Genomic DNA, 72089 nt, shown 5'->3' on the forward strand with positions numbered 1-72089 from the left:
GAGCTTTGTGATGGCCACTCCAATACCTTGACTTTGTTGTCCTTAAGCCATTTTGCCACAACTTTGGAAGTATGCTTGGGGTCATTGTCCATTTGGATGACCCATTTGCGACCAAGCTTTAACTTGCTGACTGATGTCTTGAGATGTTGCTTCAATATATCCACATAATTGTCCTTCCCCATGATGCCATCTATATTGTGAAGTGCACCAGTCCCTCCTGCAGCAAAGCACCCCCACAACATGATGCTGTCACCCCTGTGCTTCACGGTTGGGATGGTGTTCTTCGGCATTCTTCGACCAAAGTATGTTCATCTCTAGGAGACAAAACGCGTCTCCTTCCTGAGCGGTATGACGGCTGCGTGGTCCCATGGTGTTTATACTTGCGTACTATTGTTTGTACAGATGAACGTGGTACCTTCAGGCGTTTGGAAATTGCTCCCAAGGATGAACCAGACTTGTTGAGGTCTACAATTCTTTTTCTGAGGTCTTGGCTGATTTCTTTTGATTTTCCCATGATGTCAAGCAAAGAGGCACTGAGTTTGAAGGTAGGCCTTGAAATACATCCACAGGTACACATCCAATTGACTCAAAATATGTAAATTAGCCTATCAGAAGCTTCTAAAGCCATGACATCATTTCCCCAGCTGTTTAAAGGCACAGTCAACTTAGTGTATGTAAACTTCTGACCCACTGGAATTGTGATACAGTGAATTATAAGTGAAATAATCTGTCTGTAAACAATTGTTGGAAAAATTACTTGTGTCATGCACAAAGTATATGTCCTAACCAACTTGCCAAAACTATGGTTTGTTAACAAGAAATTTGTGGAGTGGTTGAAAAACGAGTTTTAATGACTCCAACCTAAGTGTATGTACACTTCTGACTTCAACTGTACATGAGGAGAAGAGTATGTGTGTTTCTTTGATAGAAGCATACATTCAAACAATGTACAAAAAGCCAAACCCAAACCAAGAAGAGCGTGGTTAACCCCACACCACTCTGTTTTCCTACTGGCCAAATGGAAACTTTAAATTAGATCATCGCCGTGCACAGAAAAACCTTACTGCTTCTTCTTGCACTCTGTCGCTTGATCGACAGCAAAGTCTGACGTGTTGATGTATCCTTCTGCTTTCTCAGCATGAGGATTATATGTCGTGACAAGACAAGTGAATGCTTGGTTGGAAAAACATTGCCTGGGAGAATAGTACACATTACTGTTTTAAGCTTTGAATACTACACAAGCCATTCTCATCCAGTTATTTTGCCGGTGTCTGCCATGACTGTCAATAAGGGCATACATTTCTGTATCCCCTAAACTAAAGCACTGAAATTTAGCTGATAAAATGTCTACTGACTCAGCCCCAACACTCAATGACATAACACAACTCACCATCTGATAGGTATACCAGTAAAGGGAGGTCATCTTCAGAACAAACCAGTAGTCCTTCCATTTGGTTCCCAGGAAGCCGTTGCGCTCCTTCTTCCTGTAGAGCCAGTCCTGGCAGTCCTGACCCAGCTCCTTCACAGACAGCCTGCGCTGGCTCATTGCTGCATCATTTACAGGTATGGGCCCTACAGACAGGCTCAGGAACAGACAAACAGACACAACTACATGTCCCTCCTCATTAAGGCATTAAGTAATTGAAACCTTGTGACTATATCATCCAGACCTTTAGTTGAGATAAAACAATTGACCGTCTAGATAAAGTAGCGCATTGTTTTTTTAGTACAAAAATTGATTCTATTAATTAAATAGGGGGAAAAAACGCTGAGAAGTATTGATCCGGCCTCCATTTCACCTCCAAACTATGTCCTGAAGGTAAAGTGGCAGGAGAGCTTGATCCAGGGAGGAGAGATGCACAGGAGAACATACAGCAGCATTCTAAATCTGGAGGCTTTAGTCACAACAGTTCATACAGACTCTCGGAATGACAACAGGCTGCAAATAAAGAGCAATTCTGTATACTTGCGCAACAGTGTAAAAGACAACACATTACACACACGTTCACATTTTCTCAAGAGATGCCGAAAGAAAGAAATCCTATTTCTCCACTCCTGTTCCCAAGACAAAATTAACATTTGTTGAATAATTTCACTGCAAGAAATGCATAATTCTGCAGGAGTTAATATGATAATAGACTACATGTGAGACGTAATAGACCTACAGTCAGTGTCCAGATTTCAGTTACTATTCCATTTAACACACATGAATTTAAATGAGACGCACCGGTTTGTGTCAAGAACGGCAATGCTGCTGGGTTTCTCACACTCAACAGTTTCCCGTGTGTATCAAGAATGGTCCACCACCCAAAGGACGTCCAGACAACTTTGGGAAGCTTTGGAATGTTGACTCCAACGCTTGACACCTTGTAGAGTCCATGCCCCGATGAATTGAGGCTGTTCTGAGGGCAAAGGGGGGGTGCAACTCAATATTAGGAAGGTGTTCTTAATGTTTGGTATATTTAGTGTATTTGAGGTTAATCAGAATAACGTTACCTGCAAGAGCTCAAGTTAAGACTACATTCTAGGCAGTGGTTTTCAACCCGGTGTACTGCAGGTGGTCTGCGATTTGTTGTTGATTTTTATTTTATTTTTCTTCCTAAAATAACAGTTTGTAGTGAGTATTATAAGCAATTTTACATTACTTTTCGCAATGAAATTAGTTTATAATAATATGCTTTAATTTGTTACAGTCAATGCTAAAATGGACTACATTTGACCGGCAAGATATTTTATGTTAAAAAATTAAATAAAACTGACTGCCAATGGTGATCCTCAATAGCATGACGGTGATTTCGTGGTCCTGGAACAGAAATGTTTGTGAATCGCTGCTCTAGGGACAAATAGGAGTGAAAGGAGCTGACTGCAAGGGTGAATTGAGAGAAGTCCTATAACAATTAGGTCCCTAGTCCAACTATACTGAACAAAAATATATAAAACATGCAAAGTGTTGGTTCCATGTTATATGAGCTGAAATAAAAGTTCCCAGAAATGTTCCATATGCACAAAATACTAATTTCTCAAATAATGTTGTGCACAAATTTGTTTACATCCCTGTTAGTGAGCATTTCTCATTTTACATTGACATTTGAGTCATTTGGCAGACACTCTTATCCAGAGCAACTTAATGAGTGCATATATTTTTTCCCCATACTTTGCCAAGGTAATCCAGCCACCTGACAGGTGTGACATATCAAGAAGATGATTAAACAGCATGATCATTACACAGGTGCACCTTGTGCTGGGGGCAATAAATGGCCTCTCTAAAATGTGCAGTTTTGTCATGCAACACATTAAGTTGCCACAAAGTCTACATTTTTGAGGGAGCGTGCAATTGGCATGCTGATTGCATGAATGCCCACCAGAGCTGTTGCCAGAGAATTTAATGTTATTTTCTTTACCATAATCCGCCTCCAATGTCGTTTTAGTGTGCACGCTGGAGAAGTGCACTCTTCACAGATTAATCTAGGTTTCAACTGTGCTGGGCAGATGGCACACAGCATGTATGATGTCGTGTGGGCGAGCGGTTTGCTAACGTCAACATTGTGAACAGAGTGCCCCGTGGGGGTTGGGTTATGGTATGGGCAGCCATAAGCTACAGAAAACGGACACAATTGCATTTTATCTATGGCAATTTGAATGCACAGAGATATCGTGACGAGATCCTGAGGCCCAGTGTCATGCCATTCATCCGCCGCCATCACCTGATGTTTCAGCATGATAATTCACGGCCCCATGTCGCAAGGATCTGCACACAATTCCTGGAAGCTGAACATTTCCCAGTTCTTCCATGACCTGCATACATACCAGACATGTCACCCATTGAGCATGTTTGGGATGGGCTGATTCGACGTGTACGACAGTTTGTTCCAGCTCCCGCCAATATCCAGCAACTTCGCACAGCCATTGAAGAGTGGGACAACATTCCACAGGCCACAATCAACAGCCTGATCAACTCTATGCAAAGGAGATGTGTCGCTGAACGAGGCAAATGGTGGTCACACCAGATACTGACTGATCCCTACCTTTTTTTTAAGGCATCTGTAACCAAAAGATGCAAATCTTTATTCCCAGTAATGTGAAGTCCATAGATTAGGGCCTAATGAATTAATTTCAGTTAACTGATTCCCTTATAAACTGTAACTAAAAATATATGAAATTGTAACATGTTGTGTTTATTTTTTTGTCCAGTTTATATGAGAGCATGTTGTGTCTGTAAATTCATGCAAACAGTTAATTGTGGCAGGTTGGACAACCAGCAGTGATATATAGACCAGTAACCCCCCCCCCCAAACAACAGTACATGTTTTTGTTGTGGCACTGGACAAGCACACGTGATTCTACTTGTCAACTAATCATCAAGCCCTTGACAAGTTGAATCAGGTGTTTTTCCCCCAGGGCTACAAAAAAAAGTGCCATTGGCGGTAGTCAAGCACCGGAGTTGGGAAACACCGTTTTAGACACAGCTCTACTTGCGTTAGGCTAACGCAGGTTAATTCAACTCCTACCCTACGAGGTCCGGAGCCTGCTGGTTCTGTTCTACCTGATAAGTAATTGTACACCTGGTGTTCCATGTCTAAATCAGTCCCTGATTAGAGGGGAACAATGAAGAAATACTGCGGAACTGGCTTCGAGGTCCAGAGATGAGTTTGAAGGGGCTACAGATTGAAAACACCTTTACTCATAAGAAAAAAACGAAGATACCTTAATTTTAGCCTAGATTTGTGACAGGGGGTCATTGAATATGAACGCAGTGTGTTATTTAGATATAATACAAAAAATACAAAAGGATAAAAATACCCTGCCACCTATTAACCCTCATAAAAAAACACCACCGCATTCCACTATTTTAACCCTATCTAATCCTACACCAGACCGACGGCCTGGAGACGGGACACTACCATTCAACACCCCCTGGAACTCTTCTGCAGTAAAATCTCCTAATCCCAACTACTTCTCTGCAGCTGCCACCACAACATCTATTTCCTGTGACTTACATTCCATTTCTGTGGTACAGATGATAACCATGGCTATGAACGCTAAGAAACCAACCTTACTGAAGCACATATTATTCTCATCACTCTCTATTGGCCTACGTCTACTCACAGGAATTCTCTCAGGTACCCTCGCCCTGTACCCTCTTCCTCTACTGCTCTTATCACTGCCTTAGCATACGACAACTTCTGTACTACTCTGATCTTGGCTACCTCAACCTGTCTTTCTCTCACCGGACACATCTGATCTCCAGCACCATGAGTACCCCTACAGTTAACAAACTTTCCCCACCGATACTACACTTTCCTTTGTCTCATGCCCTCCTGCACACTTCTCACATCTAGGAATCTCCCTCCTACACACTGCTGCAACATGACCATAAGCTTGGCACCTAAAACCACGTAATGGTTTTGGGACAAAAGCTCTCATGGGATAACTGACACATCCTAACTTTACTTTGTTTGGTAAAGACAGCATCAAAACTCAGCAGGGCATACAGTGTCTTCTCCGTTTCATTACCCTCTCCACCGGGTCTGCGTCGCACCAAACGGCGGGCGTCACAGTCACAGTCAACATTTTCAGTTGATCCTCCTCAACACTTAATGCCAGCCCAGTTCTCACTACTTTCAATGGCGCACTGACAACACATATGGATCAGCCAAAAGGCAAGGATCCGTTCTTTCCAAAAATCTCACTCCCACTGGGCCAGAATCTTCTTTATCATCATTGGGACATTGAGGCTCGACCTAGGCCGTCTTCATCACACCGGCCACCCCTAGTCATTCATACTCACTCTAGTCAGATTCAGTTTCGTCTGCCACCCAACTGTTGGGATTTATCTAATGTCCTCTCTTTGACTTCAGCATGGTTCTCCTTCCGCTTTTCACTCATCCGCTCAACAATGTCAACAACCCGATCACCTAGTCCAGAGAAGGTATTTAAATATAGCCCACTAATCTACTATCTCTGCCTAGGCTATCTTTTAGCTTATGGAGTTGATCAGTAATTGTATGTGATTTATGTATAAAATGCAACTCCATAAATTCAATCACATATTATTCTTAATCTTGTATTTGGTTCAAAATTTCTCAGTTGCTGTTTTGTCATCGGCCACTGGGTGTCGCCGTAGCTCTTAAAGTCTGCATACTGCCGGTAGGCTACGAGGGACACGAGAATCAAATTAATGCAGGTTGAAACACATAGGCCTTACTCTTCAGGTATATGATCACACTACATTACATGCATTCCTCTCAAAATATACTTTATCTGGGATTTGTGCTCCATTTTGAAACTTAACCCCTTTCCAGTTGTGGGCTGCCTGTCTGACCTGCGTAGTGTATAACAGTGAGTTAGTAAGCCTAAATCCTTGATTCCAGACCAGGGGCGTTTCTAGGATTTGAAGATATTGGGGGCTTAGCCCAAAGCCAGTATGGGGGTCCAGGGGCATTCTCCCCCGGCCCCCCCCAAAAAATTATTTCAACAGCTGAAGGCATGAATTTGGTACACTTTGAGATGACCATTGAGAGATTCGAACATTGAGAGATTAGATGTTTTACTGATAACTTTCACCTTCCCATCTGCCACAGCAGACACTGCCAGTACTCAATTACAGTAGCTACTGTAGTTCTCTGTACTCCGGAACACTCTCTACCCTCTACTCTGGAACACATACATCTACAGTATATTGCCAAAAAAAACACTCAACAACTTCACACACACACACACACACACACACACACACACACACACACACACACACACACACACACACACACACACACACACACACACACACACACACACAATTACTGTGCAGTAATTAGAATCCATAGAGCAGCTCAAACAGCTCAAACTAGAAAAAGCTCGAACCAAGTTTATTCAGCCCACTGGGTGCTTCAGCTGTGAACACAACATACAAGTCACAAAATCACATATTTATACCCTCCGACCATGAGTCACCTCCTTGTACAGTATGTCTTAGATAAACAATCCTTCTCTGTTGTTAGGCAGAAACTCAGTCGGTTCCTCTTACCGGTATTGTCATGGCCCTGCCTAAGTCTAGGACCCTCATGGGTGTGGAAGTGTGTGTGTATGGGATAGGACTGTAGTCAGATGGTCTTCGGGGTGGGCCCCTATGGCCCCCCTCCCAGCAGCGTCTTCTCTCTTCAACTGTTGACCTTATCTGGAGTTGAGTTCCACATCTCTCGTTGTCCTAGTTCCTAAGCAACTGGCCTGCATTATCAGGAACTGAAACTAGACTGTTGCTATTTGCCTCCTTGATTTTATTCATATTAATATTCAACAATAACAAGTTTGAACAGAATATTAACTTTTGGAACTTCCCCTTATCTCACCCAGTAACTTTCCATACACAAAGTTCCTATTCACCCTTCATTGACCCCCAACATATACATTTCTAAGACATAAAGTAATCAGTAAGTTCTAGTATGGTAACATGAATAAGTATATGTCAAGCCAGAATCCAACAGGTGATACAGTCTAGTGTGTGCTCACCCCTCCTCTGCCTCTCTCCGTCGCTTTCTCTGTCATCTGTTGTTGTATCTCTTCTGCAGTGGTGTAAAGTACTTAAGTAAAAATACTTTAAGGTACCACTTAAGTCGTTTTTTGGGGTATCTGTACTTTACTTGACCATTTATATTTTATACTTTTATTTCACTACATTCCTAAAGAGAATATTGTACTTTTTACTCCATACATTTTCCTTGACACAGTCAAAAGTACTCGTTATATTTTGAATGCTTTGCAGGACAGGAAAAGTCCAATTCACGTACAATTCACGTACTTACCTGGTCAACCCTTCTGCCTCTGATCTGGACGACTCACTAAACACACATGCTATGTTTGTAAATTATATCTGAATGTTGGAGTGTGTCCCTGGCTTTCTGTAAATTAAAAAAAAACAAGAAAATGGTGCAATCTGGTTTGCTTAATATAAAAATTTTAAATGATTTATACTTTTACTTTAACTTTTGATACTGAAGTGTATTTTAAACCAAATACTTTTAGACTTTTGACTTTTACGCAAGTCGAATTTTACTTGGTGACTTACTTTTACTTGAGTCATTTTCTATTAAGGTATCTTTACTTTTACTCAAGTATTACAATTTGATACTTTTTCCACCACTGATCTTCTGTTGCTGTCTCTTAGTATTATATTTGACTTCCTCTTGTCTACCCTCGTTTCTCATCCTGTCCTGGAATATTCAAATGCTTTGTAAACCATGTTTTACTTTTCCACTGTCTGTATTTCACCTCTTATAAATTGTGCAAATAAATACAACTCATTCGAATCTATAGAGCAGCTTGACGTGATGGTCTACCGTGTGCTCAACCCACCTCTGTTCTCTCTCCATCTGCCCTCTTCTGTGTCTTAGCTGTTGCTGTCAAATTCTAATCCAATTTTATTGGTTGCGTACACATATTTTTCAGATGTTATTGCAGGTGCAGCGAAATGCTTATGTTTCTAGCTCCAACCGTGCAGTATACCTAACAATAGAACACAATACAAACAAATCTCCCCAAAATACAAATAAAGAAATTAAGAAATATCAGAATGAGCAATGTCCACAATATACTGAACAAAAATATAAAAGCAACATGTAAAGCGTGGCTCCCATGGTTCATGAGCTGAAATAAAAGATCCCAGACATTTTCCATATGCAAATGTTTTTGCACCAATCTGTTTACATCCTTGTTAGTGAGCATTTCTCCTTAGCCAAGATAATCCATCCACCTGACAGGTGTGGCATATCCAGAAGCTGATTAAACAGCATGATCATGACACAAGTGCACCTTGTGCTGGGGACAACAAAAGGCCATTCTAAAATGTGCAGTTTTGTCACACAACACAATGCCACAGATGTCTCAAGTTTATGGGGTATTGTGTGTAGATTTGATGAGCGAAACATTTTTTTTTCATCCATTTTAGAATAAGACTGTAACGTAACAAAATGAGGAAAAAGTCAAGGGGTCTGAATACTTCCGAATGCATTGTATATATATTTTTTACCATCAAAACCAAGCCCAGGCTTAATGACGCCACTGTTCCAGACTGAATGTGAAATACCGTGTATAGTCCTTTCTGTGATCAAACCGTGTCAGAGCTTTAAGCGACAACAAACTCTGTGATAATTGTGATAATTAGAGAATAATTGCAGAACTTCAAAAATGACTTTTTCTAATTATTGTTAAGAAAGAACAAACAAAAAAGACGCAACCAAAAGTGAATTGCACGTTTTTATTATAGTTTAGAAACTATTACAGAGGTATTCATATTGCAAAGCACTCGCAAAGTCTTGTGAGTTGCTCGACATTTATGCGTAAAAACTTGTCCTATGGAGCGGAAATATATTAAAGAGACCCATTTATTGGAATTACCACACTGATTTCCTCCTTTAAGACAAGCTTCACAGCTCTTCCATATGTTTAGTATGTATGGTTACTCTTGCTAAGGCACTGTGTCTTCCTGGTCATGACATTATGTTATGGTTTCACAGTGAGTCCCACCCAATGATGTATATAAACCCTGGATTGTGTTTTCTATGTATTGGCTATTGAGAGGTGTTGAAGCCACCATTCGGCCATATTGGCACTCCCCAGTAGGAGCAGTCCTCCATAGGAATTGGCAGAATTCTACAGTATTGCAATTAAAGGTTTGAAGGACCAAGGCACTGTATTTAAGTATAAAAAAACACAATGTTTTTAGATGTTTCAATGTTTTATTTCTATGTTTAGCTCCTATAATATAATTTAAAAGTTTTCATTAAGGTGTCTGTAATATAATAAGTGTGTCAAAAACTAAATGTAGACATTAATAAATGCATTTCCATATCTTCCTCAATATTTTTTACAAAGGAGGAGGAATGCCAAGATGGTGGTGTGGTGGCTTCAAAACAGCGCCCCCTGTACGTGTTGAAACACATCTATGGTCACACCTGCTTTATCGAGAACAAGTTAGTGAGATACACGTTTTTTTAAATGTTACCTGAACTTCACAAAAATATGCGCGCACGGACGCTCACTCACTCACACACACACACTCACGTACACACGCACGCACACACACACACACTGACACTGGTTGTTACAGCACTGGATCAAGAGTTTTCCTCATACACACAGTAGCTTAAAAAAAAAGGCCAACTCTGGCAGTTATTTCCAGCGCATAATAACATGGAATACTATGAAGAGGAGAGCACACTAGCTCCAATAGAAATGATAGGCATTGTATCTTTATCAACCTCCAACTGAAATCAAATCAACTTCTGAAAAAGATTGAAACATATTTACAAAGAAGTCTCTAGACAGACACAAACGAAATAACTTAACAGTTTACACATAGGAGAGTTCACCTACAGAAGCAAGGCAAACGTTTCCTAAACCTGAATTATAATCCTTCTCGTGATAAGGAGAATGAGCAGAAACAGAAGCTCCACTGTTTTCTATAATACTTATTTATACTTGGCATTTTCTTTAACCCCCTCCACAAAAGATGGAACACTGTCAGAATCTGTCAGCATATTGAAGCTAAACCAGTTCAAATGTAGCAAGAGATCCAACCCAATGGTCTACCACTACATCATGTGGTGTTGAAATGAAGCAAGACCTTCCGTCAGAGCTTCCAAAGGCTGCTTAGCACTCCAAGTTCCAACAGAACGTTCCAGGTTTGGTACGTGTAAGTCAGAATACTGAGTGGAGAAGCCAGACCATTATTCGATGATAGCAAGGTAAAGGCACTGGGGGGGGGACACGTTCCACAAGGTCGAGGCACTCGTCAATGACTCAGCAGCCTAAGGCGGGCTAGCCAGCCCCCCAGGATTGAAGTGGGTTCCGAAGGAGGATGTTTGGGAGTAGCAGCAGCAGGGATCACAGTCGTAGCTGGGGAATCTTTGGATGATGCCTCCCGGTATGGGATGGTAGTGCTGTTGTGCAGGTCAGCATTGATGAAGCACTGGGAGCCCCTAATGTGGTCGACGCCATGGATCAGCTGGCCAGACCGCCCCTCCAGGGCCCTGTAGGGTAGGGGAAAGTACGGGGCCTCCTCAGAGATGGTGGCGATCCGCTCGTTACTCAGGTATCTGTGGAGGATGTCCTCTCCTGTAGGGGTAAACAGACAGACAGACAGGCATCTCAATCAATCAATGAAATGTATTTAATAAAGCCCGTTGTACATCAGCACTTACACAACACCTGCCGAACCCTCTCTGTTCAAGGTTAAGTCAGTCTAAGAAGGAGTTGAGGCCAAAATCAACAGTGGTTATGCTGGGGCTTACCCTAAAGTTAATGAACAACGACTTAAGAATTCGAGGCACGCAGTCCGAGCCGGCCTCAGTTTGTCCTGCAGAGTAAATAAGCCTGTGAAATGGCAATTCTGATAACAGTAGATTAGCCTCAGTTAGGTTCCGTCCCAAACGGTACCCTCAGAGCTACCACATAACGTTCTGAGAGCCATTTGTTTCTTAGACGTTGATGAGAGTGTGGTTGTCCTATGGTTATTTTGCATGCAACCTTCCCACAATGTTCTGGGAATGGTGCAGGATAGCCAGCTAGCACATAGCATTCTGAGAAGCATGTGTTTCTAAGGTGGGAATTTCAATACTTCAGCATAACGTTTCCTAATGGTTTCCTCAGGGTTCTATTTTAAAGTAATTTTCTCAAATTGTTCAGAGAATGTTAAGAAACAACGTTGTTCTGTGTGAATTTCAGTACTTCAGCGTAATGTTTTTATACAGGTTCCCTCATGGTTCTATTTAAAGTCATGCTCCCAGAATGCCCAGGGAATGTTAAGAAACTATGTTGTTCTGTGGGAATTTCAGTACTTCAGCATAACGTTTTCTGGTTCTATTTAAAGTCATGTTCTCAGAACATTAAGAAAACTTTCCATTAAAAAAAAACCAAGAAAACATTAGTATCGTTCAAAGAACATTCTAAGAATGTTATTTAAAAACATATATATTCAGTTCTCAGCGCCAACAAAACCCTATCCTGTTAAGTGTGTTCATGTGTGTTGGCCGCACCCACTAATTGGCCAGACCTGAGCTTAATGAATGCTTGTTCACTTTGAAATGGGGTCTGTTTGAATAGACAAAAATTAACAGCTTTGTATGAGTTATAAAAAAAAACAGGTCATGATAGCTCCATCCTTGTGGTGCAGTGGATTAATTCCATGGATAGAGAACAGAAGATCATAGGTTTGAGTCTCACTGACGGTGTGCTAAAATAAATGTTTAATTTTTTAAAATATATATATTTTTTATTGAATATCGAAAACATTCAATATATTTGCAGTGGAGCCGCTCAATAACTACATCATTCCAGTCATCCAACAGACTCCCATTCAGAGCGACACACAGAAGCATCCAGGGTCAATGCTCAGCTCAAGGGCACATTGACAGATCTCCCACCAGGCCAAAAAACGTGAACCTGAACCCTCCAATATCCCCCCACAGTTCCCCAATAGCTGTCCCTCAACCATTCGAGACCCCTCCCACAGTCCCCCCCAAGAATAAAAATAAAAAATACAATTAATTCCATACCCCATTCCCAAGAACCCCTCAAAGCAACAACAACCAAGAGAATGAACTAAAGAGAAAAAAGAAAAAGACAGAAGAAAACAGCAAACAACAATGCAAAAGATATCTCCAGCAACACATATCTTTCAATTATGCTGTGATGTTTAACGTACAATTTCAATCTATCTAATTGAATAGAATCCACAGATTGCGAGTTGAAGATAGTTTTACTAAGAGTATTAGTATATTAGTAATTGACTGACCCGGTCTCTCCAGATCTCCTAACAGTACTATTTCTAGGGTCAATTTTAGATCAATGCTATGCATTTTCAGCCATTCCTGAACCTGAGACAAGAAACAGGCTACTCGAGGGCAATACCAAAATAAATGGTCTATTGATTCTGTATCCTCACAACAAAATCTGCAGAGCTTCGATGATTTTATGCCCCAAATATTCAACATTTTGTTGGTGGCAAGAATTCTATATAATAATTTTAGCTGAAATGCAGGAAGTCTTGAATCTTGCGTTGTTTTATATATCAACTCATACACCCTGTACCATGGAGTCGGTACATCAAAAATCTCTTCCCAACTATTTTGCAATCTGTATGGCACAGTTGGCAACATCCTGGTCCTCAAATGAAACTGGTATACTTTCCTATTTATGCTATATTTATTCCTCCGCCAGTTTTGATCCTTTATATTGGGCAGACAGACCAGTTCCCTACCTCCTCCCGCTGCCACCTGCCTCCTCCATTTTGGGGGTAATGCTGTAATCAATTGGTTGTACTCTTGGATTGAACAGACCTTCCCGTACAATTCTGACAACTCCATGAAGGACATAACTCCACTATTCCAATTTACAATAAAATTTAAGAACAAAATACCCTTTTCAAACATCTTTCCCAAAAATACAGGTATTTTATCAACCAGCACATTTGAGTTCAACCATAATATTTGTTCTATAATTTCATGGGGACGAAATTGAAATTGTAGCCAGCTCTGCAATGCTTGTTTGAAAAAGAGAGATACTTTGAAAAAAGTATCATTTTCAATTAATCGAAAATGAGACATGGCAATCTGCACAAAGGCAATTTTTAAACAATGGATGAGTTTTTCTTACTTGATAACCATTTAGGGTTCAAGTAAAACTTTTGAATAAGTGAAGCTTTTAGAGAGAGGTTTAGTGCCTTTATATTTAATAATCTCAACCCACCCAATTCATATTCATTCAAAATCAAAAGTAACAGTCAGTATATGGTGTGGCCACCAGCTGCATTAAGTACTGCACCACATTTGCCAGGTCTTGCTGTGAGATGTTACCCCACTCTTCCACCAAGGCACCTGCAAGTTCCCGGACATTTCTGGGGGGAATGGCCCTAGCCCTCACCCTCCGATCCAACAGGTCCCAGACGTGCTCAATGGCATTGAGATCTGGGCTCTTCGCTGGCCATGGCAGAACACTGACATTCCTGTCTTGCAGGAAATCACGCACAGAACGAGCAGTATGGCTGGTGGCATTGTCATGCTGGAGGGTCATGTCAGGATGAGTCTGCAGGAAGGTTACCACATGAGGGAGGAGGATGTCTTCCCGGTAACGCACAGCGTTGAGATTGCCTACAATGACAACTAGCTCAGTCCGATGATGCTGATGCACACCGCCCCAGAATATGATGGACCATCCACCTCCAAATCGATCCCGCTCCAGAGTACAGGCCTCGGTGTAATGCTCATTCCTTCGTCGATAAACGCAAATCCGACCATCACCCCTGGTGAGACAAAACCAGTCATTAAAGAGCACTTTTTGCCAGTCCTATCTGGTCCAGCGACGGTGGGTTTGTGCCCATAGGCGACTTTGTTGCCGGTGATGTCTGGTGAGGACCTGCCGTACAACAGGCCTACAAGCCCTCAGTCCAGCATCTCTCAGCATATTGCGGACAGTCTGAGCACTGATGTTGTTGTTGCCATCCTGTACCTGTCCCGCGGGTGTGATGTTCAGATGTACCGATCCTGTGCAGGTGTTGTTACATGTGGTCTGCCACTGCGAGGACGATCAGCCGTCCGTCCTGTCTCCCTGTAGCATTGTCTTAGGCGTCTCATAGTACGGACATTGCAATTTATTGCCCTGGCCACATCTGCAGTCCTCAAGCCTCCTTGCAGCATGTTTAAGGCACATTCACGCAGATGAGCAGGGACCCTGGGCATCTCTCTCTTTTTTCAGAGTCAGTAGAAAGGCCTCTTTAGTGTCCTAAGTTTTCACAACTGTGACCATAATTGCCTACTGTCTGTAAGCTGTTAGTGTCTTAACGACCGTTCCACAGGTGCATGTTCATTAATTGTTTATGGTTCATTGAACAAGCATGGGAAACAGTGTTTAAACCCTTTACAATTAATATCTGGGAAGTTATTTGGATTGTTAAGAATTATCTTTGAAAGACAGGGTCCTGAAAAAGGGATGTTTATAGATAGGCACGTTTCATTTTGTCTGGTTTAGCGTCCCAGATAAAGCAAAATATTTTTTGCTCATATGATTTGAAAAACGAATCATCAGGAGTAGGCAGCGCCATAAGTAAGTGAGTAAACTGAGATATGACTAAGGAGTTAATCAGGGCAATTTTTCCATAAATAGACAGGTATTTACCTCTCCATTGTTGCAGGATCTTGTCTATTTGGACAAGTTTTCTATTGAAATTCATTGAGGAGAGCTTATTTATATCTTTTGTGATATGAATACCAAGTATGTCTACTTCACCATCAGCTCATTTTATAGGTAAACTGCAGGGCAATGTAAAAGTTGTATTTTTTAAATATCCAATACATAATATTGTACACTTATCATAATTAGGTTTTAGTCCAGAGAGTACAGAAAAGTTATCTAGATCTTCAATGAGACATTGCAGGGATCTAGCTGGCGGACTTAATATAAAAATTGAGTCATCGGCATACATGGACACCTTTGTTTTTAAGCTTTGAATTTCTAATCCTCTAATGTTGCTATTGGATCTGATTTTAATAGCTAGCATTTCGATGGCCATAACAAATAGATATGGTGACAGCGGACACCCTTGTTTAACTCCTCTTGACAATTTCAAAACTCTCTGAGAAGTAGTCGTTATGTACTATTTTACACCTGGGGTAGCTATACATTATTTTTACCCATTTTATAAGAGACTTACCGAAATTGAAAAAATCCAGGCATTTATAAATAAAATCCAGTCTTACTCTATCAAATGCCTTTTCAAAATCCTCTATAAATACCAGGCCTGGCTTCTTAGATGTTTCCTGATGTTCTATTATTTCTAGTAGTTGTCGTATATTATCTCCAATGTATCGTCCATGTAAAAAAACCTGCGTGATCAGGATGAACAAAACCTGGTAAAACCCTTTTAATTCTGAGTGCTAGTATTTTTGAATCACAACATTGAAGTGTAAGGGGCCTCCAGTTTTTTTTAGATAGACTGGATCTTTATATTTGCCATCTGAGTCTTGTTTTAATAATATAGAAATCAGACTTTCCTGCTGAGTACCTGACAGACTACCATTTCTATAGGAGTAGTTAAAACAATCTAACAATGGAGCTTTTAGTATATCAAAAAACGCTTGATATATCTCCACCGGTATGCCATCAAGCCCTGGGGTTTATCCAGACTGAAAGGATTTAATAGCCTCAAAAAGTTATTCCTCTGTAATTTGGCCTTTGCACTGATCTTTCAGTACATTTGTTAATTTTCCATTTTTTATATTATTTGTAAAGAATTCCTTACCGTAATTTTCATTCAGTGGGAGAGGATGAGACGGAAAAGAGAACATCTGCCTAAAAATAATTAGCCTCCTCTTTTAAAATATAATTCGGAGAATCATAGATGACTCCGTCTTCAGTAACGAGTTTCTGCAAATTTTGTTAGAATTCCTGTATTGGAGATTCAGGAAGAATTTTGTGCATTTTTCTCTATATTCCATCCAGTTTGCTTTATTTTTGTAATAGATTACATTAGATCGTTCTTGAATAAGTTCCTCTAGTTCTTTTTGTTTTTCCTCTAACTTATTTTGTATCTCTGTAGTATCGTTGCTATCTACCCGTACTCACATTAAGCATGTCCAATCCAAAATTAAATCTAGAATCTATTTCGCAACAAAGCATCCTTCACTCATGCTGCCAACCATACCCTCGTAAAACTGGCTATCCTACCGATCCTTAACTCATTTACAAAATAGCCTCCAACACTCTACTTAGAAAATTGGATGCAGTCTATCACAGTGCCATCCGTTTTGTCACCAAAGCCCCATATACTACCCACCACTGCGACCTGTATGCTCTCGTTGCCTCGCTTCATATTCGTCGCCAAACCCACTGGCTCCAGGTCATCTATAAGTCTTTGCTAGGTAAAGCCCCGCCTTATCTCAGCTGACTGGTCACCGTAGCAGCACCCACCCGTAGCACGCGCTCCAGCAGGTATATTTCACTGGTCACCCCCAAAGCCAATTCCTCCTTTGGCCACCTTTCCTTCCAGTTCTCTGCTGCCATTTTGATAACATTTCCAATATCCCCGTCCACGTGGAAAATCAATAAGAGTTATGTGAATGCCAATTAGATGATGATCCGATGACATTCTGTCTCCTATTAAAACTTTTTTAACCTTTGATGCAAGAGAGAAAGAGACAAGAAAGTAGTCAAGACGACTAGCTTGATTAAGTCTCCTCCATATATCTCTCTCTAGGTCAGGGTTTTTGAGTCTCCAAATATCCACTATTTCTAATGTGTCCATAATATTTGTGATTTCCTTAAGGGCACGGTGATGATAGTTTATAGAGTGATTACCTTTATGGTCCATTGAGATACTTAACACTGTGTTATAGTCTCCTACCATAAGGATTTGATCATGTGTTGCCTGTAAGTTCAATAAATTAGTATAAATGTTTTCGAAGAAGTATGGATCACCCTGATTTGGAATATATGAGCCAAATATTTTTTTCATCTATTTTCATATTCAAAAGGATCCACCTTCCTTGCGAATCATTCCTGACTATTTGCACATTCAGATCGAAATTTTTGTTAATTAATATCATCACACCTTTTTGAGTTCCTTTGTCCATGACAGAAAAATATTTCACCACCCCATTCCTTTTTCCACGCAACTTCATCTAAGGATGTAAAGTGAGTTTCCTGTAAACAGTATATGTTATATTCCTTTTCTTTTAGCCATGGGCATGGACTGATCTTCTTTTTTTATAATCTGCTAAACCATTACAATTATAACTGGCTATACTTATTTCACCCCTTACCATAACTAGATACTATTCTCAGTCTAAATTGACCATAATTAGTGCTTGTAAAGTTACTGCCATCAGAGGTATTATGAAGGTCAAAGCTAGAGCTTTCAAATGTCTGATATTTAGAATTCAAGAAATAGGTTCTATCAATATTTGTTTTATTCCCTTGCCTTGTTTGCCTGTGAGCCAGTGCCACAGATGTTAGAAAATTGAGACAAGATATTATGTGTCTAGTAAATCTGAGTAGGTTGATGTGTATGATATTGGATGTGATTTAGTGAGAGTGTGTACAATGTCTGTATAAGAGTAAGACTATAATGTGTGATGTCCAAATAAATAATAGCTCCGCCAATTTGCATGGTTGAATGTATATGTGTGTAACATGTTGTGCGTATAGCCTTAATATTCATGGTGATAATTGTATTCCATATCGTATCACCGTCATCGTTGCATCTTAATTAAACATCATTGAAAAACACATCCTAGCATTTCCATAGCAATTGACGTTTCACATGATCATGAAAGAGACCTTGCATTACTCTAGAGACAGTACAAATGTATTCCGTACAATATGTTATTATTCTCCAATGCCCCTATTCTGATATCTTCCCCTTGCTTGTTGTAAAGATTTATAAACTTGTAGACAAATACATAAAAAAAGATAGACAAACAATAAACACATTCAATTATAAAACAGTTCTCGATAATGGAGAGAGAGAGTGAGAGAAGAGAAAAGAGAGAAAGATAGTGAGAGAAGAGAGTGAGATCAGGTGTGTGTGTGTATGTATAAGTCCGTATGTGTAAGCGAGCATGTAATTGAGTACGTGTGTGTTCATATCCACTTCATAGTGTTCAGATATTTTTACAGTTCCCATACTTTCTTTTTTTTGTAACCTGAAGTCCCTGTAGAATTTAGTACAGCCATGGTGTTATGGAGCTGTCTCGGAATAGCTGTCCATCTATAAAGAGTTTGTCCACAATGAGAAAGGCACGCTTACCCTTCTCCCTTTGTTGCCTTTGTACCGGATGAAGTCTCTTACGACGTTCGTTTATCTCCCTTGGAAATTGGTCATTAAGACCGAATTTGGTCCCTTTAAGCTCCCTTCCCCTGCTTTTGATCAGCTCCTTTTGTTGGTCGTGTTTAAATTTTGCATAATTAATACCTAAGCAAATTAGTATCCATGTGTCCTATCTGTGCTTGGAGTTTAAAACAGTTAACCCCAACTAAGGTAGCAATGTTATTAAAAGTTGTATCGAAACATGTTCTCAGAATGTCATTAAATAACCTATCATTTCTGTTCTCAGAACGTTAATAAAGCCTCCCAGGAAATCTTTCAGGGAATCTTTCAGAACCTCCCTTTAACCTAAAAATGAACATTCCCAGAACAGGCAAAATGTTCACTTCCGTTCTCAAAATGTAAAAAAACCATTCAGTTTTACCGGTCAGGAAACGTATGGCTTTGTTCCCAGAACCAATGGGAAAACAAAAACGTACGTTCCCACAACTTCCAAGGAACCAAATGTGTTAGCTGGGCTATTCCCTAAATAGTGCACTATTTTTGACCAGAGCCCCCAGGGCTCTGGTTAAATGTAGTGCACTATTTAGGGAATTTGGTGCCATTTGGGACACATCGTGAGTTACTGCGCTGCTTTGTTTTGGCGGTGTTTCAACCAGGCGGGTGTACTGTAGCTGTAGCATGCTTACCTTTCCTCCCTTGAGGCCACGGTCTGGAGGACGAATCCGACATGCCCAAACACGAGTCTACAGGCATGGACAGGGGCCGCTGTTTACCTGTAAAGTAGAGTTCAAATGTTCTGTAATTACTCCTTATGCCAATATCGATCTCATCAATCTTTCTGAATAGGGGTGCAGCAATTGTTTCTGCTTATAATTTCCAACATTTTGGTAGGCTATTTGTTAGTCAACTATATTTAGATACAGGCAGCTTCTCTTCTGTCATTATATGTTGCCCTAGAAGACTAAATAAACACTTGCTCACCAGAATAATGTCATAAATGATCGAATGAATGCATCAATCTAGTTAACATCGGTAAAATTCTCTCTGTCATCTCTGCTTCTTTCACCTAGCAAAGACATTTAGGGACCGGGGAGAAAATGTGATAACCCCTCAAAATATGTTCTGTGCAAAATTTGGCATCAGTTTGACTGGTCGCAAGGAAATAGAAAGCTGTGAAAATGACCCGACATGTTTCTGATAAGATTTCTGAAATACTATCAGCTTTTATGATGCTGATAAAGATAGCACCTCTACAGATGGTCCCTAACTGCGCATTCGCATTCTCTCAAGACGCTGAAATAAATCAATCGTATTTCTCCACTCCTGTTTCTGAGTTCAAAATGTACATTTGGTGTATCATTTTACCGCAACAAAGGCTTAACTCTGCAGGAGTTCATATTAAGACTATGTGAGAGGTTATAGACCTACAGTCTGTGTCCAGATTTCAGTTTCCATTTAACTTTACTGAACAGTAGGCTACAGTTCTCTTGACTTGCCATAAGCCTATTTGAAGGCCCGGTTATATGACTGTCCCGAGTGGCGCAGTGGTCTAAGGCACTGTATCGCAGTGCTTGAGGTGTCACTACAGACCCGGGTTCGATCCCAGGCTGTGTCGCAGCTGGCCGTGAACGGGAGAGCCATGAGGCGACGTGCAATTGCCTCTGGGTTGGGGGAGGGTTTGGCCGTCCGGGATGTCCATGTGCATGCGGACCGGGCGCATACACGCTGACTTCGGTCGCCAGCTGTACAGTGTTTCCCTTCGACACATTGGTGCAGCTGGCTTCCGGGTTAAGCGAGCAGTAGGGTTATGTTTCGGAGGAAACAGGCTCTCTCCTGAGTCCGTACGGGAGTTTCAGCGATGGGACAAGACCGTAACTACCGATTGGATACCATGAAGAAATGTGTATAGCGCCTCACAATCATCACACATAACATAGGCACTGCTATCATCCTCTTTCACCACCTTCCCAAATCCTCCACTCTCTTTATTTTCAACTCTCCATTTCACAGCTTTTCTCTTATTGAATTAAACTCCGACATTGTCATTTTTGCCTAAGTGGATCAAAGTAACTTTTTCTTCCAGTTCCCAAAAGCTTATGGCGATTGGCGTGTAGGCTATTTGGTTCCCGTGAAGCTATGCATACATACTAATGCCAGGTAGACCCAAAATAATGAAAGAAAAACCTCAATGTAACCTACAGATATAACTTGCGCCGCTACCCACCCGCCTGCCCTTCATCCACACAATATTTCGTGACCCTAAACCCACCCGCCCGCAGATATAACCGTGGGGACTGCAAGTTATGAGTCAACCTACGCGTCACTAATTCCCACAACTTCCAAGGAACCAAATGTGCTAGCTGGGGCGCTTGTTGGTGTGTGCTTGTGTGTGCGAGCGTGCATGTGTGTCTGTTACGGTACTGACCCCTTGTGGAGGTCCGTTGTCTCAGGCGGGCTACTGGGGCTGGTTGGATGTTGGGCTCCGGGGGAGGACAGACTTTGATCTTGTCGTCATAGTCTGCGATGGTGAAGCGTCGTCTACCCTCATCCAGGAAGGAGTTAGGAGACTGAGAACCCTTTGGTCTCAGTTGGACCTTCACACTCACTTTCGGCTTCCCATCCCTTAGATGAGCGGTATATGAGGTGGGAAAGAAGGGAAATGTCACGGTCAGCTAACAGAGCACTAATATGAATTCTAGAGGAGGCTGGTGAGAGGAGATATTTATTCAATTCCAGCCATTACAATGAGCCCGTCCTCCCATAGCTCCTCCCACCAGCCTCCTGTGATAAATTCAATGATGGGTACAAAGACAGGAGACAGACAGACTGAATAAGTGACTGACTCAGACACTCACCGTGGGGTGTATGGGACAGTGGGGGGAGGAGGGATAAACAGGTCCAGATTGGTCTGCTTCTCTTTCTTCATGAGGGCTTCAGAGGGGGCATGTTTTGGAGACTGGATCTTGGGCATACTGGGGGCACTCTTAATACACAAAAAACAAAATACTTGTTTTTAGAAGAAAGATCTTACAAAAATGTTGTCATATAAAGTCACTGATACCCTGGGCAGAGATGTGTGTTAAATGTGTGAGGCAGCTTAGCTGTTAAAACCAGAGAACATTCTCTACAAGTACACTGTCTCAGCTAAATGAAACAATACCATTACGTAATACGGCGTTATTTCTAATTAAGCTTACTTTCGTTTGGTAAATCCACCAATAGTGGCCTGGTTTAGTATGACTGTGAGGACCTGAGACCTGGCATGGTCACACTACACTTAGCAGACGACTTATTACACAACAAGAGTCTTTCTATCTTTAATTGCTTCCTGCCCACTTCAGAGGTTCTCCGCTCTTTCCCAAGGCCCAATATTGTCCCTGACGCAGGAATAAAGTGCTTTTTAGATTACTGTAATTACATAAACAGATCTAAAAGGCTTTACAGGGTCCATTTTTTGTGTTTGTCTGTCTCAAAACCAATGTGTGACCTTTGTTAGGTCTGGGCGGAGTGTAGCCTCTAACGGTGAACTAAGAGACGAGGTGTAGACAGTCAGGGATTGGTAAGACTCTTAAACTAGAGATCTCTCTGGACTCGAAGATTAGAGGGTATTCAGGGCACACAGACTCAGCCCAAAACGTACATTTAAGCACTATGCAATCTATTTAAAACACACATCCTGAACACAGCCTATTAGGTCACATTGGACCCATTGTCTCTGTGAACATGAGTCACGTTCAAAACATGTCTGACATCAGTACATGCTCGAACTTTGTGCTGTTCTTTCTTTTTTTTAAGAAAGAGGGGAAGAAGGGATTCATTGTTCACCCTTACAACCCACCCAGTGGAAGACGCAGCCTGGTAGGCTGAGGAACTGAGGAATTGGTCCTCTCTTGTCAAACCCCACCAAAAAGAAACAGCTTTGGGATACCACACACACATATTTCACACCTATGATGACAGATGAAAAACATCCAGAATTGATTCAACACTAGGATAACAAAGGGTGATAAGGGGAGATGGTCTACCTGCCCTACACGTGTTCTTCAATCAACTGTGTGTGTGTGATGGGGGTCTACCTGCACCAGGGGGGGCCTCCAGCGCATGTTCTTCAGGGGGGCCGGGGTGAAGCTACAGGTACCCGAGGGCCTCTTCTTCACCACCAGACTAACACCTGCGGTGTCCGCCTTCAGCTTACCCACCAGGTTCTTCAGCTGCCAGCCCACCTGGAGACACCAAAGACAGACAGACAGGACAGCTCGTCAGACACAGCCAGCATCACAACCCTCATCATAACCAACATCATCACAACTATCAACAAAACCCCATCAACAACCCATTTCCATTTGCGACTGTACTCTCATGCTGCAATGAAACGAGCTATTATCTGCCTGGCTTTCTTGTTGGGCAAGATTAAACAAAAAACAGATATCTCTCTCTGCCCTGGGTAAGTGGTACAATTGATCAATAGGAGGTAGTGAAGAAGAACCACCTACCACTGTCTGCTTGTTGACCTGGATGACCTCGTCTCCAGCATGGATCCTGTGTGTTCTGTCTGCCGGAGACTGGAGGACAGAGGGTGATAGGTAGAGGATGAGCATATAAACATCACATTCACCCTGACTGGATCACTCCAGACCATCTTGGACTACTACTATCAGAATGGATGGGATACTCACATGTTCTGTGGTTCCAGTGATGACGTGAAGCCCATCGTAGGTGGATTTGATATACATCCCCTGAGAAGATCCAGGACAACATAAGGAAGAAGCAATCGATCTCAGAGACTGAGATATCAAACAGTACATCTAGCTTGGGCTGATCATGTAAGATCGCTATGGGCCCTGGTCTAAAGTAGTGCACTATATAGGGCATATGGTGCCACTTTGTATGCATGCTAACTCTTCTCACCAGTCCTTCTCCAGGTCTGACGTTGGTGATGTGGACCTCCTCCAGACAGGCCATCTGACTCTTCTGGGGGTCGGAGGTCATCCTCATTGTCTGCTCACAGATCACGTTCAGAGCCACAGACTGGAATGGAACATATAACAGAATACACTCAGCTACAATGTCTCATAACACCAATAGATTTCACTGGATTGGGAAATAACCGTGGTTGTTGTAATCTCGTTCACAAGACACTGCCTCCCAATGTATGCGCAATTAGCCTGGGGACAAGGTTACGGTCCTTGTGAAGAGCTATTTTGGTGAGGACTTCGGTGTGGTGGATCTCTGGTGTGTGAACATTCATGGAGCTAAAATTCAGGAGAGGGGAGGGACAGACTGTAGTCACACACGTCCTGACTGGATTGGCTAGCGGCTGATAATGACTGGGGTTCTTTCAAAAGGCATTTAAGCATGGGTGTTACTTTGCATTGTGCTTGTATCTCTGTACACTGCCCTCGTTGACTTGAAAATGATCCTTTTTCACAAGGTATGCGGCACATTCTTTTGCTTTTGCATTTGTCTTCTGATAAAAACGTGTCGTAGGAAACTTCCGTTGCACCACAAGGTGTCCTAATTTCGTCCGACGGGTAGGGTCTCCTACAAGGCATGACGCCATAACGTTGTCATTACTTGGTGTGTGAGGCTGTAAGTTTGGATCGTCAAAACAAAGGGAGCTGTTTGTTCCCGGAGAACTCTACAGAACGCTGAGGCCTGACGCAGACCACGGAAGTCAGAGAAAGACTCGCATTAGCATTGTACAACTTGGCAGTAAACAGCCTAGCATGGGAGGCTGAGGTGATACATCGGGTCAGGCTCTGAGGGAAACAGCAGATAATCCAAAATAATATTATCGGTTAGTTAATGAAGTTTTTAGCTGACTGTGTGAACAAACGGCCCCTTTGGCAGTGTTATCTAACACAGGATGTGGAAACAGAGCTTCTGTGGACCATCACGGAACTGGGATGCCTCCCAAATGGCATCCTATTCTCTATGTAGTGCATTACTTTTGCCCAGGGCTTATAGGGTCAAAAATAGTGCACTATATAGGGAATAGGGTGTCATTTGTATAAACAAAGCCCTCCACCCTTACGGGAACACAGCACACATCACAAGGATGACTGTAAAAGGGAAGTGTGTGTTTGTTTGTATATGTGTGTTTGTATGTATGTGTGCTTCCCCACAATAATAGTAAGCAAATAAAAATGTGACCAATTGGGGACATTTTGTTGGTCCCCACAAGGTCAAATGCTACTTCTAGGGGGTTCAGGGTTAAGGTTAGAACTAGTGTTTGGGTTAGAATTGGGTTTAGGGTTAGGAGATATGGTTAGTTTTAGGGTTAGAGGCTGTTTAGGGTTAAGATTAGGTTTTGGGGTTAAGGTTAGGTTTAGGTTAAGGGTTAGAGTTAGCGTTAGGTTTAGGATTAGGGGTTAGGGAAAATAGGAGTTTAAATGGTACTGAATTGTGTCCCCACAAGGTTAGTTATACAAGACTGTGTGTGTGTGTGTGTGTGTGTGTGTGTGTGTGTGTGTGTGTGTGTGTGTGTGTGTGTGTGTGTGTGTGTGTGTGTGTGTGTGTGTGTGTGTGTGTGTGTGTGTGTGTGTGTGTGTGTGCGTGCATATGTACATGCATGCCTGTGGGTACTGTATGTGCGAGTGTGCTTCCTTGCATGTATGCCTGTGTATATTTCTGTGTGCGTTCGAGTTTATTTTGAAGCTCCAGGGCTGAACCGGTAAACAGAGTCCAAACCAGAGATAAAAAGAGGAACCATTACTTACTACTTGTAGTATCTTCTCCTCCATCTCATAAACTGTGCAGTCCTGCAATTAAGGACAGACGTACTGTATATGTGAGAAGATGTTACAGTCAAAACACTCAAAGCTACACAATACCAGTGGTGGACAAATATTTGTGAAATAAAACACTGGGGAATGAACGCAAACAGGAATGCAAAAGTTGCCCAAATATACAGGACGATGGTTCTTGTGGGCACTTAAATAACAACTCCCTATAAACCGTGTGACAAGATGATTGCATGACAGTTCTTAACTATGGGGAGGAGTGAGAACACTGCTCCGACTCTGTATCCTATTCCCTATTTAGTGCACTACTTTTAACCAGGACCATATGGGCCCTGGTCAAAGGTAGTACACTAAATAGTGGAAAGGGTGGCATTTGGGACACAGGCTCTATCCTTCACTATGGGTTTTGTGGAAGACAGCAAAATTGGGCTACTAAGCATGTTTGGATCTTCCCTCCTTCCACGTGCTGCTGGTGGAGGTCTTCAGTGGAAACATATGTGCTTTAAACTGTCAGTGGTCCTGCTCTTATTGCATCCTGTGGTGTGTGTCTGAATATGGCACACCTTCAGCTAACACTTCCTATTTAAACTCCACCCGAATGTGTAACAGAGCAAATTAAGTAGCCTCTCGTGCAGGGGTTTTAAGGTCTCCTTTCACAGACGTTATTGTAAGATGGGCTAACTTTGAAACCACAGAGAATTTAAAAAAGCGGCCATTTTTGGTTCGAAGAATGTTCATGAGAGAGAATCTGTGTGTATTTCGGTGTTGACTACTCGCATGAAAGACATTTACTGAGGGGGCAAGATCCATCATGCTAATTTCTCAAACCCACAAAAGTTGTTCCCAAAGTCCTATGAAACCTCACGAGAGTGAATAGTGATTATTAGAGAACAAACCTTCTGAACAGTGGAGGTGAGCTCCAGACACAGCTGAATGATCCGGTTCTTAGTGGAGGTGAAGTCACTGATCCCTGTCAAAGGAGTCCTGTCATAGACACAAACCAGAGGAGAGACATGAGTCAGTCACCTCCATAAAACACACCACAGTTAGGGCTTTTACGATGGCCTTATTACATGACCGCAGTCAAATTCCACGTGACCGTTTAGTCACGGTAATTAGGCTTCTCCAAGCTCTGATGCTGCTGATGGTCATTAGTAGCCTATCAAACGTTCTAACTTCCTGGTACTCAGCAATCTATTGTCCGTCTAATCACTCTGACATCAATGCATTTGTTTTCAATCAATCCATCAGCTTTATATAGGCGAGGCCTACTATATTTATTTATCAACTTTCCTAATTGCTTTGCTTTACAACAGAAGTATAGTCTACCTGGCTGGCATGAAAATGAACCATGGGAAAAGGATCCTCCATTCGCTATATAAGTGCATCAACGACATGTATTTGACAATATTAGCCTATCACTTGTGAATGATGTATTATCACTTGTGAATGATGCCCAGCGTGTGCAGTAAATCAACAACAAAAATTAAGCACATTAATCCGCTTTACAATCGGTGTAGAGCCTAAGAGACAATTTATGCTTTTTTTTTTCTCTCTCCCCAATTGTTAGTAGTTACAGTCTTGTCTCATCGCTGCAACTCCCGTACGGACTCGGGAGAGGCGAAGGTCGAGAGCCATGCGTCCTCCGAAACACAACCCAACCAAGCCGCACTGTTTCTTGACACAATGCACATTCAACCCGGAAGCCAGTTGCACCAATGTGTCGGAGGAAACACCGTACACCTGGCGACCTGGTCAGCGTGCACTGCGCCCGGCTCGCCACAGGAGTCGCTAGTGTGCGATGAGACAAGGATATCCCTGCTGGCCAAACACTCCCTAACCCGGACGACACTGGGCCAATTGTGCGCCGCCCTATGGGCCTCCCGGTCGCGACCGGCTGCGACAGAGCCTGGGCTCGAACGCAGAATCTCTGGTTGCACAGCTAGCCTTAGACTACTGCGCCACCCGGGAGGCCTTACAATTTATGCTTGATCCGAAAATGCTGTCAGATTTTCACCATAAAAATGCATCTTTATAATAAAGCATTACATGCAAAATCGCATTTGTGGTCACTTTTGAGAACAGTGTTTTCCCGCTAATTTATTGCATTTTGGAACATAAGCGCTTATAGCCTACTGCCATGTGCGCATTGCTGCGCTTATAATGTGAAGAAATAGCCTAATAGTTTATCAATCTTTTAAGCTAAACGTTCTGATCTGTTGCATCAGCCTCATTGCTTTAAAACATTTTTGATGTGAGTGGTTGTATTAATTTGGGATCTATCCCATCCCACAACTGTCCCAGACTACGTTTGAAATATTTATTTATTGCACAGAAGGACAAGTTGACCTATGGGGGATAGTGGGTTGTCATAGGCTAGTGCGTTTGCTGTTCGTAAGGCCTACTCATCTTGTTGACTGACAGAAAGTAGGCTAGATGTTGACAGCTCATCTAACATCTTCAATATGCACCTCGGAATTTGCGTCCACGAAGTGTCTGTCTTCACTTGTAGCCTACTTCTTAGCTGAGATGCCTGTGAGAATGACCCGATCACATGAAGAGCAGTTTGATATCTGAGAGAGCTATATGAGTGAGAGGTGCTTCGGGGCACGGCAGCCGGAAGAAGGGAATTATAATTATTATATTCAGCTCACGGGCACAACGGCCATTTTAGCCGCAAAAGGCATGAATTTTTTATGGGGCATTACGGTTAGACAAGGGGGATGCTGCCGGGAAATTCAGGAAATTCAAGGCCTGGTGAGAATATTATCAACTGCTTGTCAAATTGTGAATGAGACACAAGGAAATGTGCAGCCTGCAAAAGAAACAAAGCAGACCTTATGCCTTTCATGTGGCTTTTTTCAAATCATAATTAGAGTCACATCATTCAGCCTTGGAATGTTTGAAAAAATTTAAACATATATCCCAAAGTTTGTATCACAATTAAGTTGCATAAATAACTGTAAATGAAACATATAGGAGGACCTGTTTCTTTAACTGTTCAACACAGAATAACTGCATGTGCTCACTCCCTCGGAAATCGTTCGGAGAAAATATCCTTTCTATTTTATTCAGCTTTGTTCAATTGTATTCTTCATACTATAAAATAATAAAAAATTATACCACGAAATTCTAAGCCAATTTTGTCTGCTAAATGAACTAGTGTAGCCCACAGCCATATGGCATAGCAATATCAGGGCCTAACATAAGGACAACTCAGAGTATGCTATTCTGTTCTTCTGAAATAGAATACATTTTCTTCATATCATGTTTTTTTTTTTTTACCTATCTAAAATAAATCATGGATTTATTGTGAAGGTGTAGGCTATATTACATGGATTTGTTAGACTTTTTAAAAGTGTAACGTTCCAAAAAATCTTGCTTTAGTGGCTTGTAGGCGATGCGTGGAAGCCAGGAGATGCTAAACGTGTTTATGTTCATTTACGGTCAATTACAGTGAGACCCGCACATATTTGCTTGGCAGTTATTTGCTTGACAATCTCCGGCTGAAAACATTTCATGACAGCCAAAGCCCTAACCACAGTCAAACACAACACAGTAAACTCACTCCACTTAAAACAAGTAATACAGGAATCCTCTCAAAGCGTGTACAAACATACCAATGTCAGCCATACCAGGGAAGAGACAGGATGGTTACAGACGTTAAAGTAAACAATGCAAATAGTATAGTAACACCCAACAGTAGGTGCTACAAACACGGCTAACAATACCAGGTGCAAATCTGGAAGTGGATATGACAATTCTGTATAATGCATCTGTATATTCTGTATAATCATTCAGGAGTGTTGCCATGTGACGGGTGCATGAAAAAGCATTTTACAAAACAATAACAACCCAGGTATGTGATTGATTTGCAATTATTGTTCTTGATCCGATGAGAAGTGCTTTCATGTACGTAGGCTGCACTACACACCCGCACGTGTTTTGAGGCGCTACTGATCATAACTGCGGTGCTCCGTCAATACAGATGTTTCATTTCGCAGCTGAGACCCTCTGGAGTGTGTCTCAAGCCGACACAAGCACAGGATATATACCTGGTGTCGACCCTGCATTACTTCACTTGGAAACTCTGTCTGTTTTGACTAGCAGACAGTTAAAAACGTCCTCAAGTCGGGACTTCAACAAGATAACATGTACGTTAACATAGGCGCCACTTAAGAGCCTAATAGTACGCAGTACTTCCTGGTGAAATGCTAAGCGTGTCTGTGTGTGTGTGTGTACATGCATGTGTGTGTGTGTGTATGCTTACCTGTGTGTGTTTGCAAGCGTGTGTGTGCATGGATGTGTGTGTGTGTGTGTGTGTGTGCGTGCGTGCGTGCGTGCGTGCGTGTGTGTTGCGTCTACCTGTCCAGCCAGGCCAGCAGACTCTTGGCTGCTCCGATGAGCTCCACCACGGCAGTGAGGAAGTCGTTGGGGGGTTTGTTGGAGTTTTTCCTCTCGTACGACGGATTCTTCCTGCGCTCAGACGCTGAGTTCTGGAGGTTGTTGGACGCCGCTCTCATACGACCCACCAGAGTCTTCAGGTTGTCTGTCTCCACCCCGTAGTTCTGAAAGAATGTTCTTAGTTTTAATGACGGTGATATGTGGTCATATTGTTTACCCTAATTGAGTCCCTCTGGATAAGAGCATCTGCTAAATGACTAAAATGTCATGTAAAATGTGTGGGAATATTCTCATAATACAACAATCATAGATAAAAAATACTCTCAGGTATTTTTATTCAGTTTACGCATAGTCACATAGCAAAACTGTCATTAGCATGATGATCATTTGTGCTGTTATCAATTCCGCTCAAAACCACATGGCGTGGGTTCAGAAAACATTGACCGTGTCCCAAATGGCACCCTATTCCATCTATAGTGCACTACTCTTGGCCAGAGTCTCATCCCAGCAAACCAGGTTGCGGCAAATGTTCTTACAACAACAAAAAACGGTCCATTCGTTCTGATGATTATAGAATGTTTGCAGAAAACTTTCGCCTGATGTTGCAAGGACGTTCCTAGAACACCTATAATCTGATTCCACAATGTTTCATTTAGGGCGCAAAAAAACATTCACCTGATGTCGCAGGAACGTTTCCAGAACACATTATGTCCGTTCTTTAAAGATTCCCTGAATGTTTATTTACGTTGTGGGAACAGTCTGGTGGGAACATTGTGGGGACATCACAAAAGATATGTTCCCAAAACACAAAACGGTCCAGTGGTGCGGATGATTTTACAATGTTTCATTATTTGAAGTAGTGCACTATAGACAGAATAGCGTGCCATTCCAAACTGATAAGTCCTCCTACATTCCTCAGGACCAGTCACCATGGCAGCCTGTGCATGGCCCATCATCTGACTACAACATATTCCCCACCACGTCTACCTCAATTACCTCAAATCACCAGTGTGTTCTGTGAGAACGTGTGTGTGTGTGAGTGTCTGAACAAGGAAAAGATTGAAATAAATAGAAAGAATGATGATCGACCGTTCCACCGACAATATACTTAAACGCTTACACTGTTTGATCTTCCAGGATGTTATGATGTCTAAACACAGCTCTAAGGATTTATAGCAGGCTAACACCTGAAGATCACTGGCCCTGTACCACAGCTGTGGTAGACAGAGCTAAAACGGCCTTATTGAAGTGCAAAGAATTATAGGATGGGAGAGCCCAACAGCCAGTCATCAAGGTCTGATTGAGAGCAAACGCTCCAATCTCTGATAATCATTAACATGATCACCAAACACACACACACACACACACACACACACACACACACACACACACACACACACACACACACACACACACACACACACACACACACACACACACACACACACACACACACACACACACACACAAGCCTCCAGCTATACAGCTGTTCAGTGCGTTTGTTCCTATCCTGAAGCATAGAAGCAATGAAAACATCTGCAGCCAACGGAATGCCTGTTCCTGTCCAGGCACCGAAGAGGGGAAAAGGGAGAGGGGAATAAGCTAGGAAGAGAGCGTGTGAGAGAGGGAGGAAAAGGAGAAAGTGTCCTGTCGACTCTGAGATGTACAGCGGTTCTGATGAATGGGACACAGTTGGAGAGGAGGCCTGCGTCCCAAATGGCATTCTATTCCCTAGTGGACTACTTTTGACTCGGGCTCTGGTCAAAGGTAGTGCTCTATGTAGCGAATAGGGTGCCATTTTGGATGCAGCGGAGAGGTGAGGCTGGGGGTGGAGCGAATTATCTGACACCACCGGACGGAAACCGCAGGAACAATGGTGTAATGGCTTTTCCTGAAAGGGACGTGTGTGTGTGAGAGACAGGTGGGGGGTGAGGTCACATCTGTTTCCTGAGCACCGGGAGATTTCTCCCTGAGAAAATAAAGCTCTGCCCAGAGAGTCCCGTGTTGCATCCCAAATAGAACTCGATTCCCTTTATCGTGCACCACTTTGTACCGGGGCCCATAGGATGAGGGTCAAAAATAATATGCTATGTAGGGAATAGGGTGCCATTTGGGATGCCAGGGCCCATAGGATGAGGGTCAAAAATAATGTGCTATGTAGGGAATAGGGTGCCATTTGGGATGCTTCCCACCAAGCAAGCCCTCTCTCTTACTTCTATGTAATGGGCCGACAGCATCTATTCCATCTTACGTTGGACATGTTCAAGATCCCAGTTCATTTCCTCACCAAACCTCTCTTAAAAGAGAACAAGATCCGGCACACTACCGCCAAAGCATTTCACCCATCTTATGGATCACGGATGGACCATGAGGCCACAAAATGGGAAAAGGGAAAGATCTGACACTGCAGAATGCTGAGGGATTGATGGGACCAAACTAAAATGTACAGTAAGGTAAACTTATTGAACTGTAGGTTCATTGAACAACTGAGGGCTGAAATAGCAGCACTAAAAAAACACCGGACTAGCACACTGTAATCCAACTGTTAGAGAGACACACACACCTTCTTTGTGGCCATTGTTTGTGTTCATAATTGACAGTCGCTCTTCTGTTCCGGCCCCAGTCAGTTGCCCTGTGCCAGTCGGTTACTCTCTGTCCTACTATTGAGTTAGTCAATTCTCACACTAGGAGGTATCAGGCCCCATTCTCTAGCCTGTGGGCCAGACCCTATTCACCCAGACTTCACAATGAAGTAAAGCACTGACTATACTGTACTCTCCTTTTTCAATTTCCCACAGAGGGGCACTGTATCGCACACTTCACACTGAATCTAGTTCAGAGAATGAAGCACTGGCATACAGCACATTGTTTTCTAGCCTGGTCAGGGCAGCTCTGTTTGTGTATAGCCAATAGGAGTTGACAAGATAGATCTGGGGGCGACCAGGCTAACACACCGCTTTTCCATCCGGGCCTGAAAATCCAACCCAGCACAGTGTATAATTCTTACATCAGCACACTGAGAGAGATAGAGGGAGGTGGGGGGGGGGGGGGAGAGAGAGGAGCGAATAAAGAGAGGGATGGGGTGGAGAGAGAGAGAGAGAGAGACAGAGAGAGGAGGAGAGAGACACTTTCTTTGTGGGCATTGTTTGTGTTCATAATTGACAGTCACCATCCCTCTTCTGTTCTGGGACCAGTCATTTGCCCAGGGAGGGTAGAGAAAGAGAGAGAGAAGGGGTTGTGAGAGAGAGGGGGGATAGAGAGAAAGCGTGTGTGCGTGGCGCAGAGAGAGACTGGGAGAATGATGGAGAAAGAGAGAGGGAGGGTGGAAAAATAGAGAGAAAAGAATGGAGAGAAAGAGAGAGAAAGAGAGAGAGCGAGAGCGAGAAAGAGAGGGAGAGAGAGTGAGAGGGATAGAGAGAGAGAGAAAGAGCGAGAAAGAGAGGGAGAGAGAGAGTGAGAGGGATAGAGAGAGAGAGCGGGAGAGAGAAAGAGAGGGAGAGAGAGAGTGAGAGGGAGAGTGAGAGGGAGCGGGAGAGAGACAGGGGGAGGTGGGGCAGAGAGAGAGAGATATGGAGAAAGACACATTAAGGGAGAGAGTGAGTGAGAGAGTGAGTGAGTGAGAGAGTGAGTGAGAGGCATCTGACCGGACATTCCTCCCTAATCCCTGTTTCCTGACCAATGCCAGCTTCTCTCATCTATGGGCCGCTTAGACTCGTTCAAGCTGAGCTGACTGCTAGATAACTATCCCTCCACCCGAGGGTACAACAAGGGGTTTGTTTGCTTTTGTTTACTGCTTATTCAAGACCCCTCGAAAACAAGATGATATTTCAAGATTCCCCCCTAAAAATGTCAAGCAAGCCACTTGATACCAAGGCTGTGGCATAATCCACTAACCAACTCACTATTAGTATCTTAACTGTACTATCATACGCACCAGAAGCAACCCCTTGACTCAGTAGGGCTTACCTACTGCCCAATCACACCATGTCTTAGAAAAACGACCACTTCACCAGAGTCATTCAACATCAGAGTAGCATGAATGTTATCACACTGGAATTTGACCCTTAACTTAACTTTTAGAGTGATTTATAGTTTATTGCACTGGTAATGGACATTTGACGTGATCAAACCATGATCAAACTACGTGAAGCACAGATATTGGACGCTTGGACGTGAAGCGTGTTGATAGTTTGAGCACCTGCAGATCATATACAGGATAGGCCTAGGGGACGTTCCAAAGGGTGACTAAACGTTATCCTCTGATTGGATATTGGCTATTTTAGATCACTAACCAGAGCACAGAGCAGGTCGACCGCCTCCAGCACCAGTTCCTGGTGACCGATCCTGGTCATCCCCAGCTCTACCAGATCCTGGTGGGAGATCTTCAACAGCTGCTCCCCGTCAATCTTCTCCCGCTCAAAGTACGGGACATACTGCTGTAGGCTGTCGTCCAGGCCTGGGAAAGAGAGACGGAGACGGATTGTGACAGAGATACCACACACGTGTCAAAGAAGTAAACATTGGTCGTGAGTCAATACAAGTCCATCACTCAGGCATTTCTCAGGATAGCACTGTCGAGCAAGAACCAGAATGAAACTGATCTCTGACCACCGTTGATGACACATCTAGCCACCCAGAATTCCACACATTGCACATAGCAGCGGTTATGACCAGTGGCTATTCTAGCACATAGTGTGCTCTCATCTGTTGTTCAGACCTTCTGGCCCAAACGGCATCAGCAACTGGTCCCCAAAATGGACATGTTTGTTGTAAATAGTCAACAAAAAAGCAACTGTCGCCATGTGTTGCCATTAAATTCCATGGCTCATGTTGGCTTGGAATGCCATGCTACATAACAGATGGCTCACTCTGACACTATATCCCAAATGGCACCTTATTCCCTATGTAGTGCACTACTTTTGACCAGGGGTATATTATATTCATTACACTGATTCCATGGAAGCAACCAGAACAAAACAGGGCAGGGCCTACGTGGATTTGTCCAATAGAAACACTAGTTCAACTGTTTGGACTAATGATTACACCCCAGGGCCACAGAGCTCTGGTAAAAAGGAGTGCACTATGTAGGGAATAGGGTGCCATTTGGGCCACACCCCCAGAGTTTACAGAGACACCTCTTAACTAGCCATTAATGTGTTGCCTCCTGCCACCTTTGTGTTAGCACAAGCTAATGACTGTATGTTGTTACACTAAAACACTCTGGTTATTCTGTACACAATCAAAGTAATGTTTCTAAGTGTTTTGACCTTCTGTGGGGATAGAGTTTGTAAATATTTGATTAAATGCACATTCTAAATGCTTGGACAATTTAATTAGCCCCTCTGCCAAAGGGTGGAGATGTAGGTGGGCCAGGAGTATGAGATCTTGTTGACCACTTTCTAGTGACAGGATTGAGGGAGAAGAAACCCCTTGGTGTATACTTAAAGAAGTCAAAGGATGACAGTGAGAGAGGAAAGGAGTTCTAGGAGGGCAAAGGGAAAGCAAGATGTCAGGCCAGGGTTGAGTCCAATTCAGAATTCCGGGAATTTAATTCAATTCAAAACATGAATTGGAATTGGCCACACCCCACAGAAAGTAGAATTTGACCCATAGAACCAACTTCTCTGGTTTTAAACGGCCTATGTGGCATCGACATGAGTCAGAAACATTCATTCTAGTGTCAAAATTGACTTCAAAGTTTAAGTAGGATAATTTTGGTAATATAGTCAGTCTTGTCCAAAACAGAGGTTTGTAAGTGAGTTCATCACGATTTACTGGAGGGTTGGTTATGGATTATGGTCATGCCCACTTGACCAGTGCACACTAACAGGAGAAAAAGCAGCCAGAACGTCCAGACAGTGAGACAGACCTGCCCATTACCAAGCGCCTCAGACTTGTTTGCGTAAGACAAATCATTATGCATGTATCTTGAGTTCCCCCACAACCTGATTTGTAACATGAAACACTGCCAGACAGATGCACACTCTGGTAATAAACCGTGAGAAAGTTGTAAAATACAAAACAGCATCGAAGCACACACTTCGTCCCTCGCCAGTGACTTTATAAACTGATTGTGGACTGGCTGTTCAATGTGCCTGCTAGCAACTACTTGTCAGCGTCATTGACGAACATGGCGTTTGAATTTAGCTAGCAAGTGCTTTCGGGCACTGATAAACAGCGTGTAGCTTGTGCTTTATTTACGGTAGTTTGACATATTGCAGATGAGGTTGTAGTCATGTTATTGTTCCAAGAAATCAGTCCCGAGCGCGCACCCAGACTTTCCCGACTCAATAGACCGTATGGAGTGCACTGAAAGGTTATTGGTCGCGGGTTGCAAGGGCAACTTTTTACCAGTTGTCGATAGGCAATTTAGATTGTGATTCTGGAGACACGTGTTTCCAACCCTTTTTCCAAAGAACATATTAACGCGCTAGAAATTATATAACAGCGACAAGGCACTGTAAAATACATTTTGGCACACTAGAGGCTTTAGATAAATTCGCTCAGACGTGGTTTAAAGTAAACTGCATTCTAATGGTGACTTTTGTTACGGGAAAACCGTAACCAGCGAAGGTTTTTACGCATGCTCTGTTCTTGGGTCTCGAGTTCTGCGCGAGTGGGAATTTAATGTGGGGAAAAGTCCACAATAAAACTGACATTAAATGTGGAGAATGATACATTTTCATCAGTTGGCCATCAAGTAGGCTATTCATTTCTATGCCATTGTAGGTTACTGTAGCCTACCATTTGATACAATATGTTGAAATGACGATATCGCTGGAGTCATTGCAAATCAATTTGTGGCATTTGTGTAGCCTACCTGTGTTGCCTAACTTCAGTGTATTGTTGTAGCCTTGTGTTATTATGCAATTATTAATGGCCATGTTTGGTTAATTACATTGGAAGTTATCAATTGGGATCATGGTCACAGATCTATGGCAAATGTATTATTCTCCACATTTGATGTCAATTTCACTGTGGACTTTTCCCAGAAATTAGATGTTAACCTATCAGGGGCTATAGGGGACTAGCTCAGCAAAACATGGAAAAATTGAATTGCAATTATAAACCCAGATTTTAGTCAGTAGCCTATGTCTATTGAAATAACAAATTAATCTCACAAATAGGCCATTTATAACAGTTTGTTGTCTTAACATCTGGCACATAATAACTTCACTATTGCCAGAAAACAGCCTAACAATCATTTTTTGGAAGTTCGTCCAAGTGTTTTTTTATTATTATTATTTACTTATTTTATTTTTTAGAGGGTTGAAAAAAGTTTGTCCAAGTGTTTCTTGTACAGAGATTTTGAGATCTGATGTCCAACTTTCATCACTCAAACTCCTGTTCGGATTTATCTATAGTTATGCACATGTGCAAAAAACACTGATTTATTTACAATTCTAAACTGGATGGTTTGATCCCTGAATGCTGATTGGTTGAAAGCCATGGTATATCAGACTGTGTACATGCGTATGACAAAAACATTTTTTTTTTTACTGTTCTATTTAAGTTGGTAACCAACCAGTTGCAATAAGTGGAGAAAATGACATTTTCCCCCTCCAAAACATGTTTCCAAGACATTTGACCATCGTCATTAATTCCATCAACTTGGGTGTACTGACCGTGTTGACTGTTCACTTTGGGTCTGTTTTGAAGAAAGTTTGATTGATGTTTGGGTTTCTTGGTATGAGGGTACATATGTTTCCCATAAGGGTCGTGATTAAGGTATAACTAGCGTGTAGGATAACGTTTCAGATGAGGGCAATAATCTCTCTGAACAGCCAGAGACCACCAGCCAATGTCATGCTACACAGCCCATCACCTGCTATTGATAACACACAATGCTCTTACATTTGTCTGTTGTTACTGGATAGAGCTAGGGGTATGTTATAGAGTTGAACTGTAGACATGTTAGCCTGTTGTCTGCATCCCAAATGGCACCCTATTCCCTTTAGAGGGATGAGAGCCCATCAAAAGGAATGCTCTATATAGGGAATAGTGTGCCATTTGGGATGCAACCAACAGGCTAACATGTCCTCAGTTCAACTCTATAACACATCCCTAGCTCTATCCAGTAACAACAGACACGTGTGAGAGCATTGTTTTGAGAGCTTTATCAAGATTCCCCAAATAATCAAGATTCCCAAATGTCTCCAAGTTGAGACAGAACCTTCGGATAACTCTAATGATGACTTGATGAGTGTCTCGGGAATGTAATATAATTTCTTATTTCCAGGAATACAAAAGATTGATTATGCTTATCTGACAGATAAGGTTTTGAATAGTCACGTTTAATACAGTAGCGCTGATATAAAGGATTCTTCAACAATACACTCAACTGTGTATGATAAAGAAAATAGACCCTCACAGCACTAACAATGAAAGGAAACATCACCCATACGGTCTCTATGAGTATTGACATTTGATCACCTGATTAGGGAGATTTCTACAAAGAAAAAGTGGGTTACTGAGAACATCATTGAGGTCGGTAAACTCTTGTAGAGGGCTCAGGCTGCAATCGCATTCCACAGAAATATCCAGTTAATAATTTTTCAGCAAGATAAAAAACAAACAAAACCCATGTAGCTTCATCCAGAACTTTGGTGATTTCCTCCTCAAGTGTGTCACTTTCCTCGTAAGGTAAACGATCAATTCAAAAGGATTTATATACCTTGATGTGTTGTGAGTTCAAATGTTTTAACCAAGTATGGCGTGGTTAATTGTGTGTTCATTAATAGAGTCGATTGATGCACCGGTGCGCCACACGGTGACATCATTTTGAAGATTGAATAGCTCCCTGTGTGTTTATGCTAGAGACTGCAGCTCAATCCCCTCTTTCTGCCAATATAAAGCGCCTATTCCGTAACACGGGGCTTGTGAAAGCGGCCTTTTTTCTACACACGAGAGGATACAGACAAGAGCATCGTCGATGTTCTGCTCACGATGCACACAAGCTTCAGCGGAGAACAAGCTGTGGCTCAGGTGGCCGAGGTCCCTGATGATATACTTGGCCTTCATGTAGGTGTCCTGGAGGGCAGGCAGTGTGCACCCAAAGGGGCATTCAGCTAAGGGTCAGTGGCGAAGGAGCTGTCGTCTGGGCCGGCAACCTTGCGAGGGGTTAACACGTTTGAATGACTTACATGCATCCTCCGTGGAGACCGTCGGCACGTAGACTTCGTTGACCTCAGAGGCTCTCCTCAGCAGCTCAGAGTCGTTCCGCTTGAACCGTGAGAAGAAGGTGTTTAGCTCGTCCGGGAGGGCGGCGTTGGTGTCCACGACGTGGCTGGCTTTCTTTTAGTAATCCGCGATCGTTAGAAGCCCTTGCCACATATGACTCATATCCGACCCACTGAATTGCTTCTCCACTTTGTCCCTATACTTGTGTTTTGCCATCTTGATTGATCTGCCTAGGTCATGTTTGTACTGTTTAACCATGCTATTGTCGCCGGTCACCTTGCCATGTTCATAAGCAGCATCGTTCTCCTTTAGTTTCCCTGCCATCAATCCACAGTTTTTTTATTAGGTATCACATAATCTATGATTTTTTTTATAAATCCGGTGACTGCTTATGAATTGATTTTATCCCGAGTGGCGACCTGGAACATATTCAAGTCCAAGTGATCAAAACAGTCGTACAGACCTGAATACCGAAACTTCCTTATTGTGTCTTTGTTTGTAGGCGGGAAGGAGCTAAATGGAATCATGGTCAGATTTACCGAAAGGAGGACGGGAGATGGCTTTATACCTGTGTCGAAAAGACATGTAGCAGTGGTCCAGCATAGAATCTCCGCGAATTGGAGAGTCAATGTGTTCATAGTAATTCAGGAGCACTGTAGGTTTGGCAGATTGGACATTACACTGAACTGAAGTGAAAGCGGCCTCTGGCTTGTTCATCACAGCACACAAAAGGCATGTGTTGTGCTGGCTGGGATAGAAAGGGCATGAATGAGTGGAGTTTGGACCTGCATTCCAGAGGCAGAATGTTTACTTCACCCCTCACAATAGAACAGGGGTGGTGGTGGTCATGAATCGAAAGGAAGAGAGAGAGTGGTTCGAAAGCATTGAAACTATTCATAGACTCAACGCTGTCTCTGCCACTCCCATCCATCTCTCACACACACTGGCCATTCAGACAGGACACGAAAGAGGAAACACAGGAACACACCTTATCTCAAACAAAGGATTTCCTTGACCAGACAAAACAATTGTGCTGAACTTAAACAAAATACTGTGTTGTTGTGTGTGTGCGTTTTCTGGGAAAAATCCAGACTTGGTACAATAGTAGCCTGTCCTGTGATCTTTGAATGTATGGAGTTTAGCACAACTGGTGGCAGTGTCTAGTCTTCACAGATCTCTCCCCCTTGGTTTGTGCTGTGGTGGAGATCTTTGTGGGCTATACTCGGCCTTGTCTCAGGATTGTAAGTTGGTGGTTGAAGATATCCCTCTAGTGGTGTGGGGGCTGTGCTTTGGCAAAGTGGGTGTGGTTATATCCTTCCTGTTTGGCTCTGTCAGGGGGTATCATCGGATGGGGCCACAGTGTCCCCTGGCCCCTCCTGTCTCAGCCTCCAGTATTTATGCTGCAGTAGTTCATGTGTCGGGGGGCTAGGGTCAGTTGGTTATATCTGGAGTACTTCTCCTGTCTTATCCGGTGTCCTGTGTGAATTTAAGTATGCTCTCTCTAATTCTCTCCTTCTCTCTTTCTTTCTCTCTCTCGGAGGACCTGAGCCCTAGGACCATGCGCCAGGACTACCGGGCATGATGACTCCTTGCTGTCCCCAGTCCACCTGGCCTTGCTGCTGTTCCAGTTTCAACTGTTCTGCCTGCGGCTATGGAACCCTGACCTGTCCACCGGACGTGCTACCTGTCCCAGACCTGCTGTTTTCAACTCTCTAGAGACCACAGGAGCGGTAGAGATACTCTTAATGATCGGCTATGAAAAGCCAACTGACATTTACTCCTGAGGTGCTGACTTGCTACACCCCGATAACTACTGTGATTATTATTATTTGACCATGCTGGTCATTTATGAACATTTGAACATCTTGGCCATGTTCTGTTATAATCTCCACCCGGCACAGCCAGAAGAGGACTGGCCACCCCTCATAGCCTGGTTCCTCTCTAGGTTTCTTCCTAGGTTTTGGCCTTTCTAGGGAGTTTTTCCTAGCCACCGTGCTTCTACACCCGCATTGCTTGCTGTTTGGGGTTTTAGGCTGGGTTTCTGTACAGCACTTCGAGATATTAGCTGATGTACGAAGGGCTATATAAAATAAACTTGATTTGATTTGGGGACCAGCAAAGGGTTAATACATGGCTCTGGGTAGCAGGGTTAATTAATATAATTTTTGTTCCCATGGAAACACTTCTGACAGACATGAACTGGATGGAGACAATGAAGAGAAAGTTTCCAAGCCCCGCTAATCTGAGAAGTTATTAGACATAATAGTGAGTCATGATAGTGATAATAATATTAAATGAGTAACAGCCTCCCCTGTCTATGTTCCCACGGGTGATAGTGTACGTCAGAGAAACTAGTGGAAACATGTAGGCTAAACCAGGATGTGCTGTTCTGGATGAGTCAGTTCAGGCCCCCATTAGTGTGTATTGTGTAGTGATAATGTTGTGGCCAACCATTAGGGTGTACTGTGTAGTGATAATGTTGTGGCCAACCATTAGGGTGTACTGTGTAGTGATAATGTTGTGGCCAACCATTAGGGTGTACTGTGTAGTGATAATGTTGTGGCCAACCATTAGGGTGTACTGTGTAGTGATAATGTTGTGGCCAACCATTAGGGTGTACTGTGTAGTGATAATGTTGTGACCAATCATTAGTGTGTACTGTATAGTGATAATGTTGTGGCCAACCATTTGGGTGTACTGTGTAGTGATAATGTTGTGACCAATCATTAGTGTGTACTGTAAAGTGATAATGTTGTGGCCAACCATTGGTGTGCACTGCATAGTGATAACGCATCGTATCAAGACCTGTAGGCTTTCGTAAGCGTCATTCCCATAACTCATTCAGAACACCTGCTAAATGCAGCTGCCTATCCTAGCCTGCCAATCATCCTTGTTTCAATCAAAATACATTGACGAAGCGCTGGTGTTGTGCCATTAATCAGTTGAAACTACAAGACCGTATAGGTTCATTGTTCACAGAATTCAGTCATTGGGGGGCTGGTCACACATAAATGCAACAAGCAAGTATATGTACAGTACCAGTCAAAAGTTTGGACACACCTACTCATTCAAGGGTGTTTCTTTATTTTTACTAGTTCTACCTTGTAGAATAATAGTGAAGACATCAAAACTATGAAATAACACATATGGAATCATGTAGTAACCAAAAAAGTGTTAAACAAATCAAAATATATTTTAGATTCTTCAAAGTAGTCACCCTTTGCCTTGATGACAGCTTTACACACTCCTGGCATTCTCTCAACAAGCTTCACCTGGAATGCTTTTCCAACAGTCTTGAAGGAGTTCCCACATATGCTGAGCACTTGTTTTTCCTTCACTCTGCGGTCCAACTCATCCCAAACCATCTCAATTGGGTTGAGGTTGTGTGATTGTGGAGGCCAGTCATCTGATGCAGCAGTCCATCACTCTCCTTCTTTGTCAAATAGCCCTTACACAGCCTGGAGGTGTGTTGGGCCATTGTCCTGTTGAAAAATAAATGATAGTCCCACTAAGCGCAAACCAGATGGGATGGCGTATCACTGCAGAATGCTGTGGTAGCCATGCTGGTTAAGTATGCCTTGAATTCTAAATAAACCACTGACAGTGTCACCAGAAAAGCACCTCCACACCATCACACCTCCTCCTCCATGCTTCACGGTGGGAACCACACATGCCAAGATCATCCGTTCATATACTCTGTGTCTCACAAAGACACGATAGTTGTAACCAACAATCTCAAGTTTGGACTCATCAGACCAAAGGATCGATTTCCAACTGTCTAATGTCCATTGCTAGTGTTTCTTGGCCCAAGCAAGTCTCTTCTTCTTATTGGTGTCCTTTAGTAGTGGTTTCTTTGCAGCAATTCGACCATGAAGGCCTGATTTCACGCAGTCTCCTCTGTTGATGTTGAGATGTGTCTGTTACTTGAACTCTGTGAAGCATTTATTTGGGCTGCAATTTCTGAGGCTGGTAACTCTAATGAACTTATCCTCTGCACCAGAGGTAACTCTGGGTCTTCCTTTCCTGTGGCAGTCCTCATGAGAGCCAGTTTCATCATTGCGCATTTTGCGACTGCACTTGAAATGTTCCGTATTGACTGACCTTCATGCCTTAAAGTAATGATGGACTGTCGTTTTATTTTTTTTATTTTTTTGAGCTGCTCTTGCCATAACATGGACTTGGTCTTTTACCAAATAGGACTATCTTCTGTATACCACCCCTACCTTGTCACAACACAACTGATTGGCTCAAACGCATTAAGAAGGAACAACATTTCACAAATTAACTTTTAACAAGGCACACCTGTTAATTGAAATGCATTCCAGATGACTACCTCATGAAGCTGTTTGAGAGAATGCCAAGAGTGTGCAAAGCTGTCAACAAGGCAATGGGAGGCTACTTTGAAGAATCTCAAATATAAAATATATTTTGATTTGTTTAACACTTTTTGGTTACTACATGATTCCATATGTGTTATTTCATAGTTTTGATGTCTTCACTATTATTCTACAATGTAGAAAATAGTACAAAAAAAGAAAAACCCTTGAATGAGTAGGTGTGTCCAAACTTTTGACTGGTACTGTATGTGACATGTCACCCTTTTGGACTGTGGTAGTGGGTGGGCCCGTAAAAATAAGCTTGGTTTCACTCCTGATAAGCTTAGCCAATGGCAGAGGGTGGTGAGGTGAAAGAGTCTTATGACTCAGACTGAGGTGTCGCCAAGATGAAACTTGGTATATGTCCCAAATGGCACTATATTCCCTATATAGCGCACTACTTTTGACCAGGGCTTATAGAGCTCTAATCAAAAGTGGTGCACTATACAGGGACGACGGTGCCATTTGAGACTTGCCCCAAGGAGTCGTCCTCCTTCCTCATAAACAAGTACATAAACTGGATGCTCCTGTCCTGCGGCTGTGGAAGAACCCAAGTTTAATGCAAGACATTGTGTCATGCCAAAATGAAAGATACTAAAGTGCAGCCACATTTTGTGTTATGGGTGGATCTAATAAAATAAGGATAACCGCTTGATAACAACTCTTATTTCAAACTTTTGCAACTTATCAGACACTTTCTTCAGTCAATAATAGAATTGGGAGTTCCATTACCTATATCTATAGTCTTAAATCTTGATTTACTATCAATCACAATCTTCCTCTGTAATCACACCTGTCAGAAGAGCGGGGGAAAATGCGGACTTGCCTGAACACTAATGGAGTATATTTACTGCTCGTGTATATGAGTTGTGTGTTTTCAAAGTTCTTCTCATAGGGGAAGGATATACAACATATCATTTCTTACTGTTCACAGTCAATCATTTATCTGTTCTTATTATATTATGCCCTGTTTATTTATGTGTTTATAGCTACCTAGCTGCTGGAGCCAAATACCTGCAAGAGAGCTACACAAAATGATGTCTCTCTATTTACACGCATGTGAAGGTATGCCAATTCAAATAGAAATTATTTCAATGTAAAGACACCTTAGGGACCACACACACACACACACACACACACCGCACTGAATCTGCCGTTCAGCTGCCGTTCATCTCCAACCCGCTGGTGGACGTCTGACTGACAACATTTTCCCGCGATTCTACATGTAGAACCGATTTGCACTCGGTTTGCAAACGACAGCTGGCACTCTGTTCAGAGGTGCTACTGTAAGTACTTTCGGCCAGCAAACGCTACTCGTGTGTCCATGCAGGTTCCTTTCATGAACCTGCTGCTGTTGTGTGGCTCGTCAAACTGAGCCACATCCAAAGATTGAGGACGGCAATCCTCTTTGCCATAACAGAAAAAACATTGTAAACACTGAACAGGAGCTACGGGACCAGTTCAAGGATCGTTCAGCACGTTTTCCACAGGGATCACAACAGCTTGAGGCCTGATGGTAGGTAAGATCTGAGCTCAGATCAGTGGCGTGTGTATCAAGCCTCTCAAAATATGAGTGCTGATCTAGGATTTGCCCCCCCTGTCCATGTAATCTTATTTGTGTTGATCTAATACTGGACAAAAAATATAAATGCAACATGTAAAGTGTTAGTCCCATGTTTCATGAGCTGGAACAAAATATCCCAGAAAAGTTCCATACACACTAAAAGCTTATTTCTCTCAAATGTTGTGCATACATTTGTTGGCATCCCTTTTAGTGAGCATTTCTCCTTTGCCAAGATAATCCATCCACCTGACAGTTGTGGCATATTAAGAAGCTGATTAAACAGCAGGATCATTACACAGGTGTACCTTGTGCTGGGACAATAAAAGGCCACTCTAAAATGTGTAGTTTTGTCACACAACACAATGCCACAGATGTCTCAAGTTTTGAGGGAGCGTGCAGTTGGCGTGCTGACTGCAGGAATCTCCACCAGAGCTGTTGCCAGAGAATTTAATGTTCATTTCTCCACCATAAGCCGTCTCAATTTGGCAGAACGTCCAAGCGGCCTCACAACCGCAGACCACATGTAAACATGCCAGCCCAGGACCTCCACATCTGGCTTCTTCACCTGCGACATCATCTGAGACCAGCCACCCGGACAGCTGATGAAACTGTGGGTTTGCACAACCGAAGAATTTCTTCACAAACTGTCAGAAACTGTCTCAAGGAAGCTCATCTGCATGCCCGTCGTCCTCCCCAAACAGAAAAATTGGGACACTTTTTTTGTACTTAAGTATATTTTTTGTATATTAGATAAAGAGCAACAAATATATACTTTGAATACACCTTAAGTACATTTTATGTATATTGAGTCTTCTTGGGTAAGCTTTACACACCTGGATTGTGCAATATTAGCCTGTATTCTTTTCAGGATCATTCAAGCTCTGTCAATATGTTGGGGATCATTGCTAGACAGCAATTTTCAAATCTTGCCATAGATTTTCAGGTTTAAGCAGATTTAAGTCAAAACTGTAACTTGGCCACTCAGGAACATTCACTGCCTTCTTGGTAAGCAACTCCAGTGTATATTTGGCCTTGTGTTGTAGGTTATTGTCCTGCTGAAAGGTGAGTTCCTCTCCCAGTGTCTGTTGTAAAGCAGACTGAAACAGGTTTTCCTCTAGGAATTTGCCTGTGCTTATCTCCACCCTGTTTCTTTTTATCCTGAAAAACTCCCATTTGTCAAGCATACCCATACATGATGCAGCCACCACCATGCTTGAAAATAAAGCGGCAGTTACTCAGTGATGTGTTGGATTAGCCCCAAACATAAATAAGGCTTTGCATTTAAGCCCAAAAGTGTTTTTGCAGTATTACTTTTGTGCCTTGTTGCATAGAATATCCATGTTTTGGAATATTTGTATTGTGTATATTTGTATTATTATTTTCACTCTGTCGTTTAAATCATTATTGTGGAGTCCCTACAATTTTGTTGATCCATCTTCAGTTTTCTCCCATCACAGCCATTGACCTCTATAACTGTTTTACAATCACCAATGGCCTCATGGTAACATCCCTGAGCAGTTTCATTCCTGTCCTGCAGCTCAGTTCAGAAGGATGACTATATATTTGATGTGTCTGGGTGGTTTAATACATGATTCACAGCATAATTATTAACTTGACCATGCTTAAAGAGACAGTCAATGTCTGACTTGATATTGTTACCGATATACCAATCACTGCCATTTTATGATGCTTTCGAAAGGCTGCCTGGTCTTTGTAGTTGAACCTGTGCTTGAAATTCAATACTTGACCGAGGGACCTTAAAGATTTTGTATGTATGGGGGACAGAGGAAGGGTTAGTCATGAAAAAATCATGTCAACCACTTTTATTTCGCACTGAGTCCATAAGACATATTATGTGATTTGTGAAGCCAAATTTCACTCCTGAACTAATTTAGGATTGCCTAAACAAAGCGCCTGAATACTTATGCAACGACTATATTTTAGTTATCCATTTTCTTTTTCTTTTCTTTTTTTTGCCTACCACTTTGAACTTTCCAGAGTATTTTGAGCTAATTGTTGATAACACATTACAATTAAATCAGCTGTAATCCCAGTTTGTAACACAATAGAATTTGAAGAAATACAAGGGGTATGAATAGCTTTGAAGGCACTGTAGACTTATAGTATATTTGATCACTCGTAAGCAGAGTTTCATAAAACAAAACCAATGCTTTAAGTTATAAACAACTCCAAGTGTATTTTAAATTAATATACTACATTAATATTAAGCGTTTGAAATTGAAGTACAGTTTAATGAGTGTGTTTAAGACTGAAAAACAATACATTTTAAGTACACTTTTAATAAGTGTATTGAAGTATGATGGTAGCATATTTATAGTATACTAAAATACTGAAAAAACAATTAAGAGTGTTGAAATGTAATGATATTATACTGTATTTATAGTATAGTTAAGATACAGTGCATTTGGAAAGTATTCAGACCCCTTGACTTTTCCACATTTTGTTATGTTACAGCCTTTTTTCTAAAATGTATTAAATCGTTTTTCTTCCTCACACACAATACCCCATAATGACAAAGAAAAAACTGTGTTTTATACATTTTTGCTAATGTATTAAAAATTAAAAATGGAAATATAACATTTACAATAAGTGTTCAGATCCTTGACTCAGTACTTTGTTGAAGCACCTTTGGCAGCGACTACAGCCTTGAATCTTCTTGGGTTTGACGCTACAAGCTTGGCACACCTGTATTTGGGGAGTTTCTTCCATTCTTCTCTGCAGATCCTCTCTGTCAGGTTGGATGGGGAGCGTCACTGCACAGCTATTTTCAGGTCTCTCTTCGATCTGGTTCAAGTCCGGGCTCTGGCTGGGCCACTGAAGGACATTCAGAGACGTGTCCCGAAGCCAGTCCTGCGCTGTCTTGGCTGTGTGCTTAGGGTCGTTGTTCTGTTGGACGGTAAACCTTTGCCCCCAGTCTGAGGTCCTGAGTGCTCTGGAGCAGGTTTTTATCAAGGATCTCTCTGTACTTTGTTCCGTTCATCTTTCCCTCGATCCTGACTAGTCTCCCAGTCCCTGCCCCTGAAAATCATCCCCACAGCATGATGCTGCCACCACCATGCTTCAACGTAGAGATGGTGCCAGGTTTCCTCCAGATGTGAAACTTGGCATTAAGGTCAAATAGTTCAATCTTGGTTTCATCAGACCAGAGAATCTTTTTTCTCATGGTCTGAGTCCTTTAGGTGCCTTTTGGCAAACTCCAAGCGGGCTGTCGTGCCTTTTACTGAGGAGTGGCTTCTGTCTGGCCACTCTACCATTAAGGTCTGATTGGTGGAGTGCTGCAAAGATGGTTGTCCTTCTGGAAGGTTGTCCCATCTCCACAGAGGAACTCTGGAGCTCTGTCAGAGTAACCATTGGGTTCTTGGTCACCTCCCTGACCAAGGCCCTTCTCCCCCGATTGCTCAGCTTTCCCGGGCGGCCAGCGCTAGGAAGAGTCTTGGTGGTTCCAAACTTCTTCCATTTAAGAATGATGTCGGCCACTGTGTTCTTGATGACCTTCAATGTTGCAGAAATGTTTTGGTACCCTTCCCCAGATCTGTGTCTTGACACAATCCTGTCTCTGAACTCTACGGACAATTCCTTCAACCTCATGACTTGGTTTTTGCTCTGACATGCACTGTCAACTGTGGGACCTTATATAGCCAGGTGTGTGTCTTTCCAAATCATATCCAATCAATTGAATTTACCACAGGTGGACTCCAATCAAGTTGTAGAAACATCTCAAGGATGTTGAGTCCCATAGCAAAGGGTCTGAATATTTATGTATATATAAGTTATTTCAGTTTTTTATATATTTGATTCTAAAAACCCGTTTTCGCTTTGCCATTATGGGGTATTGTGTGTAGATTGATGAGGAACAACTTTCAATTAATCAATTTTAGAATAAGGCTGTAACGTAACAAAATGTGGAAAAAGTCAAGGGGTCTGAATACTTACTGAATGCACTGTGCATGGCAAGTTCCTGCAGGATGAATCTGAGCTCAGATCAGATGCCTGTTTAATACAGATAAGCATGGCTGATGAGTTCCTGCTGTAACCTTTTGACCCCGCTCACAGCATGATGCTGCGGACCTTTGTAGCAGAGCTCTTGTTCAGTCGCCCCCTTCATTGTCTGGAATTACTGCTTGGCCATTCATTGTCCCCACTCTAAAAGGGATGGGTACGGTCAGTAATAACAGAACAAAGCAGAGGGTTTTGTGGGATTGGGCTGCATTGTTAATCGCCTATTGACAGAACAGAGCTCAATTCTACCATGATCAGTAGATACGAGAGGCAGAGAGTTTGTGTACAAACACAGTACTTTTTAAACAGCCCTACATACCACCCATTTTAATAAACAAGTCGTGCATCTTTGTTTATTGTGCATTGGCTGTTTAGCTGATAAGGACTCTCTCTAGCTTGGCTCCTTAGGCAGATATAGAGGCTGACTCAAGATGTACAATATGTAAATGTTATGCAACACATTAGCTTGATGGCTTGGCTCCTTTCATCGGTCCAAAACACTCTTTCAATTCATGACAGCAGCAGTACTCTGAATAAAGATAGCTTCCTTTATTGTCATCTCCTGACTGAATGCTAATTCATGGGTCTCTGACGGTCCACTCGTCCTAATCTGATGACCTGCTAACAGGTCAAGCGTATCCTGCTGTTATCATTCATAGCTTAACGACACATGGCAATGAATATGAATACATGCCGTTAATGCTGACACAATGGCCAATGCTTGGTTGCATCCTATATGGTACCCTATTCCATATACAGATGTAGGATCTTAATTTGAGCCAGTTTTCCACAGCAGGAAAATAATCCTGCCACAACATGAAATTGGAATTATTATGTGGATTATAATTAATGGATGTTTTGGTAGGGGTTGAAACATTTTTCATAAGCGGAAATCAAGTCTGAAATTTCTAAATGGACATTAACTTCAGAGGCCTTTTTAAAACTCAAATACACTGCAAGTGTTACATTCCCTGGATTGCAGGAAAGTTCTCCTGCAACAGGGTGATCAAGTTAGGATCCTACATCTGTATAGTGCACTACTTTTGACCCCGGGACTCTGGTCAAAAGTAGTGCCCCACGGGACTCTGGTCAAAAGTAGTGCCCCACGGGACTCTGGTCAAAAGTAGTGCCCCACGGGACTCTGGTCAAAAGTAGTGCCCCACGGGACTCTGGTCAAAAGTAGTGCCCCACGGGACTCTGGTCAAAAGTAGTGCCCCACGGGACTCTGGTCAAAAGTAGAGCTCCACGGGACTCTGGTCAAAAGTAGTGCCCCACGGGACTCTGGTCAAAAGTAGGGGACTATAAAGGGAATGGGGTGCCATTTGTTTGTCCATGTAGAAATTCTACAGATCAGATGCTGTCTCATCTCAAACATAATCCCATAACTACAGTAGGCTTATATTGTAATGAAATAAGCAAGGTGATAGATGCTGTCACGTCTATCACAATCCCATAGTTTATAACCAATACTGTTTTTACCGTAAGGGAATAAGCAAGGCTTTCCCTGGTTCAGTGTTGCTGGGATTACACTTGAGGGCATTTTTTCCACAGCATGTATTTCCATTGGAATGAATATAATCAGCCTGAGTTATATTCAAGGCAATAGAAGTGTGTCACTGACTTTCACACTGAGATGTCCCCCTACCTCCATAAGTTTAATGATCTCTATCAGAATGGAAAAGCGTGCAGTCTACAATAGAATCAACTCTGCATGGTGATGCATTGGGAAGTTGAGGAATTTATTTTGTCATATATGACAGACAGGACAGGAGTCGGGGTTCACAACACCTTTTGAAACACACTGCCATGGTTATATTTTGGCACTATTCAAATGAGCTAAGTGTGTGACATGGGTTTTGTAAAGCATAAAAGCGAAAAGGAATGTGCTGTTTTAGATAAAAGTACTGTATTTGTGGAATCATACAAGAGGACAGTTGAGCTTTGGTTCTCAACAACAGAAAATAGCGAGTTCCTAGTAGCCTACCGACCTATACCTAAACGAGCTCTGTTCAGTGCGCACGTGTACTTTAAAGTAAACATAAATAAACACTCCTCCCATTTGGCACACAATTTCCTCTCATCAAATCAATTTTCTATGGATTTAAAGATTATACTTAATATCTCCCCTACAAAAAGCAATATAACACTTGCTTGTTACAACGTTTCAACGCAACAGCCACTTATAAGAGACACCGACACTCAACTGTAACTTTTGTGGACATGTATAACAGTTATTCAATCAACGTTCTCAAAACACAATTGAAAGTTGTTGGTTACTAAAAGCAATCAAAGTTAAAGCTAGAATCCTTCATTGAAAAAATATCAGCGCCGCATCCCTGCCCCGGTTTTGCTAAAAAGCTAAGGGATGGGACTGTAGAAATGTAACCACTCTCAAATTCATAGACAGAGCTATGGATGCATGGACTGACCATCCATGATATCAAATGTATAGTTTTAACCATGTTTCGAGGCTGTACAGTGTTTGTTTTCGTTTTCGTTGTTTACAGACATTTGTGTAAAACAATCTTATATTTTGTGTTCTGATAGGGTATGACAATTGAACGATGCTCATGGGACAATTATAAGTTATATTCTTCAAAAATCAATGGGTATACATAATTAATTTATAAGTCAAAAAATGCATATATCAATTAAGGATTCTAGCTTTAAACCTAGTTTAAATTCTTCATTCTAAACATTAAACCATAAAGTTGTTTTCAAACAGGCAATTAACTAGGCTATAACAACGAAATATATATGAAGTTAAACAGGATATTCATAAATAAATTAGGCTACACAGACATTATTATACTATGATTGGGAACAGTTTGTTATATTTAGCAAGGCTCTCAACTCACCTCTCATCCAATCGACAACTTGTTTAGGGGTCCACTTCCTTATGGGATCCATTTCTTTGAAATTATGCCTGCAAAAATGTAACCGTCTTTTTCAGTAAGTCTTTGTCTTTTAAGCTAGCTTTGATGATAAATCAGTCATTCGACATAGTAATAGACATGTAACTACAACGACATTGCATGGAAATAGTCCTAGCACTCTGCTCCCGCTACAGCCCCCAGCACCGACTGATCGCATGTGGGAAAACAACAAGTTTACAGTGCAGTGTCGCAAACATGAGAGAAGTTAGGGGCGGGAGTATCAGATTTCAGTGCGGGTTATCAACCACTACTCAACCAAAACCGTTACTGCTAGCAAGTGAGCTTTATTAATGCATAGGCTATTTAATATGATACATTATATTGGAGGCAAATATAAAATATGGTTGTGAAAACTTTTGAATTTATTACTCAACAGGTTTTTGTGAAAATAATAAAATATAGACTTTCTTCTTTCTTCTTTATAGACAATGTGCTAAATGTTTTCTTCAATGTATCACACTTCAAATTCACACACTACATTTGGATCTGGTGGTATCTAATTAGACCCCTCATCCTGTCTAAGTCTCAAAGTGTGAGTCTATTCATACGTTGGGTGTTGCCTGCTATGACAATTAAAGGTCCCCAAAGTGTCCCATGGGAACAGTGATATGGGACTTGTACGGGTTTTAAGGGGACGTTTTGGGTTACATGGGTTATGAGAAGAATGTTATGATGACAAGAGTGTAAATGAACAACAACCAAACAATTGTTTTGTGTGTGTGGGTGTTGTGTTCAATTGAATCTAATCAATTCACAATGACATTTTTTCCTGAGGTCGTTTATACATGTCGGAGACGGGATAAATGACAGGCGTTTGTTATAATATCTATAAACATTGTAGCCTTTACATTTGTCTGGCAATACAATCCACAACTTGTTGAACGTCATGAGAAGTAATTGTTTCTTTAAGGAAAGACTGCCATCTTCTGACACTAGGAGAGAGGTTATTTTTTGCTACTGTATTGACTAGCTATGCTAATCACTTGACTTCAGCAGTTTGAGAACCCTTACAGGGAATTCAATGCTAACTCCCCCAATACACCAACTCAAGAAATAAAGAATTTCTTGAATAAACAAAACAATTACATTTTGTACTGTATATGTGTGTGCAGAATAATAAACTGGCGATGTCACAAAGGGTTTTTATTTTGGTCCTTGACTTGATGTGCCTCCACAATATACAATCTCCATCAATGCCTTTGTAAACGCCTGTTTCTTTCAGTGCTGAACGGTTCACACCTGCAGTGTTATCTCTAGATGTCCTGTGTTCAGAAATCCTGTGTGACTGATGCATTCTTGTTCTGCTGTGCCGTGAGCACTGGCTCAAGCAAGGCTTGACATAAGCTGGCAGAGACACTGGAGGCATCCTAAATGGCACCCTATTCCCCGTATAGTGCATTACTTTTGACCAGAGCCCTAAGGACCTGGTCAAAAGTCATGCACTATATAGGGAATAGGGTGCCATTTTGTAAGCAGCCTCAGCCTGAGTATTGAACTGGATGTCTGACATAGAGTTCTGTGTGTCCTAGAAAACAGTTGCATTTCAACACTTGCTGTTAAAAATAACACATTTGTCTTGACAGTCAACTTATTTTTCTGCTGACGATGGAGCTTAGGTCTAAAACACTCTTTCTCCCTCTCCCTCTCTGTGAGCATGTTCGCATGAGTGTGTGTAACCTGCGTAATCAAGGTTACGTCCCAAATGGCACCCTATTCCCTGTATAGCGCACTGTTTTTTTTTACCAGGGCCCATAGGTCTTTGTTCAAAAGTAGGGAATAGGATGTCAATTGGGATGCAGTCAATGCCTCTCAGAGGGTGGTCTGGGTCTGGCACCAAGGTAGAGGAGAACTTGACTAAGAGGAACATCCACGGAGAGAGGATCTTCCTTCATTTTCCAGCTGAACCTGAGGTTTGGCGCTGACCTGTATTTTGTATTTCGACACACACTCAGATTCAGTTCCATTATGTTTAACCATCTCAGTCTGCTCGGCCTTCTCTTTCCTTTGTTTAATCTTTAACCTCCAACTACTGTGTTTCCTGAGGTATTTCCACACACACACACACACACACACACACACACACACACACACACACACACACACACACACACACACACACACACACACACATACACACACACACACACACACACACACACACACACACACACACACACACACACACACACACACACACACACACACACACATCTATGGACCATTAGGCCAATCCTTTAGTATCAGGATTCCTGTGAAAGGGAATTATACAGTGCCATGGCAACTAACTGTCAATATTTACAATACATTCTGGCCAGGTCCAGTGGCACCGCTGTGCAAATGTATACGGATGGAGATATAGGGGGTTGAGGTCAGAAACAATATGTTTTATGCACGTAGCACAGGAAATGGTTCTACTGCAGAGTCGAAGAACAAAGGATTACATAGGCTACTGGGTTCCTTTCTTGTAGCATGAAATGCACGAATCCTGCCAAAGTAGAGTCCTACCCATGTCTCGTAGGGTATTATTGCTCTCTAAAGAATGGAATTAAACTGAAAGCAAATAATGATGACAGGTGGATGTAATGTGAAAAGAAGAATAGTGAAAAACCCAATTAAAGTTGTTTCAGCAGCACTGATGATATTAAAGACTGAGGGCATGACTTAAGCAAACACAAGCCTAAAATTACTTACAAGCTTAAAATACTAATGCCATGCCTCCTTTTGGCAAAACTTTCACAAACAAAAATCACACATTGCCACAGTCCAGTAGGCCTACATGAGTATAAAGGTGTAAAACAATCTATGTACAATCCAATAGGTCTATGTGCACAACACATGCATTAGTAGCATGGTCCCTGGAGCTTACCTGTTCTTCACATATAGCCTCCATCCATCCCTGCTGTTCTGATGTGGTGCCAGCTTGGAGGAAGTAGGTCTGTTTCCTGTCCTTAGGAGTAATAGCCCATTTGAATGATCCGTCTCCGTCTACTCCTTCAACAACCTCTACTTCTGGAAGAAGAAGTGATGTTGTTTTAGATGGCAGATATTCAATGCATCCCAATTGGCACCCTATTCCCTATATAGTGCACTACTTTTGATGAGAGCCCCATGGGCCCTGGTCAGAAGTAGTGCAACTCAAAGTGAATAGGGTGCAATTTGGGACACACTTGGGCCAATATTTTTCTGCCTTGTAATGAAATGCAATGAATGCAAAGTACTGTCTCTACATGCCAAGGATACATGTAGACTAAATAACAATAGCCTACTATATTATTGACATTGTATTCTGAGACAGTGTTCCAACACCTAGCTGAGTGAGACCTTGTCACCTTGCTACTGTAGCAGTAAAAGGCACGCTGTTATGGTAACAGGACAACAATGTAGCAAGGAGTTTTCATTTGCACCGTTAGAGGTCGCAGATACTACAGCCATCATAGAGTTTTGAGACAAATAACGGGATAAATAGCTGAGGAAATAGCTTATACTTCAAGGGCGTCACACACCCAAAGCCTGTCGGGTAATGTCGTTCTTCTTGTCTAGCTGCACCATCAACAGCTGGCGGGTGGAACAAAAACTAGAACTTCTAGTCCCAGAAAGTCCTGTGTTCTGTTGTTACCGAATGAGCGGCGACGGGAGTTACTATGGTGCGATAATAGGATACGCATGAACTGGTTGCGATCTGGCTACGGGAAAAAGTTTTGAGAGGAAAGTAACGGATAGTTGGCAAAATACTCGGGCTTCGCACTCAATGCCAAAATATAGAGTTTGGAGGCACGCTCTGCCTTCGCGAATTCACAGTTCAAGCGTTCGAACTTCTTGGAAGATTGGAAATCAAACAAATGTTTAACCTCCAGAGAGCGAAAACCGCCGTTTTCGAAAAGGTAACGTACACGCCTAAAGGCTTTATGGGGGAAGTTAGGCTATAGTGAACAATATCAAGCATAGCATAACAGTTACAAGCAATTGCATGAACATGTTTTACTTCTCCCATCCTAATGAGAGCACATATCCAGATGTGTCTCTTGGTTCCAGATGTGTTAGGCTAGTTGACATTCCTTATGCAAAGGCACAACAAGTGATCATAATAATACCACTAATAATACTGTTATTCTATTGTTGTCATTACAATGTTATTATTACCCTTTAAAAGCTTTTATGAAATGATTGTGTATAGCACAAGCTGTTTCGCAGACTATTAATTTGGCTAATCAATGAGCAATGATAATCTGACGCGTTGATCCGATAGGAGTGTCTCCATTAGCCTACCTACTTTCATCGTTTGCTTTTTTTGTTGCCAGGTAATTTCTGGGGAATGACAAACGTTCTGCTACAAGGAGCAACTGACGAGAGCTGCTCTGTGCCCGTTTCTTCTTCTCACCATAAGAACTGGCTGTTGCTGCCCTGCGGCTGAACATTCTCCAATGGTTGGGGGCTTTTGGAGTTTTGGCAGCTCGATTTTTTTTCTCCAGATACACTTGTGCTCAGAATGGTGTGTAGATCTGAGAATGTGGGAACGAATCAACAGGCTTTCGTTAAAACATGACTTACTGTTATGGATCTCATGTGAGCTGTCGAAGAGGCAACGTGTACAGGGCGCAAGTTACACTTCAGAGTAGGCCTAATTGTTTATTTCTATAGGGGTTGTGTTCACTATGATCTATTACTCATTCAACCGACTGGATATTCTAAACAAGATGACCAAGATGCTTCAACATACCCGATGGCGTTGAAAAGAATTTGAGGTCTGCTATTCTAAATAATACATGTCGTTCAACTTTGCGTCTTTACCCCGTCAAGAATCCGTCAAGGAGACATAAGCTAGCCAATGTCTGCCTGCAGCAGTTCGTCCCTTCCACCCTTACCTAGACTTTTCCCCCTCTCTGTGGCCCCCCACCCAGTGGCCCCACCGACTCCCTCGCCGTCTCCAAGCCCGCCGGCAACACTCTACGGTCGGCTGTCAAATGGGAGTCTCAGCGCCCCGAGCCCCACCAACTCCCAGTGCTCTTTCCACGGGGTGTCTTTTCTCCTCCAGATCGGACTCACCAGGGAAACGGTGAACTTGGATGCCAGCGATCTGTCCGGGCTAGCTGCGGTGAAAGAGCTCGTATGTTCCATAGTGGATCAAAAGGTAAATACTGTCTCTAATCATTTCTGGGCAATAGTGTACAATAGCAGTCCTCCTCATGATGTATTGTGGGTATGCATGAAGACATGCACTTCATTTCATGTCATACTTCATTGCTTTGTAGTCTACACTCTAGACAAGGGCTCTCCAACCCTGTTCCTGGAGAGCTACCGTCCTGTAGGTTTTCACTCCAACCCTAATCTAGCGCACACAATTCTAATAATTAGCTGGTTGATAAACTGAACCAGGTTAGCTACAACTGGGGTTGCATTGAAAACCTACAGAAGGGTGGCTCTCCAGGAACAGGGTTGGAGAGCCATGGTCTAGGCTATAGTGTTACTGATGACATATTTTAAACGGAATGTTTGAAAGATCTTGTTGGTTTCTAAGGGTTTCACGGCTCACGTTTGCACTGTTTTTGTAGTAATTACTGTTTTGTAGACCGTAAACATGTGTTGTATTATTATACCATGAAGTGTGGCATTATGTTTAAGCAGTAAGGCCCGAGGAGGTGTGGTATATAGCCACGGCTAAGGGCTTTTCTTAGGCATGACGCAACACGGAGTGCCTGGACATAGCCCTTAGCAGTGGTATATTGGCCATATACCACAACCCCCCGAGGTGCCTTATTGCTATTATAAACTGGTTACCAATGTAATTAGAGCAGTAAAAATACATGTTTTGACCTACCCATGGTATACGGTCTGATATAACACAGCTGTCAGCCAATCAGCATTCAGGGCTCGAACCACCCAGTTTATATTGTAAAATGAGCACCAGTGTGGGAGAAAAACAATGAAAACAGAGCAACAGTATATAGTTGTGGTTTTCACATGTGTTATCTTGTGTTTAAGTTTCTGCTATGAATGTGACACTTGTGTTTTGCACACAATAGATGCTCCAGTGGTTGTTTAGCTGAGAGGCAGTTTATCCCTCCTGCCTTTGCAATACATTGAAATACTGTGGTAGGCTATGAAAAACGAAAGACGTGGTATGGACACCAGAGTACACTACATTACTCAACAACATATTCACTTTTTCCCGTAAGCTACATTTAAGTGAATTTGTCCCAATACTTTTGGTCCCGTAAAATGGGGGGACTATGTACAAAAAGTGCTGTCATTTCTAAACGGTTCACCCGATATGGATGAAATTACCCGTATATTAAAGCTGACAGTCTTCTGCAGCTTACCACCATAGTCATTGTATCATTTCAAATCCAAAATACTGGAGTACAGATCCAAAAACAACAAAAATGGTCATTGTCCCAATACTTTTGGAGCTCACTGTAGATGGCCTTATCACACATCCCATTCGCAGTTTGTCTTTGTGTAACAATTACACAGAGTAATGTAAAACACGTTTCGTCTTGTATGGTTCTTGAGTAAGGGCAGGAAAACAACCTATTGTTATGATGATGGTTGACCGCAATGATGATTGCGACAGCAATGACACAACTGAAATACATGCAGCTAAACTCACTCTCATTTATTTTCTGTTTTGTACTGGCCGTGTTAGATTTTACAAGGGAAACCAAAGGAAAGCGGTGTAACATAACGTGGTCCATAGTAGTGCAACATCACATTTCTTCTCTTCCTCAATCTCAACATACAGTATGTATCATATAACTGCATGGATATGATGAAAGAGTGGACAGTGAGGTTGCTTGGCCTTCAATCGTGCGCTAAACAGGACCCTTACATCTAGCATAGAAGGCATGAGTAAATAAGAATAGAGTGTTTCTGAACACTTCTACATTCAGGTGGGTGCTACCATGGTTACGGATAATAATGCAAGAATCGTGAATAATGACGAGTGAGAAAGTTCACAAAGATCCTCTCCCCAAAACACGCTAGCCTCAAGGCCTCCCGAGTGGCGCAGCGGTCTAAGGGAATGCATCGCAGTGCTAGAGGCATCACTACAGACCCGGGTTCGATCCCGGGCTGTGTCGCAGTCGGGCCGCAATACAGGGAGACCCATGAGGCGGTGCACAATTGGCCCAGCGACGTCCGGGTTAGGGGAGGGTTTTGCCGGCCGGGATGTCCTTGTCCCATCGCGCTCTAGCGACTCCTTGTGGCGGGCCGGGAGCATGCACGCTGACACGGTCACCAGTTGTACGGTGTTTCCTCTGACACATTGGTGCGGCTGGCTTCCGGGTTAAGCGAGCAGTGTGTCAAGAATGTGTGTCAAGAATTAATGTAGAAGTGTTCAGAAACTTATTCTATACTTATTTACAATAAAAGTTATTTACCATTCATTTCTATAGGGCACAACACAATCTGAAACACAACCAAAACAAACTGCAACTGAAGTCACAAAATTGATTTAGTCATTGCGTTCTAGGAATATGGGACCAAATGGGTGGACTAAACGTTCATTTTTTTCAACGAAAAAGCCCTCAAATCGCCTCGTATAAAACATTTGATCTCATGTCCAAAATGCTGGAGTATAGAGCCAAATGTAAAGTTGTACCTTCACTGTCCAAATAAATACATAGGGGAGTGTATATCCACTATCCATATTATCTGGGTCAACAATACAACTACATCACATTAATGATGGTGGTTCATACCAGAAAGAGATGCTTATAGACTCTCTCACCACTTCACTTTCAGAGAATACGAGCCCGATGGGCCCTGGTCAAAAGTACTGAATAGGGCGCCATTTGTGACGCAACCCCAGTGTGGGAGTATTGAAACTCCGGGACTATATTTACTGTAGGTCAGGCCATGTAATATTTGTGATCCTGTAGGAGGGGTGGAGGGGAACAGGGACTGTCCCTGGGGGGTCCAGGAAGCCAGTGGGGAAGTTCCCCTCCCCTGCAAGCCGCCATACTGCCCAGGGCCGCCTCTGCCTGCCCTGCTCGGCTCCGTAGTCACCCCGGCCTCCCTGTCCTGCCACACAACACAGCTGCAGGTTGATGTACGCAGCAGGCCGCAGACAGAGAGATGGTAGTGTGTTAAAAAAAGACCTTATGTATTTTATTGATTTTGTATTTTGTCCGAATTTAGAGGGAGGGGGGCCGACCGGTGAGAAGGGCTGTGACAGGATTTGTACCCACGTTGCCAGAGAGTCGTGTGTTGTGGAATTTCCTTGGGGCTACAACTGTTAAGTCAGTTGATGATTGTTGCAAGAGTGGGGGAGAAGTAAATCAGATTCTGTGCCATTCAATTTCTCTATCAGCCATTCAAATGCTACAGTATATAAGGAGCATGAAATAGAGCGACTTACTCAGAACGAGGGGGAAATAATCTGCTTACAGCGTTTACCACTGATTTATGTTTTTCATTAATGTATAACGGCGTTTTAGATCTGCTTACTACGAAGTGCAATTGAGCAAAAGGAACTGAATTGCAGATTGCTGACCTATTCCTTAATGTCCAAACAAATGCACTTTGCGCTAATAAAAAGATCGGTCTGTCTCGCAAACGCTTAACCCAGTGTTGGAACTAAACAATTAGAATGAACTAGAACTGTAACGATTCACCTCGTTGCATCATTCTATTTCTACGGTTCAGAGGTCGTCATCCTTCATCATCATTTTCGTCAGTACTGAAAACCAATGGCTAATGGCTATGGCGATATTATTCGAGGGTCTTTTTGCGCAGCCCCAATTAAGCTTGTAGAGTGTCAGCCCTCAGGTTGAGGCGCGAGTCTTGTTTAGCGTGAGACAGTTAAATTGGTCCTGGAGATATGACTCCTTGCCAATGAATGCAATAAGAATGGTCACCAACGGTGTCTTTTTGTGTTCTTAGTTATCAAATGCTTAATGAGCTCTTCCTACACCTGATTATTGTATAGTGGAAGTCCAGCAAGTCTTTGGACAAAGCTTTCTTCTTTTTTTAAACCTTATGACATGAGTTGTTAATATGTTATACACTAAGTAACTTCCATAATTCCGGCGTTGTTATTATGGCCGTTATTCGACTACATGCACTGTGTGACATGAATGACATGTCAAGGTGACTGGAGCCATGGAACTATGCTGTTGGTGTATGAATGACTGGCCACCCACCCCCTCCCCCACTCCTGCATGTGGAGCTGTGCCGTGTTGGTGGAGTGTGTGATTCCTGCTCAAAGTACCATAGGCTAATCATTTGTTTCAGCCAGTGCACAGGACAAGACTGGAACAGCAGAGAGAACAATGATTAACTACAGATGTAGGATCTTAATTTGATCACCCTTTTGTTGCCGAGAATTTTCCTGCACAATTTACGGTGTAAAAAGGCTTCTAACTTTAAAATGACAGACTTGATTTGCCCAAACGAAAAATGTATCAACCCCTACATTATAATCCACATAATAATTCACATTTCCTGTTTCTGCAGGATTATTTCCCTGCTGTAGCAAACTGTCTGAAATTAAAATCCTACATCAGATCCTGGTTTATACTTCCTTGATGAAGTTCTCTCTACCCCAATTTCTCACTAGTCCTGTAACTGATGCATCTGATGATGTGATGTCATAGTATGAACATGACTGAGCTCCTTCTCTCTCTTATGAATACCACCCTTTCAATAGGCTCTGGTAAAAAGTAGTGCGTTATATAGGGAATAGGTGGATTGAAGAGCAAAGATGAAAGAGAGAGAGAGGGAGAGAGAGTGGGGTAGAGAGAAAGTGCGAGAGAAAGTGCGAGAGAGAGCGAGCGAGAGAGAGGGCGGGAGGGAGAGAGAGGGAAAGAAAGGGACATTTCACCTTGCAGGCCATATTCAATTCAGGGATGGCCCGTAGAGAATAACATGTGTCTCTTAGGGCGTATTATCAAGATTAGATAAGTGCAAATGGCAGCTGATTGTGATGACTCTGGTTGCGACTGAGCTTGTATTATTTGAGCCAGTTCACAGGGGGGAATCCGTCATCTCCCTACGCTTTAATTCATCGGTGATGCTGCTGCTCCTTGTATGTTGGAGAATAAGAATTACAATGGAATTACCTTTCTTTGAGCATTTTGTTTAGTACCATTGCATGGTTCCTAATGATTTCTATAAACTTTTATGATTGCCCTTTTTATTAATAAACCAGGCCTAATACTGGCAGAGGCACTATTATTTTATAATCTCTACAAATCATGATATTTTATTTAGTTTTTTTAACCTTTATTTAACTAGGCAAGTCAGTTAAGAACAAATTCTTATTTTCAATGACGGCCTAGGAACAGTGGGCCAACTGCCTTGTTCAGAGGCAATACAGTACATATAGAGCCCTGGGGGGGGTTTGGTGAAATCAGTTGAGTGGGTTTTCATTGGTCAGTCTTTGTGATGTTCGTTCCTGTTACTTAGAATGATCCGCAGAATGGAGGACTGTGCTTGGTGGGATTCTCTGACCGTTCTAGCTCTAGTTCAATGCGTTAGGGCGACCTGCGAACGTCCAGGAAGGTTAAGCGTTAGCCACGCTAACAGAGCTACGTCCGACAATGTTGACATACTCCCTCTTTATTGGACAGGCAAGGGTCGTTGTCACATTCCTGTGGAATGTGTTCAGCTTTAAGGGCTTCGATCGCTGTATGAACCTTGGGCCTTGCTTAACGTCCCTGGCCTGGTTGCAATCCCAAATGGTACCCTATTACCTATAGGGTGCACTACTTTTGACCAGAGCTCTGGTTAAAAGTAGTGCACTACAGCTGTAGCATCTTAACTTGAGCCAGTTTGTTACAGCAGGAATATAATCCTGAAGCAACTGGAAATGTGGATTATTATGTGGATTATAATTCATGGATAGTTTTTGTAGGGGTTGATACATTTTTCACAAGGGGAAAATCAAGTCTTACAAACTTTCGACGTCTTTTTAAACCTCAGGTACACAACACATTTTACATTTGCTGCATTGCAGGAAAGTTCTCCTGCAACAGGGTGATCAAATGAAGATCCTACATCTGTATATAGGGAAGGGGGTGACCTGTTTTATGGAGGAAACTGCTAAGGGGCTTGGAACTCGTCTGAAATCCCTATTCAGACTATGTCATGTGAACCGTGTGTGATATGTTAAGGCCGGCAGTGGGATCTCTGGTTTGGACATCTGAGGTAGTGTCCCAAATGGCACACTATTCCCCTTTATTCCCCTACAGACCATGCCCAAAAGTAGTGCACTATATAGAGACTAGGGTGACATTTGGGACACAGGCTAAATTAATTGTGACGGTACTGGAGTTGTGACATTTTGAAGTTCTGTATATGTGTCATCAAAGTTACGTAAAAGGGCCACATGAAAGTAATGAGGTACGTAAAGCGTTTTCTAAAATGTCAGTGAGTTTTTGGACACACTTTATTTGGATAGTCCAGATCTGCTCTTCAGATGGCCATACTATCAACAAACTATCTGTTGATAAGCAACTGCTTGTTAAGGTTACGGTTAGAGTTAGGGTTAGGGTTAGGTTTAGAATAATGGTAAGGGTAAAGGTTACGCTTAGGGTTAGGGTAAGCGTTAGGGTTAGTAGATAGTTAGTTGTAATGTTACTGATAGTCTGTAGATAGTCTGTTGAGCAACTACAGATGGACTATCCAAATAAAGTGTTACTGAGGGATTTCCATTTCTTAATGGAACTAATTCAATGAAACGTAAACCAATGGGAATAAAGCCATCTTCTACTCTCATGAAGTCTACACTGTGTATGATCTTCCTCTTAGTTGTTTTTTTTATCTGTGAATTATTCTTTTGGAAATATTCTGTCTTCCACAATAAACTAAAATAATTGCTCCATGTGAACATTATATTTTCAGTTCCTGTCTGCAAAGACCACTTCCTTTTTTACTGAGCTCCTCCTTCGCCCCAATAGTATTTCTAGAAAGGAGACAAGTGACATCCATGTATGTATGTATTGTGGGGACCTCTGCCTACCACCATTGGCTGTTACATGGTGTGAACGGTGTGGATTGGGCGCGTGCAATCTTTCATTCATGGGTTTAGTGACAGGCAACTATTTAGTGACTTTGCGTCCCAAATGGCACACTATTATCTTTTCAGTGCACTACTTTTGACCAGAGACAATAGGGGTATAGGGTGCCATGTGGTTAAATATTGCCAGTGAGTCCAGCCCTCTGGCCAACTCTGCACTCCTTTCCTCAGCTCAGCGCGCACTGACCTGCCTGTCTGGCATCCCCCTTCGTTATTGGATAGAGGTGGAATTTATCTGTCTTTAACTAACACAGACCCTGAGGTACTGCTGTAGGATATACAATTGAAGTCGGAAGTTTACATACACCTTAGCCAAATACTTTTAAACGCAGTTTTTCACAATTCCTGACATTTAATCAGAGTAAAAAGTCCCTGTCTTAGGTCAGTGATTATCACCACTTTATTTTAAGAATTTGAAATGTCAGAATAATAGTAGAGAGAATGATTTATTTCAGCTTTTATTTATTTCATCAAATTCCCAATGGGTCAGAAGTTTACATACACTCAATTAGTATTTGGTAGCATTTCCTTTAAATTGTTTAACTTGGGTCAAACGTTTTGGGTAGCCTTCCACAAGCTTCCCACAATAAGTTGGGTGAATTCTGGCCAATTCCTCCTGACAGAGCTGGTGTAACTGAGTCAGGTTTGTAGGCCTCATTGCTCGCACACGCTTTTTCAGTTCTGCCCACAAATGTTCTATGGGATTGAGGTCAGGGCTTTGTGATGGCCACTCCAATACCTTGACTTTGTTGTCCTTAAGCCATTTTGCCACAACTTTGGAAGTATGCTTTGGGTCAATTTCCATTTGGAGGACCCATTTGCGACCAAGCTTTAACTTCCTGACTGATGTCTTGAGATGTTGCTTCAATATATCCACATAATTTTCCTCCCTCGTGATGCCATCTATTTTGTGAAGTGCAGCAGTCCCTCCTGCAGCAAAGGACCCCCACAACATGATGCTGCCACCCCCATGCTTCACGGTTGAGATGGTGTTCTTTGGCTTGCAAGCCTCCCCCTTTTTCCTCCAAACATAACGATGGTCATTATGGCCAAACAGTTCTATTTTTGTTTCATCAGACCAGAGGACATTTCTCCAAAAAGTATGATCTTTGTCCCCATGTGCAGTTGCAAACTGTAGTCTGGCTTTTTTATGGCGGTTTTGGAGCAGCCTGTCTGTAAACAGGTTATGTCGATATAGGACTCGTTTTACTGTGGATATAGATACTTTTGTACCTGTTTCCTCCAGCATCTTCACAAGGTCCTTTGCTGTTGTTCTGGGATTGATTTGCACTTTTCACACCAAAGTACGTTCATCTCTAGGAGACAGAATACGTCTCCTTCCTGAGCGGTATGATGGCTGCGTGGTCACATGGTGTTTATACTTGCATACTATTGTCTGTACAGATGAACGTGGTACCTTCAGGAGTTAGGAAATTGCTCCCAAGGATGAACCAGATTCTACAAAAAAAATTCTGAGGTCTTGGCTGATTTCTTTTGATTTTCCCATGATGTCAAGCAAATACATCTACAGGTACACCTCCAATTGACTCAAATGATGTCAATTAGCCTATCAGAAGCTTCTAAAGGCATTACATAATTTTCTAGAATTTTCCAAGCTGTTTAAAGGCACAGTCAACTTAGTGTATGTGAACTTCTGACCCACTGGAATTGTGATACAGGGAATTACAAGTGAAATAATCTGTCTGTAAACAATTGTTGGAAAAATTACTTGTGTCAATCACAAAGTAGATGTCCTAACCGACTTGCCAAAACTATAGTTTGTTAACAAGACATTTGTGGAGTGGTTGAAAAACGAGTTTTAATGACTCCAACCTAAGTGGATGTAAACGTCCGACTTCAACTGTATCTCTTCTCTTTTCAGAAAGTCCCTGTCAGACAGTGCTATTTTTTCTACGTTGAAAGCCTTTTGTCCCTCACTGCGATTAGAACCAGGAATAGCCTTCAGTACAATAGTGTAGAAATAGAAAAAAGCCTATGGAGTTAAACAAAAGCATGTTTCTGAGTAGTCGACTAAAAAACTTGGAAATAGAATTGTGTTATCTTAGTTGCCTCAGTAGCCAATACTATGTATTCAGTTTAACATTCCCTAAGGCATAGCTGGCTGTCAACATCTCTGTGCTTCTTATTGTGAATCATACTGATACAGCAGGGTCTGTCCAGTACGGAACTAGGACGTGGAGACAGAGTATTTACTGATTGTCCAATAGGAAATCTACAGAATGTTGATTCTGTTCAGCCCTCTGAAACAGGGCCCCAAAGGATAATACCCACCGTAACGAACCTTGCACAGTAGATCACCTGCTGGGTGTTGACGAATGGTTAGAGTCAACATGTAGAATCATCGGGATAGGATCAGAAAATCATGTCCGCAATATTCTGCGGTCAGACGCGATAGGACAGCCTCCCTCCGCTTATAACAGCTTGTTGGTGCGGTCTGTTTCGTCCTTTAGGTTTAAATGCAACAACCCTGCTGGCCTCACCACCTCATATGAGGAAGTATCAGCTCGGCTGACTGATAGCTTCCCCACACGAGGAAGGAGAACATAGGATTTGACTGGCGTCAATGTCAAGCTCATTGTGAGGGCTGGAGGGACAAACATTGACCTGGCCGACGAGGAACAGGACAGTGATGTGGTGTGTGTCTTGCTGATGCTTTTCATTGATAACAGTGCATCACTTTTCATAGGATCTGTTTTGCTTAAGTCCAATAGGCTACGCCATGCCCGGAAGCTTGACTGTGATTTGACCTACACTTAATGGCAGTACACTGTATGCACTGTGTGTGTGCCTTAATGTACAGTGTCTCCCACTGTAGAATGCCCTCACTGTTTTAGACTCATGGTCTGACAACGGCACTATTGTGGAATCAACCGCTCACGGTCTGAAAATAATATTATTTTAAATCAATTGCACGAGACAGGCCTTGTGTTGTCCTTATCTCTCCCAGAGAGAGAGAGAGAGAGAGAGAGAGAGAGAGAGAGAGAGAGAGAGAGAGAGAGAGAGAGAGAGAGAGAGAGAGAGAGAGAGAGAGAGAGAGAGAGAGAGAGAGAGAGAGAGAGAGAGAGAGAGAGAGAGAGAGAGAGAGAGAGAGAGAGAGAGAGAGAGAGAGAGAGAGAGAGAGAGAGAGAGAGAGAGAGAGAGAGAGAGAGAGAGAGAGAGAGAGAGAGAGAGAGAGAGAGAGAGAGAGAGAGAGAGAGAGAGAGAGAGAGAGAGAGAGAGAGAAGGGAGTGAGAGTGAGAGAAAGAAAGAGCGACAGAGAGCGTGCGAGAGCAAGAGAGATAGGAAGATAGAGAGAGAGAGAGGAAGATAGAGAGAGAGAGAGAGAGAGACACGAGGGAGCGAGAGTGAGAGAGAGAGAAAGCAAGAGAGAGAGCGACAGAGAGCGTGCGAGAGCAAGAGAGATAGGAAGATAGAGAGAGAGAGAGAGGGAGAGAGACACAAGGCAGCGAGAGTGAGAAAGCAAGAGAGAGAGCGACAGAGAGCGACAGAGAGCGTGCGAGAGCAGGAGAGATAGGAAGATAGAGAGAGAGATACAGTAGTCTAATGCATATGGCTGCAGTTTACCAGCCTCAGAGACCAGGGCTCTCATCTGGTCAATAGAACAGTCAGATGTATGATCCGTCATTGGTCAGCTTGCTTAAGAGTTATCCCTGTGCATGTGATCAGCCTTAATATAACCTTCTCTGAATGTGACTCTCCCCTAAGTGTTTAATGACAATGGCTACGTCCCGAATGGCACCCTATTCCTTACATAGTGCACTATTTTTGACAAGAGCCCTATGGGCACCCTGGTCAAAAGTGGTGCACTGTATAGGGAATAGGGTGCCATTTGGGACACAAACATGTACTGATATGACATACTCGTTTCCTATACCATAGTGCAAGTGTCCCTCCATCCCTTCCGAGAGCAAAGTAATTGAGATTTGATTATACTGTGCACAGTTTAACCTACCATTTGAGGCATGTTTATCCAAGAGCTTCTCGTCTGCAAAGGGAGGGAGATATGGGGTTTTTGGCTTATGAATTGGAAAAACTGTCCCAAATTGCCTCAAAATAAAGTTGAATTAAATGCTTTATCTCGCCTCACTGGGATGTATATGCGCTCCCTCTGGGGTTGATTGTGAGCCTCTGGAAGCCCAGTGTTTGTTGATGTCTTTTGGCAGGCAGCTGTTTGAGTGTGTGACTTCCTCTACTCTCCTGGTTGATGTCATTTCCATGTAAAAGGACCCACGAGCAGCACCATGTGACGTTCATAGGTCAAATATGGCGTCAAATGAAAGCTGAGTTTGGAATTAAGGTATATATACATTTTCCAACCATTTTTTTCTCCTAAATATTAGGAATAAGCAATGGCCTTGATTTCTGGTCAAACGGCTAAAAAATGGATCGTAGAAAACATCGAGCAGAAAAGGTCTTCAAAGGTATTATAAATGCATCAAAAAATAATCATGTTGAAGTAAAGACCCCCAACTAATATCAGCACTTTTATTTACAGAAATTATTTGCCTTGAAATTCGATTACCAAAAACCCACGTATCTTTAAGATGGGGAGGATCATGAGAATTAGTTCACAGAACAATTAGTTCTAGTGTTTTTACTGATATCGATTTGGTTTATGAATTATTAAGTGATTAAACAAGAAATTGATGTTACCAAATTGATAATGGAATTTCAGAAAAATCTGTAACGGAATTACTGCAGTTGAATTGGCTACAATGAGAACTCATATTAGTCACAAAATACAGTTGGGTCACCTGCTACTGTCCTCCCTTCCACCTGCTACTGTCCTCCCTTCCACTTGCTACTGTCCTCCCTTCCACCGGCATACTATTACGTTCAACTCATAACTGTCTGTCGTCTGGTGGTCTAAGCAAGTCAAAACAGTCTGGACAACCTCTCCCTTTCACGCTCCCTCGCTCTCTCTCTGCCTCTCTCTCGTCTCTCTCTCTCTTCTCTCTCTCTCTTCGCTCTCTCTCTCTCGCTCTCTCTCTCTCTCTCTTCTTTCTCTCTCTGCCTCTCTCTCTCTCTCTCTCTCTCTTCTCTCTCTCTTCTCTCTCTCTCTCTTCGCTCTCTCTCTCTCGCTCTCTCTCTCTCTCTCTTCTTTCTCTCTCTGCCTCTCTCTCTCTCTCTTCGCTCTCTCTCTGCCTCTCTCTATCTCTCTTCTCTCTCTCTCTCTTCTCTCTCTCTCTCTCTCTTCTTTCTCTCTCTGCCTCTCTCTCTCTCTCTGCCTGTCTCTATCTCTCTTCTCTCTCTTCTCTCACTCTCTCTTCGCTCTCTCTCTCTCTCTCGCTCTCTCTCTCTCTCTCCTTTCTCTCTCTTCTCTCTCCTCTCTCTGTCTCTCTCTCTCTCTCTCTCTCTATCTCTCTCTCTCTTCTCTCTCTCTCTGCCTCTCTCTCTCTTCTCTTTCTCTCTCTCTCTGCCTCTCTCTCCAGTTAATGTCACCTCTTACTGACACCTACCCATGAGCCCCCTCTCTTTCCATCTACTGTAACCAGCATCCTTACCCACTGAGCGCCAACTAGCACCGGACGTTGAAAAGCAGTTGAAATTTAGTCAGTCCACCCTATCCACAGAAATAGTTTTTGGTTTTTCAGCTTTAATTTCAACGTCCACAGATGTTTTTGTTCCGTACCGACCTTGATTTGGTCCAAACATAGACGCTCATGATTGGTTTAGATTTGGTCCAGTTTGGATCGGACCAGATCTTAACCAATCATAGACGAGTACGTTTCACAAGTGTGTAAAGCACAATAGAACACAGTCTATTAAGAAAATTAAATGTATTCTACAAGAAACCAATATCAATCCCTAACAACACAACCTTATGGATCAATCCTTGGATAGCTGTCCAGGATAAATTGGTCCACATGGAAAACTAAAGGCATAGAAACCATAAACATAAATGACTTGAGAGTAGGAAATACATTTACTTACATTTCAACTTTAATTGACCAATGTAGATATTTTCAAATACATGCCAAACCAAAAACTATTTCTGTGGATAGGGTGGACTGACTAAACATTTTATATGACAAAATTTAGATTTGAAATATTTTGAACATCTGAACAATCTTGAGTCAGAGGATGATATTTAATTCGTATGTAAGCTATACAAAACCGTATTGAACTTGAACTGATATTGGCACAAGATGGAGGGAATGCTGGAACATAACTAACGAGATTACCGTTAACTAAAATGTACGCTTAATCCAGTCGAACTGTACGTTTATAATTTATTATACAAGATACAAAATTCACTAATTCTACAGCACAACGGAAGAGTCATATCTTAATTGTTAAACAAAAAATGACTCCATTTTCCATGCCTTCTGGGAAAGTCCAAAAGTTATGGGCGGAGTTAGAAAGTTGTATTACAATGTAGAAGTATTACACTGTAAATGTACTTTTGATCCGTCTGTCTGCATATTTCAAGACATGGCATACGAGGGTGCAGTGAGACACTTCATGGGTTGGATGCTACTTTTCTCGTCAATCACCTTTAAAAAGAACGTATACTTAAAAACAGGGAATCAACCAATCCTCCGTCGTTAACGCAATGGAGGGGTTAAAATGCTTTATTATCAAACATGGTTAAGTGTGTGGGCTACGGAGAGAAACAAAATGGTGCCGATGTGGTGGAAAGTGATGCGGGTGCTGGAGAGAGGGGTGTTAATGGATCTGAGAAGGTGGGATGTGGTTGATGTTTGTATGACGTTGTCGTGTGCATGTGTATGTTTTGTGTTGTTTATAAAATATCTAATAAAATCTTACAACAACAAAAAAGAACACAGTAAAGTTTAAAAAAGTTGAGCAGAGTTTAGTTCAGTACAATAGAGCACTTTGGAGTACAGTACAGTACAATATAGTACAGTACACTATAATGTACTGTATTGTACTGTATTCGACTAAACTATACTGTACTCTACTCTACTGAACTGTACTGTACTGAACTATACTCTACTTTATTGTACTCTACTGTATTCTACTGTACTGAACTTTGGTACGGTCAAGAGCAGCTTTAAATTCAACGTCCACGGATGTCGATTTTTGGTCTAGTCCAGTCTTGATTTGGCTTAAACATAGACGTTCATGATTGGCTCAGATTTTGTCCTCTACTCATCTCTACACTGCTGTTCCCTGCTGTGCTGTGCTGTACTTTAATGTCCAAACATGTGAAACATAGACCTCTATGATTGGTTCAGAGTTGCAACCAAATTTGGTCTTGTTTGGGGTCGGAGCTCATTAAAATAATAGCCAGTTTTGTAGAATAATAGCCCAAAATGCAAAAGAGGATATTGCATATTTATTACTTTGTGTACCTATTTAGGATAGATCAACATGAAGAGAAGGACATTCATGTCCAGAATTATGCATTTCTGTGTAGTAGAGATCAGGGACCTATGATGAAATTCTGTTACCGCAATTCTGTTACCGGGTGTAAATCCACTTCCCTTACTGTAGTTCAATAACCAAAATAGTTTTTTTCCAACTCAATGTGTCAATGTGTGACACCCCATGATTTCTGCTTAATTCAGAGTAACAGAGTTTTTGGAAAACGTGGTCGCATTAACATTTTACCAAAATTCTGTTACCAAACTTTGCATCTGCACAGTTTTTCCAGTAAATGTGTTTTTGTAAAATGTTCAGTGTAAATTGTTTGGCATAAACAAGAAACAAAGAAACGTTACTGTGGATTTGCCCTTGGTGCACTGCGCAGTAATCCACAGTCAGTCGCTGGTGAGTAATGGTTACACAGCTGTAGCCCTAATTAAGTCATTTAGCCCGTGTGCCTTTTTTTAACGTTCTGTTTTTACGTTCCGCTTTATGTTTGGCTCCCTGTAACGACTTTTAAGCATATTTGTAGCAGATCAACCAAGTAGTTCATTCATTGTTTCCAAATCTACCACCAAACCACCAGATTCAGCAGTGAAAATGTCCATATTTGAATGAAAAGTAATGAAAAATGTCATAAGGTGTCTATTCTTTAAAAAATAAAATAAAAATAAATAAGT

At 42.2% G+C, this 72089-nt stretch overlaps 2 protein-coding genes across 2 annotated transcripts in view; one reads left to right on the top strand and one right to left on the bottom strand.

Annotated features, from left to right (window-relative positions):
* Positions 1-9239: 9239 nt before the first annotated feature.
* On the bottom strand, positions 9240-52182 carry LOC120019629 (connector enhancer of kinase suppressor of ras 3-like). The gene is made up of 13 exons (XM_038962981.1): positions 51963-52182; positions 34257-34420; positions 29926-30128; positions 26457-26544; positions 25537-25578; positions 23726-23845; positions 23494-23553; positions 23311-23379; positions 22894-23040; positions 21673-21800; positions 21243-21439; positions 19504-19590; positions 9240-11112 (listed from the first exon to the last, which is right to left on the bottom strand). Exons 1-13 carry the CDS (start codon positions 52012-52014, stop codon positions 10790-10792), a joined length of 1680 nt encoding a protein of 559 aa, XP_038818909.1. The 5' UTR covers positions 52015-52182; the 3' UTR covers positions 9240-10789.
* Positions 52183-55696: 3514 nt separating this feature from the next.
* LOC120019630 (serine/threonine-protein kinase D3-like) overlaps positions 55697-72089 on the top strand; it is a 51021-nt gene continuing 34628 nt past the window's right edge. The window contains exons 1-2 of the mRNA XM_038962982.1: positions 55697-55921; positions 56339-57168. Coding sequence (XP_038818910.1) covers positions 56866-57168 — 303 coding nt within the window. The 5' untranslated portion in view covers positions 55697-55921; positions 56339-56865. The remainder of the gene's footprint in view (positions 55922-56338; positions 57169-72089) is intronic.

Source organism: Salvelinus namaycush, chromosome 24 (assembly GCF_016432855.1).
Source record: "Salvelinus namaycush isolate Seneca chromosome 24, SaNama_1.0, whole genome shotgun sequence".
NCBI classification, from domain to species: Eukaryota; Metazoa; Chordata; class Actinopteri; order Salmoniformes; family Salmonidae; genus Salvelinus; species Salvelinus namaycush.

What these genes read in the sequence shown, in the direction of transcription:
- LOC120019629 (XM_038962981.1), bottom strand. Translation starts at nt 52,014, where the DNA reads ATGGATCCCATAAGGAAGTGGACCCCTAAACAAGTTGTCGATTGGATG. An exon ending in TCACCTCCACTGTTCAGAAG is followed by an intron (nt 25,579 to 26,456) that starts GTTTGTTCTCTA and finishes CCTTAATTGCAG; the next exon opens with GACTGCACAGTTTATGAGAT. An exon ending in ACTGTCCCATACACCCCACG is followed by an intron (nt 21,440 to 21,672) that starts GTGAGTGTCTGA and finishes CGCTCATCTAAG; the next exon opens with GGATGGGAAGCCGAAAGTGA.